The 71,754-nt window shown below is 43.9% G+C and overlaps 2 protein-coding genes across 3 annotated transcripts; one reads left to right on the top strand and one right to left on the bottom strand.

The window, feature by feature from the left end:
- Window positions 1-13,116: 13,116 nt before the first annotated feature.
- Samd8 (sterile alpha motif domain containing 8) lies at window positions 13,117-61,201 on the bottom strand. 2 transcript variants are annotated; one of them, XM_059273853.1, is made up of 6 exons: window positions 60,975-61,201; window positions 31,631-32,223; window positions 26,553-26,648; window positions 23,544-23,661; window positions 14,237-14,387; window positions 13,117-13,912 (listed from the first exon to the last, which is right to left on the bottom strand). In XM_059273853.1, the coding sequence occupies exons 1-6, from the start codon at window positions 61,146-61,148 to the stop codon at window positions 13,608-13,610; spliced, it is 1,437 nt and encodes a 478-aa protein (XP_059129836.1). In that variant the 5' UTR covers window positions 61,149-61,201; the 3' UTR covers window positions 13,117-13,607. The 2 variants fall into 2 exon arrangements, with proteins under 2 accessions (XP_059129836.1, XP_059129837.1); XM_059273854.1 differs by having other exon boundaries at window positions 60,919-61,127.
- Window positions 61,202-64,714: 3,513 nt separating this feature from the next.
- Dusp13a (dual specificity phosphatase 13A) lies at window positions 64,715-67,968 on the top strand. The gene is made up of 3 exons (XM_059274519.1): window positions 64,715-64,863; window positions 65,651-65,868; window positions 67,769-67,968. The coding sequence occupies exons 1-3, from the start codon at window positions 64,715-64,717 to the stop codon at window positions 67,966-67,968; spliced, it is 567 nt and encodes a 188-aa protein (XP_059130502.1).
- Window positions 67,969-71,754: the final 3,786 nt, after the last annotated feature.

Below are 71,754 nucleotides of genomic sequence, written 5' to 3'. Positions count from 1 at the left end.
CTTCAGCCCCAGCTGACCAGAACGACAGGTTCTTCACAGAAAAATCTCGGTGAGTCTTTACTTCCCTTTGAAACTTCACAAGCCAGGCCTCCATCCTCTGCACTGCTCTCAACATTATCTCCCAAGCTTCCACAGAACATCCCACTGAGCTCTCAACACTCAATGGCTTTTCTAGCCTAAAGGTCCCAAGTCCTTCCACCATCCTCCTAAAAACATGGTCAGGTCTGGCACAGCAATACCCACTACACTGGTACGCTGCTTACCCACTTGCTCTACATGGCTTGCTCAGCCTGCTTTCTTACAGAACCCAGGCCCATCAGCCCAGGGGTGGCACCACCCACAGTGGGCTGTGCCCTCCTCCATCAATCACCAATTAAGAAAATGCCCTACAGGCTTGCCTACAGCCTGATCTTATGGAGGCACTTTCTCAATTGAGATTCCCTTCTTTCAAATGACTAGTTTGGGTCACACTGACAGGAAACCATCCAGCATAGCTGATTCTAGCTACAGTGGAGAGCAGGGTACCTGCTGCCATTTCAAGTCCGTTTAAATGTCACTTCCTTTTCTGCTACATCAAGCAACAGGAGCTTCTTCCAACTTTCTACCCGTTTTGCGTGTTTTCTATTTAAAATTGTGTGTGATGTGAACATATTCATGTGGATGAGCTTGTATCCATGCTGGTACAAGTGTGTGTGTAAGCCAGAGGCTACTGGGTGTCTTCTTCAACTGTTTTTTTGTTTGTCTGTTTGTTTGTTTTGTTTTTGGTTTTTTCTTTAACAGCCCTAGCTGTTCTGGAACTCACTCTGTAGCCCAGGCTGGCCTCGAACTCACAGAGATCCGCCTGGCTCTGCCTCCCGAGTGCTGGGATTAAAGGCCTGTGCTGTGGGATGTCTTTCTGTATGCTGTGAACACGTGTGGCTCCCATTGGATAATAAATAAAGCTGCATTGGTCTATGGCAGGGAAGGATAGGGTTAGGCGGTGCATTCAAACTGAAGAGGAGACGAAGAAGGGTGGAGTCAGGAGAGATGAGATCCCAGCTGAAGGAGCAAAAAGATGTCAGCAGACTGGTAACACCACGGCCACGTGGCAACATACAGATTTACAGAAATGAGTTAATTTAAGATGAAAGAGCTAGCTAGGAAGAAGCTGAAGCCATGAGCCGTAGTTTGTAGTTAACATTAAGCCTCTGAGTGATTATTTTCTAAGTGGCTGCGGACCGCAGGTGGGAGAGATCCCTCCGGACTGCTGGGCAAGGCAGGACAGGAAAAATTCCCGTCTACAGGCCTGTGCCACCACACTGGGCTGTGCCTTTTTTTTTTTTTTTGGTTTTTTGAGACAGGGTTTCTCTGTGTAGCTTTGCGCCTTTCCTGGAACTCGCTTTGGAGACCAGGCTGGCCTCGAACTCACAGAGATCCGCCTGGCTCTGCCTCCCGAGTGCTGGGATTAAAGGCGTGCGCCACCACCGCCCGGCTGGGCTGTGCCTTTTTTAAGATGAGGTCTCTCCCTGAATGTGGAGATCATTGAATCAACTAGGAGGGCAGGTCAATAAGCTGCAGGGATCTGCCTGTCTGTCTGTCCAGGGCTGGGAATACGTAAGTGCTGCTGCGGAGCCAACTCTGCAGTCTCTATTGGACGCTGCTTTCCCAAATTTTTGAAACAGGGCTTATTATGTAGCCCAGGCTGACCTCAAACTTGTGACCTCTCTGCCTCTGCCTCCCAGGTGTTGGGATGACAGGTGTGTACCACCACGCCTGGCTTCTACTTATTTGTTTTTAGTTTCTAAGCACTCTGGCCACCTAAAATGTCAATACTTGCTAAGCCAAGATCACCAAGGCACACCTTGGCCAAACAGGTTAGGTTTTTATAAACTTCCTGCAGTGAGAGACTAAATACTGAGGAGCAGAGGACAAAAACAGAGAGGGCCCATTGGACAGGACTTAGGTTTGTGATGTGATCTTCAGGAAAAGTCTGAAAAGCAAGGAAGCAGTATACTATTCTAGATTGGACGCTTCCAGAAGGTGACTGATTTTATGTAATGGCAAAGTGAAGGATGTACGGCCATGTTTGCCATTACTTAATGCCTTTGCTGGCTCTGAGGCAAGTAAAGATGAGGCTGCTGTTGCTATTCTATTAACTTACTTGTGTCTAGGAGAGACCCACGGGACCGAGGGCAAGTTACTGGTCGGCAGCTTCAGTGATGCTTTTGTCTTTCCCACAGTTATCTGTAGAAGGAAGCTTCCTGAGGACCAGGATGTAGTTTTTCTGACTGATGCACCAGCTTCAAGGGACCTGACATTGAAATGTCTTCCATCTCTGATCCTACACAGCTACAATGGAGTCAGTCCTCCATCCAGGACAGATAAACTTGAGTCCTTGGAATATCTAACAGAAGATGGTAAGGCCAGTAAACAAAGCTGCCACATAGATGGATACCAATATTATCCTCACAGAGCTTGAAAACAGACCAAGCAAGTGTGTCTTTTCAACTCTCCCTGGGACTACATAAGGCTTATCCTTTCCCAGGTGGTCAGGGAAAACAATTGGAAAAAATATTTCAAAGGCAATGAATGGCTATGTTAAAGATTATACTATAAATTGCTAGTCAATGGTGGCGCATGCCTTTAATCTCAGCACTCGGGAGGCAAAGGCAGGTCAATCTTGGTGAGTTGAGGCCAACCTGGTCTACAAAGTGAGTTCCTGGATAGCCTTACACAGAGAAATCCTGTCTCAGGGGAAAAAAATACATACATACATACATATATATATATATATATATATATATATATATATATATATATATTCTCTCTCTCTCAGTACAATGGGAGAAACATTCTATGTCTATGTTAGATTAAATAGTCCTTGATTAAATAGTCTTTCTTTTCTCATTTACAACATCTTAATGCTATTCTGCCCAGGGTGAAATCTGAGGTGGTCCTCCAGAGAAATTATAGGCCTTTCCAGAAAGAGGAATGGCTCTGGGTTGTCATAAAATAGAGCCAGCCAATGCAGGAAGAGGCTTTTCTTTCCTCTCCTTCTATTGTTTATGGGCATTTTCTCTACATGCTTATCTGTGTATCATGCACATGCCTGGTGCCCATGGGAACCAGAAGAGGGCATCACATTGATCCCCTAGAACTGGAGTTACAGACAGACAGGTGTGAACTGCCACGTGGGTGCTGGGAATTGAAGTCAGTTATTCCTGGGCTGGTAGTATGATTTATTGGTTAAGTACATTCCAGGACTTCAAAACAAAGAAAAACTTCAAATCAAACAAACATCCTGTGGCCCATCAGATGGACAAAACGGAGAAAGTTTGCTGACATTACTTTGGTAATAGTGTGGATCAATAGGCAAGCTCATAAATTGCTAGTGAAAGGACAGGTTGTGGGTTTTTTTGTTTGTTTGTTTGTTTGTTTTGTTTGTTTGTTTTCTAGAGACAGGGTTTCTCTGTGTAACAGCTCTGGCTGTCCTGGAACTCAGAGATCCATCTGCCTCTGCATCCTGAGTGCTGGGATTAAAGGCATCACCACCACTACCCATTAAAAGAACAGATTGTTGGCCTGGCGGTGGTGGCGGCACACGCCTTAATCCCAGCACTCGGGAGGCAGAGCCAGGAGGATCTCTGTGAGTTCAAGGCCAGCCTGGGCTACCAAGTGAGTTCCAGGAAAGGCGCAAAGCTACACAGAGAAACCCTGTCTCGAAACCCCTCCCCCCCAAAAAAAAAGAACAGATTGTTATAACTTGTTTTATTTTATTCTAAGTTATACTTTATTTTTTTGAGACAGGATTTCATGTAGTCCAGGCTGTCATGGAACTCCTTATGTAGCCAAGGATAACCCTGCACAGCACACTGATCTTGTCTCCACCTCCCAAATACTGTGATTATAGGTTTGAGCCAGCATGCTAGATAGTACAACCACTTTTTTTTTTAATTATTTTTATTTTTATTTTGCAATACAATTCAGTTCTACATAACAGCCACGGATTCCCTTGTTCTCCCCCCTCCCGCCCCCCTCACCTTCCCCCTAGCTCACCCCCCATTCCCACCTCCTCCAGGGCAAAGCCTTCCCCGCGGACTGAGATCAACCTGGTAGACTCAGTCCAGGTAGGTCCAGTCCCCTCCTCCCAGGCCAAGCCAAGCGACCCTGCATAGGCCCCAGGTTTCAAACAGCCGACTCATGCAATGAGCACAGGACCCGGTGCCACTGCCTGGATGCCTCCCAAACAGATCAAGCCAATCAACTGTCTCATCTATTCAGAGGGCCTGATCCAGTTGGTGACCCCTCAGCCATTGGTTCATAGTTCATGTGTTTCCATTCGTTTGGCTATTTGTCTCTGTGCTTTATCCAACCTTGGTCTCAACAATTCTTGCTCATACAAACCCTCCTCATTCTCGCCAATTGGACTCCCAGAGATCCACCCGGGGCCTAGCCATGGATCTCTGCATCCAGATCCCTCAGTAGTTGGATGAGGTTTCTAGCACGACAATTAGGGTGTTTGGCCATCCCATCACCAGAGTAGGTCAGTTCGGGCTGTCTCTCGACCATTGCCAGCAGTCTGTTGTGGGGGTATCTTTGTGGATTTCTGTGGGCCTCTCTAGCACTTTGCTTCTTCCTATTCTCATGTGGTCTTCATTTACCATGGTCTCCTGTTCCTTGTTCTCTCTCTCTGTTGTTGATCCAGCTGGGATCTCCTGCTCCCCCAAGCTCTCTCTCCCTCGACCCTTGCCCTTCACTACCCCCACTCATGTCCAGGCTGTTCATGTAGATCTCATTCCATTTCTCTGTCATTGGGCGATCCCCGTGTCCTTCCTGGGGTCCAGTTTTCCAGGTAGCCTCCCTGGTGATGTGAGTAGCAGTCCAGTCATCCTTGTTCCACATCTAGTATCCTCCTATGAGTGAGTACATACCATGTTTGTGTTTCTGAGTCTGGGTTACCTCACTTAGGATGATTTTCTCTAGATCCATCCATTTGTCTGCAAACCTCATGATGTCATTGTTTTTCTCTGCTGAGTAGTATTCCATTGTGTATATATACCACATTTTGTTTATCCATTCTTCAGTTGAAGGGCATCTAGGTTGTTTCCATGTTCTGGCTATTACAAACAATGCTGATATGAACATAGCTGAACAAGTGCTCTTGTGGTGTGGTTGAGCATTCCTTGGGTATATTCCCAAGAGTGGTATAGCTGGATCTCGGGGGAGACGGATTCCCAATTTTCTAAGAAAGCGTCATATTGATTTCCAAAGTGGTTGTACAAGCTTGCATTCCCACCAGCAGTGGAGGAGAGTTCCCCTAGCTCCACATCCTCTCCAGCATAAGGTGTCTTTAGTGTTTTTGATCTTAGCCATTCTGACAGGCGTAAGGTGGTATCTCAGAGTTGTTTTGATTTGCATTTCCCTGATGATTAGGGATGTTGAGCAATTCCTTAAATGTCTTTCAGCCATTTGAGTTTCCTCTGTTGAGAATTCTGTTTAGTTTTATAGCCCATTTCTTAATTGGACTGTTGGGCATTTTGATGTCTAATTTCTTGAGTTCCTTATATATTCTGGATATCAGTCCTCTGTCAGATGTGGGGTTGGTGAAGATCTTTTCCCATTCTGTAGGCTGTTGCTTTGCCTTGTAGTACAACCACTTTTAAAGATGGCTTGAAATTTAAAATTCACAAAGCCAAGCTGGGCATCATTATAGAATATTATTTTAAGATGTGCTACATTTGTTTATGCTGTGGAACATTTCCTTAATGATGCAAAGATGTTTATTTTTTTTTATGTTGCATTTGTTTAACTCTGTGAAGCTGTGTTACTGTGCCTGTCTAAAACACCTGATGGTCTAATAGAGAGCTGAATGGCCAATATTGAAGCAGGAGGAAGGATAGGCGGGGCTGGCAGGTAGAGAGAATAAAAGAAGGAGAAATCTGGGAGAAGGAGAAAGAGAACAAGGAGAGGGGGATGCCAGGAGCCAGCCACAGAGTAAAGTGAAAATAAGATATACAGAAGTAAAAGAAAGCTCAGGGGCAAAAGGTAGATGGGATAATTTGAAGTTAAGGAAAGCGGGCTAACAACAAGCCAAGCTAAGGCCAGGCATTTATAAGAAAGAATAAGCCTCCATCATGTGTGAGTTATTTGGGAGGTGGGTGGTGGGCCCCAAAAAGAGTAAAAACAACCAACAACAGGGTATGCTAGCCACACCTCTTAATCCCAGCACTTAGTAGAGAGAAACAAGCAAATCTCTGAGTCCAAGGCCAGTCTACATAGTTCCAGGACAGCCAACATTACACAGTGAGACCCTGTCTCAAAAACAAAACAAAATAAAACACAGAAAGCCACTGGCCCAACAACTTCCCTTTTAGCAGCTTAGGCTATAGATAAAGCTTACATATGCAGAGGAACACACCACTCTATACTAGCTGAGTTCCTGGTAGTTTTTAAATGTTTTTAATACTAACGCTAACTGAATATTAATTACAGCTTTGTTTTCAACTCATTCCTCTAAGAATTATAAAGACAGAACCAGGCCACTCAGGAGGCAGAAGCAGGAGGATCTCTGAGTTCAAGGCCAGCCTGGTCTACAGAGTGAGTTCTAGGACAGCCAGGGCAACACAGAGAAACCTTATCTTAAAAAACCAAACCAAAGAATTATAAAGATAATCAGAAAAGCCTGCATATCCTGAAGGCATCTAAATTCATGTATCCTTAAAACTCTTCCTAAAAGCATCTGTATTAATTGCTGGTCTTGTTGCTACAAGTTGCTCACCCAGGTACCTGCAGGGAGGGCTTATTTATGGTTTCAGGCCCCGTGAATACTGTCCATCATGACAGGGATGGCCAGGCAGTAGTATAAGGCTGTGAGGCATACTGTGCCCAGTCAAGCAGCAGCAATAAGCACTGGGCTCGGCTGGTGTTCACAATCATGATTTATTTATTTAAAATGAACAACTTCCAAAAAAACGGTAGTAAGAATCACTGGTACCATTGTGGAATCAACAGTAAATAACTCTTGCCTAGACAGCTGTGCTTACCAAATTTCTACACCAGACATTTGTGCTGAAATGCTCCAAATTGCATTACTGCTACCAAAATACTCTCTAGCTGGGTCTCTGCCAGTCAAGCTCCATGAAGAACAGGTTCAAAGTTCATGCACTTTGTCCGCTCCTTAACGAAACCTGCTCAATCTGCATCTCACGACCATTAAGTTTAGATATTGTTTACAAAGTGTGATCCTGGACTCTTAAGGCTAGAATATGAACAGATTAAAGTGGTTCCTTATTCTGGTTCACATAGGGAGCCCCTGAGCTGGAAACATGACATTTAAATATCATGCTATTGTACGAGGGGTCTTAAAGCTGCATTTGGTCCTGTCCAAAAAGATGAAGGACCCAACTAGGTGTCCTCCAAGTCACTTCCTTGTCTCTCTTTGAGGGCCAGCTACCATTCCACTTCATGCCTGGGAGCCTAGCACTCCTGGGAGTGACTGGGAGCCAGGATATCCTAGATTCATGTTACCTGAGTCAGTAGCAGCTGGCAGCTAATTTCTGGTGCCTTGCTCCTCCTTACTGGGTCAACGGCTTCCTGGGAGCTGTGCACAGTCCCAGTTCCTTGAACGACCAAATAGCAGGCCTTCTAGAGCCTTCCTCTCCTCTCATGTGATCTCCTGTATATTTTTACCATCTTACTCTTTTGGTGGTGCCAGGGGTTAAACTCGGGGCCTTGCAGACACCAGGCAAGCACTCCTACCACTGAGGTCCATCCCGGCCTTACCTAAGGCTGTTTACAGAACCACTTAGAGCTGGACCTACAGTTTTGAATTAGCAGTGGGTCCTCCCGGTGCTTCCACTGGCAATCAAAAACAAACTCTGCTAACAGTTCGCTGCTCTATACAAGTAAATCTGACTTTGAGAACCTTTTTAAAGATCTCATTTGTGTCAGGGGAGGAGCATACACACCAAGGTACACTTGTGGAGGGCAGAGGACAACTTGCAGTCTTGGTTCTCTCCTTTCACCTTGTGGATCCTCCGGCTTTGCGGCAAGCGCCTTTACCCATCCAGCCACCTCGTTAGCCTTGATTCTTTCTTCTTTCACCCTCTGTAACAGCAGTTCTCAACCTCCTAATGCTGCGACCCTTTAATACCGTTCCTCATGTTGTGGTGACCCTCAACCATAAAATTATTCTCGTTGCTACTTAACTGTAATTTTGCTAGTTATGAATCATAATACAAATGTCTAATATGCAGGATATCTGATATGTGGCCCTATAAAAGGGTCCTTCGACCCCCAAAGGGGTCTCAACCCACAGGTTTAGAGCCCTTGCTCTAAATCTTTGAACTCTTTGACTTGTCTTTCAAGTTCTGCATACTTACTGAGATTCTCCTGAACCTCCCTCAGTGAGTGCACACTCTCCCGAACCACCAATAGACAGGGACAGTGTCTGTCTGTCTGTCGCCTCAGTGATTCCCAAACACTGTGTTCCCCTCTATCAAGCTTTTTCAATGTGAAGTCTTGTTAGGGAAGACAGCCCCAGGATATCTAAGGCAGGGCTAAAACTAGTGACATATTCCTCTGAAGAATGTTATCCAGGAACCTACACAATGGCTCAGTGGGTAAAAGCACTAGTCACAAAGCCTGAGGACCTGAATTTCATCCCTGAACCCATGTAAAAGGAGAGAACTGACCCTCAAGTCATCCTCCAGCCTCCACACATCACATGGCAGTGGGGGACGAACACTTTCACACTAATAATAATGGAGAGACGTTTTTCCCTGGGAGCCTTTTCTTCTCTGGAGAGTTCCTTCTCGCTCCCCTGTCTACTACAAACAGAAGACACTTGCTGCTCCTCTGTCACCTTTCAGCTGGATTATTAGTCATCTGGAACACAGGCCTATTCTGCCCACCTAAGTTCTGCCAGTGGGCTATGTCTCCAACCCTCAGCTCCCTATCTTGTAACGGGCAGAGTGTTCCCTGAGAGTTAGTAAATGCTGCACATGACACCCTACAGCTTTGGAGCTGCTATGTGGCCAGTGAGAAGGCTCAGCGGGTAAATGCACAGGCCACCAAACCTGACAGCCCGAGTTCAATCCCTGAGACATCACAGCCACCAACCCCTCCAAGTTGTCTTCTGACCTCCACATGTGTTCTGTGAAATGTAATTTAAATTCTCTTCTTTGTAAGCTGCAGTGCTTAAAAGAGGTGGTGGGAGAGGATGACGACTAAAATTCCACTGAACCCTCCAGGGCTAGCGCTTAGAAGGCTGATGCAGGAAGATGGCACGTCAAAGCCAGGAGTACACAGAAGTGGAGACCTGACCACACTACCTAGCAAGATTCTGTCTGAAACGGTAAAGACACACTAGATTAATAGTGCAAGGATATTTAAATAAGAAGCCACAAGTCAACTTTCAAATGTTTTATTTTTAGTGTTTTAAAACATTTTAATACAACAAAGATATAAAATAATATATATTAGTTAAATCTGGATTTAATTTAGAATCAGGTATTTACTTATATACAATACTGTGCTTCAAGGTATGGCTACCACAGGAACTTTCATATCTTCAAGTACCACTAGTTTCTCTGTGGACAAGGAGACTTGCAGGTAGAATTCCCTAAACTAAACACGCCTGCCTTAGTCCACACAAACTGCTTCTCCAATGAGTACAGTTTCACCTCTTTGCTCCACAGCAGAAAAAGTTCATTATCCTAACAATCCTGAATCCTTCAAATGAAAAATCATTCAAATTAAACATCTGAAACATGTTAATAACAGGCTGTTTAGTTCTTCAGAAAATCCAGTAGCTCCGATTAAAAGAGATGTGAAATAACAATGAAAAACAAAAACAACTTCATAACATTCCTTCTCTCATCAAAGCACAAAGCTTCCTTATGCCAAGACAAGAAATACACAGAATGAAGAGTCCTTGTTTAACATACAGTAGAATGTATCCTCAAAAACAACTTAGTGTAGCTGGAGAAATAGCTTAGTTCATAGACATTTGTACTGGACTCGATACAATAATTTATCACATTAGTTATGTGGAATTAGTGCCACTGAATTGACAGGCAAACCCACAGCTCCTTCTACAATAATTTTAGTCGTTGGAAGCTATGCACAAAGAGAAGAAACCAACAACCCCCTTTCTCTTCCCACCAGTGGGGCAGCTGAAGCTCTCTGAGCTTTACTGGGATCTAGCAGTCCCCAGCTGCAGAGGTATGGGGTGACCGGACCAAGCTCACTCCCGAATAGACAACGGGGCGGCTGTCTAAACCATCGTGCCGGGTTGTCGTTAAAATTCAGGTGCTCTAGTGGCTTTCACACTGTGAAGGAAAGCAAGTAAACGACTCTGAGAAACGTTCTTGTCTCCAGGGTCTGAGAACCCAAGGGCTGACAGACAGGTGAGTATACTGTCACTGCTTTCACTATGGGATCTCTGTCTACAAAGGACTATCAAATAATTAAGTGTATTAAGTCAGGGAGTTCAAGTCAAGAATATCGTAAACATTCTTAAGCACTTTGGATCTAGAATCTTTAAGTAATAAAATCACTTTTTGCTAAATATAATCAAAACAGGTTTTTGTCATGAATTTGAATTTAATCCCAGCATGGGAGGCAAAGACAGGTGGATCCCTGAGTTTGAGGCTACCCTGATCTACAGACTGAATTCCAGGGCAGCCCAGGCTACACAGAGAAACCCTGCCTTTAAAAAAAGAAAATAAAAGAAAGGAAGAAAGGAGAAGTTTTGCACAAATGTTTCTAAAACAGACTGTTTCTTCTCTTCTGGTAAAGGATTCCGCTCCTCTGCTCTCTGCTCACCAATGACAGATTTGTGTGACTTCCCAGTCATAACACAGGCAGGCAGAGCAGGGCTATGACCACTCGCAATGTCAATGTCATGCTCCTGGCAGTGTGTTTTCTTGGTCACAGCCCACCTTTATTAAACTCACTGATTCTAAGACTATCAACATGTAGAACCAGCATATAAAGTAGTTCTTTTGCTACAGCAATTCTGGTCAGAGAGAACTGGAGGATAGCCTCATTGGGAACTGCAACACACACAAAAAAGGTTTCTGTCAAAGTACGTGGAGATGAGAGCAAGCTTATCTTCCTTAAAACCTCGATCCTTTCCTCTGCCTTCAACCACCTTTCAAGATACTCTGCCTTGCCCCATAAAAGACACAGAGCTAAGGATGTAGTTCAACAGTAGAGGACGTGCCTGGCCCACACACAGCCATAGGTTTAGCACCACAGGGAGGGCATAAATACTGTTTCTAGATCAGAGGCAATCCATCAAGGACCTCCCACAGAACCTCTACTTTGCACCCCCAAACTCAAAGCCTTTCCTTCCTTCTGTATAAAGATGTCAAGGATGAAAGCCTTCTACAACTGCAGAATCAAATACAAGATCCAAAAGCATGGAGCTTCTTCACCCAGCCACACCATGCCCAAAATGTAAACAGAAATTCTATCTTCACTACAGTTAAGATTTCAGCAAGAGAAAAGGTGTGAAGACAAAAACTGAAAAACAATTTTGTCTCAGTTGTGAGACCTGAAGATGATTAACTCATGTAAACACTGTCTTAGAATAGCTAATAGGTTATAGTCTAGCTTACCTTTTCCTCAAACCAATGGGAGTGACTGTAGGACCACTCACAATTCGCACTGCAGGCTGCTGCCAGGACTCTCACCATCAATAGTGCTGCAAAGCTAGCTGCATCCCTTTCCTATTTTTTTCTACAGTAGAATCCATACGGAGGAGAGAAGCCTGATGTTAAAACAGTCACCGTTAACACAGTGAACATCTAAATGAACGTGGACACAGATGGTTTTGGAACAGTCTCCCAAAGCCAACACTGGCTTCCTCCTAGCTAAGTTGGGTCCTGCTACGTTAGGGGTGGGGATGTGAAAGGGGGTGGCAGTAGTAGCCTTTGACCTCAAGTCAAACCACTCAAACAAGCATGGAAAACCTTCACTCCATGATTATGCAATTTCTTTACAAGAGATATTGGTGTTTTTGATCCTGGCTTGTAACAGAATCAACAATTTAAAATACTGTAAGAATCTGAAGTATAAGATTTAAAAACATAATCAAACTTGAGTTGCTTCACATCATTTCTCAGGTGATAAATGAGTGATGTTTCTAGCAGACTCAAAGTGCGTTGTTCAGCACGGGCTGAACCCGCTTGCCTATTATCATCCCCTCCCTGCCTAATTCACCCAGGCAGCTTCGGGGAGGGTGGGACTATGACTCCAACTGCAATAACGGAGATTTCACTCAAACAGAGAAGGAACACAAGCATCTGCTGTGGTCTAACTGTGACCTCAGGATGCCTGCAGCACTCTCCTCAAAGTCCTTGTATTAAAATGGAATGTAAAAACTACACAATTAGTATTCCACTTGTTTAAACTGAAGGTCAATTTCCAACTCTACAAGCAGGCTAAAGTCAAAAATAAAGTGACAAATGGTAGAGAGGGGAAATTAATTACTGAAGGTAATTTTCTAATGTAAACAGCAGCTCATTTATTTTAGTTCTTGACTGCCAAATTAAGACTATAGAAAGAATGTATGTACACAATTATTTTTTAAAATAAAAAGCAACAAGCTTTTTGTGTCCAAGTATGCCTCAGACTATTTACTTTCAACGGTCAAGAATGAGAAATTTCAGGAAAACAAAACAAGAAACCCCAAAGAGTTAACACTATGCCTACAACCTGTAGATTTTTTTTTCACTAGAAGAAAAGAATTCTTTGCATGCACATTTACTTATTTACTGACATAAGAACTTTAACTCTTACTTGTCTCACTAAATCACATCATTAAAAAAGCATTAGACTGGGCTGTCACCTGCCTAACTAACTGTTACAACACAAACGTCTTCCAGATATCACAGCACTAAACCGACACCACTTTACTAGTATGAACCTGTGCAGCTAGCTGTTCCCCCCACGAATCCTTACTCTTGTTCACACTGAAGCTTCCCGACAAAACAGGAACTGCACGTGTGGTAAAAATGCAGCCCCGTATTTGCACTCGTGGGAAGGCCAGTGACACCTGCCACACGGCCCGTCCATTCTCTTCTTGTTCCATGCAAGCTGCTGTGTTCAATATGCTTTTCTTAACAATGGTTCAAAGGGTAAAACACATTTACTAGTAAGACGATCACTTTCCAGACAGACACAGATTAGTTCAGTGAACAAGTGAGAAAGCTCACTTGGTAGGGGAAACAGCTTCAGAAAACCTTTCTTGACTTGAGTCCTGCTGAAAATCATACAAATCCACCAACTAGTCCAAGCTGATGTGCTTGAGTTCAGGAGGCTGTTAAACACTCAACATGCACAGGTTATGGCCTGATATCACCCACAGACCGGGTCTTCCCACAGTGAAGGAGGAGCAGCAAGTCTGTCCTCTAACTCTCCGTTCAAACAGCTAGCTAAGGAGTCTTGGTTGCTCTTTCTCGAGTTTTATAGTCACAGTCTTGCTCAGAACAGGAAACCTGTCAACATAGAAGCCAAAATGCAACACATCCAGGGACAACCTGGGGACAAAGCAAAGTTATTCGTTTTCATTCCGTAACTATTGTGTATTTAACAACAAACTCATTACAGAGATACAGTCTTCATCCAATTAGTCTTTTCATTATTGCTGGTTTAGAAAATGGCCAACAATATTCATTAGGTACTGTGCCATTAACATTGCATTCAAAGAAAGAAAACATAGGAAACCAAATTCTCGCTCTCCTACTCTGATGATACGCTCTGGTATTGGCTAGAGTATGGTAGTACAAAAAGAGTCTTGTTGTGATATAAAAGGCAATAAACACATCAATAGAATAATGTTCATGGGCAGCCAAGATGAAGAAGATTCCAAAGAGGTTGAGAACCCAGGATAGAGTATGCAAGAAATTCCAGCTTCTTGGCGTATCTAGGAAAAGGACAGAAGGGTTATTTAAAAACACATTTCTTCCGATGCTTCTTAGTCACATGCTTCTCAGGGCAGGTTGTACACTATTCCTCCCCAACCTACCTCCCCACCTTTTTGTGCAACTCTATCTCATGTAGTCAGGCTGCCTTGAACTGGATATGTAGCTGAGGATGAACCTGGGGCTGCATGCATGGCAGGCAAGCACTCCAAGTGAGTTACAACCCTAGCCCAGTTGCCTACTCTTCCCAGGACTTAACATCCTCCCCACTTCCTCCTCTGCGATCTGCTGTCTGATATGCACAGAAGCATTAAAGACATACTTACACTCTGTGACAAAGAAATTCAGCATGGTTAGAACAACTGTGTGGCCACTGAACATGTAATCTCCACAAGTGTGGACGCCAGTCAGGGTCATACCAAAGCCGCTCCAAATGGCAAATGCCCGGCGTAGTTTCTCCCACACGCTTCCATATATCTATAAAGAAAGCTGTGAATTAGTTCTTCAAATGCTTACAGAGGTGCAGAGCTTCCCCAAATCCATTTTGGGGAACTCATGAGGAATAATGATTCAGAAATAAGAGCATCCAGGCAAAGGTAAACAAAGTCTGACCCAATTAATCCCAAGTGGGCCCAGAGAGTGACCAAAGCTTGACTGTACTCAGAAAATGCTGCTAATTAAATGAAATCATAGTAATTCAAACTCCTTTATAGTAGAGTTACTTTAAGTGAAAACGTCAAGCTGGGCCGGGCAGTGGTGGCCCACATCTTTAATCCCAGCACTCGGGAGGCACTCTGTGAGTTTGAGGCCAACCTGGTCTACAGATCGAGTGTTCTAGGACATGCTCCAAAGCTATACAGAGAAACCCTGTCTCCAAAAACAAAAACAAAGAAATATTGTCAAGCTGGGCATATAACATATGCTGAAGAGGCAGAGGCAGATATATCTCTGTGAGCTTGAGGTTAATCTGGTCTACAGATTGAGTTCCAAGGCAGCCAGGGATACACAGAGAAACCTCATGTCAAGACAACAACAAAAGCAAAATGTAAAAAGGTCAAGCCAAGAATGATGTAACATGCCCACTATCCCAACATGCCATAGTCAGAGGCAGGAGGCTCAAGAGTCCAAGGCTATATTCTCAGTGACATAGGCCAGCCAACGTTACATGAGATTTTGTCTTAAAACAAACAGCGACTGTAAAACAAGAACATCCCTAAGTTTTATTTTTATTTATTTACTAATTTTTATCCCATAATGCCCATGTTTAAATCTGTATTAAGATTTTTTTTTTTTTTTTTTTTCCTTCTTCAAGACAGGCTTTCTCTATATAACAGCTTTGGCTGTTCTAGAACTCGATTTGTGGACCAGACTGGCCTCTAACACACAGAGATCCACCTGCCTCTGCCTCCCATGTGCTGGGTGGGTGTGACACCACTGCCCAGCCTCATATTAAAATCTTTTAATAAGCTCCAACTTTCAGGCTGGGCCGTGGGGGCACATGCCTTTAGTCCCAGTCCTTGGAAGGAAGGAGGAGGATCGCTGTGAGTTGGAGGCCAGCCTGGTCTACAAAGTGAGTTCCAGGATAGCCAGGGTCATTACACAGAGAAACCCTGTTTCCAAAATCCAAAAACAAACAAACAAGCCCCAACTTTCTTCAAAAATAAAACTTGGTGGTGGTGGTGGTGGTGGTGGTGGTGGTGGCGGTGGCGGTGGCGGCGGCGGCAGCGGCGGCGCACGCCTTTAATCCCAGCACTTGGGAGGCAGAGGCAGGTGGATCTCTGTGAGTTCAAGGCCAGCCTGGGCTACAGAGTAAGTTCCAGGACTGGCACCAAAGTTACACAGAGAAACCCTGTCTCGAAAAACCAAAAAAGAAACCCTTAGTAAGGAAATAAGCTATGCCGTAACCTCCAGACTGCCATTTAACATCTACTCTCCCTGTCTTCACTGGTTACAGGAACACATACGCTGATGAGGCCACGAACTCAGTCAAATCTCACCCCTCTTGGCCTTCCCCGAAGCTAGGCAGAGCCATGTTCTGTACACAAAGTGTGAAAAGCCAAAGTGTGAAAGATTTCTAGGAAGCTACAGAGACACAAGGGGAGGTCTTTTCTACCATTCCACTTGCCTTCCACCTACAATTCAGACATAGGAACTGAACCTTCAGCAGCCACAATGTGGCCCTGAGATGCAAGTCTCAGATAGAAGAAGAGAAAAGATAGATCAGAGGTGTTTGATGAGTCAATCAAACTAGATTTTTTCCCCCTTTTCTTTTTCTTTTTCTTTTTCTGTTTTGTTTTTTTGTTTTTTTTTTTTTTTGAGACAGGGTTTCTGTGTGTGTAGCCCTGGCTGTCCTGGAACTCACTCTGTAGACCAGGCTGGCCTCGAACTCCGAGATCCTCCTGAGTGCTGGGATCAAAGGTGTGTGTTACCGTTGCCCAGCTGGGTATTATCTTAATTCAGGGCAGGGAACAAGTAATGCCAGTCTCAAATAATTATCAAGTAACCACAGTCTTTTCATCTTTTCCCATTCTACATCTCTCACACATCCTTCTAGAAACAAACTGAAACACCTAAGAATGAACAGGAAACTGTCTAGACAAGACATGCAAATTAGCTTTGTGTTGCTAAATTTCAAAAGTAGGCCTGTTCTCAGTTCTGTCTTGGTTCCACGATTTTAAGCCATTAATTTACCACAATGAAATGCCTATGGATCTCACTGTAAGGGATTTGGCTGCTGGTTGTTATCCTCACGACGATCTACTTTTAAGATTGCTATAAATAATGTAGGTCAATAGGCAGGCTACATTATACTTCAAAGCAATTAGCAGCATTTAGGGCAGATTTGGATGGAAATATCCATACATAACTAATTAATAAAGAAAAGTCATCTGAGACATAAAGAGGTCTGTCCACACTGGAGAGTGACATCTAATTTGTCCCTGTAGTGCAAGATGCAGCCTTCTCTTCTGTGGCTGTCCCCTGATAAACCCCTTCAAGGGCAGGATATTCTCTTATCTACGGAACAAACTTCACAGGAAAGCAAACTGTTCCATGTCCACTACATCATTCCTTTGTTATCTTTGGATCTGAAACTGCACTCAGTAGTAGCTTTAAAAAAAATCCCTCCTTGTATAAAAGAAGTATCTATCTACATTAGTCAATCAAGCAAAAGACACAAATGCAAAAGTCTTCTTTGAGATCTCCAGATCTCCATAGGAAAGCCCTTTGGCAGGAAGCAGAGACTAGGGGTCTGACACCTCTGGCCCAGACAGAGATGACACAAGTATGTATCCCCGTGCTGCCACCTGGGAACCTCATCTGGATAAAATGACTGCCCCAATGACCAAATAGCTCCTCCTCTCCTGAACGTGCCATGGTCTGTATCACCACCCCCACACCTCCGGAAGCCCCACGTCCTTATTCCTTTGTACAATGAAAGATATAACGTTAACACTCTGGCAGAGTCAGAGTTTGTACACAGCTCTGGAGGTAGGTATTATTGAATTTGTATACCTTTTCTTCTGTTAATCTACTGAGACTAAACTTGTCAAACTTTCAGAGGGAAAACACACAACTTCATGAAAGTTTGTTTCTAGTCAATTAGCATACTTTTTGGGGAAAATGTTTTTGCCCTCACGTCAAACCATGTACGGAAATAATTTCAGGAGATTAGATTCATATATAAAGACCATAAAACATTAGTTATTGTCTCTCATTAACGAGATGGCAATAACTCATGATTGATAACAAGCAGTGTGGGCAGAAAATGAACGAAGAGGCATGTTGGCAGGAATGAAAGCCTAGCCCCTCCACCTTCATAGTCATTTCAACCTTCAGTCAAATGCAGTACTGTCATTACTGCCAAGAAATGCTCACAACCGCTGTGACAGTTAGATCACACAACGCTGGCCTAGAGCAGGGTAAAGCTGGCACCTCTGACTTCACTGAGCATCTATCTCTCTTTCTGTGGATGAGTCACATGCTGAACTCTGCTCACAGACATGTTAACGTGGCTTCTACTCAACTTACTTCATCTCCCCTCAAGGCTAAAATGCAGGTACAAAGAAAGCTAAGGATGAAAGCTGAGATGCCTTATTGTCAGCTGTCCCAGTATCCCTTCTAGACCTACTGTCCTAAATCTGCGGTCACACTGGAGCCTCACTGACAGGTCACCCCATCACAAGAGCACCCTCAAGCAAGAGCAGTCACTTCATGGAACTGGCTTATTTCCTCAAGCAATAACAAGAACTGAGACCAACCAGACCACGCTTTAGACCAAGGAAGTCTTATTATGTGTACTTCTTACTCTTACCCCAGTTTTTCCCTTATTTAAACCTAAAGTTCGTATCAGAACCATAAGACTGATTTAGGGGATCACTGGACTCCTCTATCTGTTCCTCTTCCCAGAGTGGCCACAATGACTGAATCTCTGTCTTCCACCACTACTAATCCCTTTAACTGGTACACTGGGATGGGTGACTCAGTTTACTCTGCTGAGACTTGGGGAGTGGGCTCCGAAGTTAAGAATATGCACTGTTCTTTTGCCGGGCGGAGGCAGCGCACGCCTTTAATTGTAGCATTTAATTGCAGCACTCGGGAGGCAGAGGCAGGCAGATCTCTGAGTTCGAGGCCAGCCTGGTCTACAAAGTGAGATCCAGGACAGGCACCAAAACTACACAGAGAAACCCTGTCTCGAAAAACCAAAAAAAGAATATGTACTGTTCTTTCAAAGGACCCTAATCAGTTCCCAGACCCATAAGGGAAGGCTCCCAACAGCAGCTCCAAGAAATCCAACACCTGGTCTTCGTGGGCACCCACACACATGTATATACCCAGACACATACACATAATTAAAAAAATAAATCTTAAAGATTAACTTCAACCAGGCATAGCAGTGCAAGTGCATCCCTCTAATCCCAGCACTCAGGAGGTTGAGGCAGGCAGTTTTCTCAAGGCCAGTCTGGTCTACAAAGCAAGTTTCAGAACATCCAGGTGTACACAGAGAAACCTTGTCTTGAAAAAGCAAAAGACAAATCAACCAACCTCTCGTAACAATTTAAGCTACAAATCAATGAAAGAATTGTTTGAAGACAAAGACATAGCTATGCACACAGCCAAAGAATGGGGTCAATATTATGGCAACATTGACTTCATGGTGGTACCCTACAGTCGACTTTAAAGGAATGTATACTTGTTTTACACAAGTTATTAAGCCAACTAAATTAGATTCTAGTCATTTCTTTTTTTGCTAATCTAATTTCTAAAGCAAAGTCAATTTTACCAATTGCTTAAAAGGAAATTACAGAGAGCAGTAACCAGGAACGTTTTAGAGAAGTGTATAGATCTGTCGCTCTAGGAAACAAAGTAAAATGGGAGAGGAACACCACTCTGGTCACCTTTTTTTCAGACAGGGTCTTGTATCTCAGGCTGGCTTGGGACTCACTGTGGTAGTGGTTCTCAACCTTCCTAATGCTGCCATCCTTTAACACAGTTCCTCATGTTGTGCTGACCTCCAACCATAAAGTTATTTTCTTTTAAGAGATCTGACACTTTTCTTTCTTTTTTTTTTTTTTAAAGATTGATTTATTTATTATGTATACAGTGTTCTGTCTGCATGTATCCCTGCAGGTCAGAAGAGGGCACCAGATCTCATTACAGAGGGTTGTGAACCACCATGTGGTTGCTGGGATTTGAACTCTGGTCCTCTGGAAGAATAGCCAGTGCTCTTAACTGCTGAGCCATCTCTCCAGCCCCCATAAAGTTATTTTTATTGCTACTTCATTAACTGTAGTTTTGCTACTGTTACGAATTGTAATGTAAATAACTGATATGCAGGATATCTGATATATGACCCCAAAGGAGTCATGACCTATAGGTTGAAAATTGCTGCACGATGTGGTCCAGCTGTCCTCAAATTTGCCAATCTGTTGCCAAAGCCTCCTGAGTGCTGGGATTATAGGCATGAATTGCAATGTCTGGCTCCTGACGATTTTTTCATTGTTTTTTTGCTTTGTTAACTAAAGGCCTGAGTGAGTCTGGCAAGATGGTTCAGTGGGCAGAGGCACTCCTGGGCAGGCCCAATAACTGAAGTTCAATTTCTAGGTCTCACAAAGTGGCAAGAGAGAACTGGTTCTCTGTCCTCTGAACCATACATTCATGCTGTGGTATATGTATGCCTGCATTTGCCTGTGCATACAAACACACACACACACACACACACACACACACACACACACACACACACACACCCTAAATTTAAAATGTTTTTGATATTTTTGAGTGATGTCTGGAGACCAAAAGCAAACGTGGATAATATTCATTGCTACTCTTCAGAAAGAAAGGTTACTTAAAAAGAACAAAGTTACAAAGTGTACCTCTGTCTAAAATACCATTCTGGATTTTTTCAAGCCAGCATTTTAGGAATATGTATCAGAATTTAATGTACCTGTCCTTAATACTATAATTCTATTTCCAAAAATTCAGAGGTAAGTACAACTGAGGACATAGCTCAGAGGTAAACAGTGCTTGCCTAGCATGTGCAAGGCCTTGGGTTCAAGGTTCCTCCACAAAACAAGAAGAAAAGCTCTAATGTTTAGGAATATTTACTATGAGCCGGGTGGTGGTGGAACATACCTTTAATCCTTGCACTCAGGAGGCAAAGGCAGGTCAATCTCTGAGTTCTGAGTTCAAGGCTAGCCTGGTCTACAGATCGAGCTCCAGAATGGCCAGTGCCATACAGAGATACCCTGCCTCAAAAAAAACAAAATAAATAAATAAATAAATAAATAAATAAATAAATAAATAAATAAAATATTTACTGTTTAAAATATCTTGGAAACAAGTAAAATTTACATCATTTATAATCTGGGGGATGGGGAATCTTACAATGGAATATCACACAGCAATTAAAAGAATGAACTTTTTAAACAGGTGACTATAACTATGATTTTTTGTTTGTTTGTTTGTTTGTTTGTTTGTTTGTTTGTTTTTTCCGAGACAGGGTTTCTCTGTGTAACAGCTCTGGCTGTCCTGGAACTCTGTAGGCCAGGCTGGCCTCCAACTTAGAGATCCACCTGCCTCTGCCTCCCAAGTGCTGGGATTAAAGGTGTGAGCCACCACTACCTGGCTATGTACTCTTTACAAAAAAATTAATTAATGAGACTGGGGAGATGGGTAAAGTGCTTCTATGCAAACGTGCCTTGAGTTCAGATCCCTAGTACCCATGTCAAGAAAAAATGCCAAAGGCTAGTTGGATATAACAGCCCACTTGTAATCCCAGCATGAAAGCTGGAGAGAGGAAATCCCCAGAGCAGCTGGCATGCTAGCTGAACTGGTGGCTCCGGGTTCATCCGAGACCTTGCCTCAATAAATAAGGTGGAGACTGATCAAGAAGAGAATCTCACACCAATCTCAGGCCTCACACAGATATACAAGAGAAAGAAGTAAATAATGTACCAATACCTTAAACCTAGTTACAGACCCGCCTCCGCAATATGTCCTTCAGTTGAAGGATGTCCATCAATGACTTATCAGAGTAAATCAAAACTCTACTTAAAAATGATTTCTGCTGCTGGAGGTACCTAACAACTTTAATCCTAGCAGCTGTGAGGCAGGGACAGGAGGATGTCTGTGAGTTCCAGGCCAGTCTGATTTACATAGTGAGTTCTTGGCCATCCAGAGCTGCATAGTGAGACTCTGCCTCCAAGGGAGGGAGGACTGGAGGAGAGAAAGAAGAAACTCCAAACCAGATCTGTTCAAGTAGACACAACTGTTAACAGTTTTACTTCCGGGTTGGGATAAAAAGGAATCTATGTGAGCTTCTGCTTTTTACATACATTTACATATAATTTGAGTTCTTACAAGAAACATGTACAATTTTGTAATAAAAAGATGTTTTTCTGCCAGGTGATGGTGGCACACGCTTTTAATCCCAGCACTCAGGAAGCAGAGGCAGGCAGATCTCTCTGAGTTTGAGGCCAGCCTGGTCTACAGAGAGAGTTCCAGGACAGCCAGGGTTACACAGAGAAACCCTGTCTCAAAAAAAGGAAAAAGAAAAAAAAGAAAAAGAAATGTTTTTCTTTATTGAAAAACACAAAACTCCCCAACAGTTTTTAACTGTAAAAAATGTTTGCTTTTGAGAAGTCTGAAACTGCACTGGGCCCTTCTCAGTGCTCAGTCTCCCACGCCTAATGCCTGGAGACCTTTGGGGCCCTTCACCTCAAGGGCAGCAGTTTTAGCTCTTCATCTGCTTAATCTTCCTTCCCCAACCAGCGTGTCAGCTGTTTCCACCACTGCGGAGGAGAAGCAACGGCACCTACTTTTGTTTTACAAACAACATTAAAGTAACAACAAAGGGCCGAGCGGTGGTGGCGCACGCCTTTAATCCCAGCACTCGGGAGGCAGAGGCAGGAAGATCTTTGTGAGTTCAAGGCCAGCCTGGTCTACAGAGCGAGATCCAGGACAGGCTCCAAAACTAAACAGAGAAACCTTGTCTCGAAAAAACAAAAATCAAACAAACAAACAAAAAAACAACAAAGGTGTTAATGTAGTCACCAAGTCTCCTGTCTGAAAAGTAGGTTAATAATTTTTTTGCCCAAATTTAACCATTCACAATTTTGTGTATCAAGGGCACATGACACCTTCAACTTTTGTTTTTATTTCTTTTAGAGGAGATCTTTCTACATAGCCTTGGCTGTCCTGGAACTCAGTTTGTAGATCAGGCTGGCTTCAAACTCATAGAGATTCACCTGCCTCTGCCTCCCAAGTGCTGGGATTAAAGGCCTGTGTAACTACACCCAGTTGAGATCCTCAACTTTTAAAATTATTTTATTGATTTCTTAAAATTAATTAGTGTGTGTGTGTGGGGGGTGAGTATTGGGGACTGAACCCCAGGATCCTGTATACACTAGGTAGTCATTCTATCACTGAGCTTAAATTTAAAAAAGAGATCTTACCCTAGATCTTAGAATAAAAATGACAACAATTTATAACCCACTTTTTTTGTTCCTTATCAGCATAATTTGTCCTCTCTATTTAACCAGAAAAGGACATATCAACAATACAACAAAACAGGAAGTTATAAGGCACACACCAAAACTGAAGGAAAAAAAATCCATCAATATTTCATATATCCTAGAAAGTTTACAGAGTACTGGGTTAGTTTTCACTGGAAATGCTTAAGCTGTATAAAGAAAAGGACTGATGAAAGCAATAAGGGACCAGAGCATACCACATGAAGACCTAAGTGAACCAAGGGTGATGTGATCCAAATGCATTGTGAACATGTATGAGGGTGTAATAATGAAACCCTTTACGGCACATAATTAATATATACTAATAAAAACACTATAAAAAAGATGCTGAGTGTAGTGGAAAAGGGAAACATAGCAGAAAAAGATAGTCAAAATAATTTTTTCCATAGTCTCGTAACACGGAATTAATATCCATGATGGAATCATAGGGAGATAAGTCTAGCTTAAGGTTACTTAACCCGGTTATTTCTGTTAGGTTGACTGCTGATACTGCACATACGAGAAATCACATTTTAATCCGGAAGCCCGATCTCTGCCTTCCTGTGCATACTGTGTATTAATGCAGAAGCCCAATCAAGAGCACACGGACGGTGGCGGCTACCTTTCCAGTACACTGCAGGTGCTGTCCCGGCACCGAGAGGGAGGTCACAAACATGGTGAAGCAGCGAAGCAAGAAGACGGTGCCCATCAGACTACAGAGCCTGCGCAGAAGGATCGACCTGTGAACAGTGATCAAAGCAGAAATCAGAGACTGCCCAAACTCTCCTGGAGAGAAAGCAGGGGAAAACCACTAGTCTTTACAGAGGACAGAAACCTTCCTCCCACTTAGAAGTTCTGTATTAAAACCACTAGTCTTTACAGAGGACAGAAACCTTCCTCCCACTTAGAAGTTCTGTATTAAAAGGAAAACTATAGAGACAAATGGGTCAGTGTTTGCCTGGGGCCAGGGCTGGGACTGGAATTAATAATGAAAAGACAAGAGGGAATGTTCAGATGGTGTTCTAAAATATAGACTGTGGCAGTGTTTGCTCATGAGTTGTTTACTAAATGCAGACCTGTAAACTTAAAGGTAGAAAAACTTATTATATTTAAATTACACTTCTATAAAGCACTTGGGATGTGTATATGTATATGTGGCTTTATTATACCTGCATACAAAACAATGGGTTTCATTATGTATGTGTATTTACATTTTAATTTGGAGAAGAATCTTAGGAGACCATCTAACATGACTAACATAACCCACTAGAGTTCTGCAGTGATGGGGATGGTCTATATGCCATGTAGCCAGCTAAATACAATTGGCTCTTGAGCACCTAAAATGAGGCTCATGTAAGTAAGATCTGAATCTAATATTAATTAATTGAAATTACAATAGCCGCATGCAACTAGTGTGGATCTGAAAGAGCATTCTTTTGGTGGTAAAATGTGACCCTACAAAAGTGGAGGGGTTTCTTTTTGTTTTTCAAGACAGGGTTTCTCTGTGTAGCCTTGGCTGTCCTGGAACTCACTTTGTAGACCAGGCTGGCCTGAGATCCGCCTGCCTCTGCCTCCTAAGTGCTGGGATTAAAGGCTTGTGCCACCACCACCCATCTAAAAGTGGAGTTTTCAAGACAGAAGTAATACTGGGAAGCTTAATATTAGTACTATTACTTATAATTTATTCAAAAAACTTTAAGGTTTATTTTGATTGTTTTTAATTATGTGTAGGTATGCACGTTTGCCTGTGGGTGTGTGCATGGAAGTGCAGGTATCTTTGGAGGCCGAGGGTGTAGGATGGCCTGGACTGGGTTACAGGCAGTGGAGAGCCCGCCATTCAGCATGGGCACTGAGAACTGAACTCCAGAGCCATGGAGAGAGAGCAGCAAGTGCTTCTGTCACGAGTCACCTTGCCAGCCCTGAAGTTGTTTACAGGAGTTACTCGATCACTTGCGATTCTACTGTTGCTCAATAACAGCACGAAACAGCTCACAAGAGTGGCTATCTGAAGTTATTCAAGTTGTCCCTAACTTAAACTTAAGCTATGAAAATAACACTAAGTTTTATATTCAAGTATATCTAAAACAGAAACTCTGAATAAGCATAACTTGAGTAATTATAAACTGTCGTATCATTTGTTCCTTTATTTCTTTAAATGTCCTAAATCTAAACAGACTAAGAGTTTGGGGACTTTCTCTCAAGAGTAGTACCGAACACAAGGCAAGGTATGTTTTCATCTTTAGTGTGCACATCTGGATGGAGCTTAGGAACCTGCACTTCAACAACCTTTCAGAGGATTGCAATCAGTGATACAAAGATGACATTTGAGAAATAGCTTCATGGACTACATAAACATCGCCTCCTGAGTTTATCTACTTTAAGTAAACCCCACTACTTGGATTTACCTGGTCACTACTACACTTCACGGAGTCTACCAAGGTTTCCTCTAAGGTTAAATTTGTTCTTATTTTCAAGAGTGGATAGATTTAATTCCACAGGGTCTTGTGAGCCAAAGTTAATCAGAGAGCAGTGATACACACACTTTTAAACCATTTCCTCTTAAAATAGGAGTACACACAGGACACAATGAGAAATGTGGCAAAAATAGCAGTCATCAACCTTTCTTTTCACCTTCAAAGTACTAAAATAACTGCAGCTCAGGATGCATGTGGTGACCACAGACTTCCTTGTGAGGAAAGAGGTCCCCAATTGCAAGACACTCAGTCATTCCTCTTCAGGGTTCTAAAAACAATGGGCAGCAGCTAACCACATGTTTTCTTCATCACTAAGCCTTATTTTCTTTCTTTTTTTTTTTGGACACCTAGAAAGACTCACTCATGTAGAAAAGGGGTCTTCCCGTACTTATGCCTTCCTTGCTCTATTTATTTATTCTATTTATTTATCTATTTTGGTTTTTCAAGACAGGGTTTCTCTGTGTAACAGCCCTGGCTGTCCTGGAACTCGCTCTGTAGACCAGGCTGGCCTCGAACTCACAGAGATCCACCTCCTCTACCTCCCGAGTGCTGGGACTAAAGGTGTGCGCCACCACCACCGAGCTGCTCTTTTCATTTATCATTTTTAAAAAGTTTTCCCTTGGTATTTCTCGGTGCAAGGGTCAAGAAGCACTCTCCCATTTAACAGCTTCACTATCTCAGAAGTGCAGAGCATGCAGGACAACCTTGTTTAATGGGCTTTTTTTCCTCCAATCAAACACTTAACCAACACTATCTTTGGAAGCATTTCAATGTTTCTACAGAAATGGCATTTCTAGCTTGTTTCTGCAGAAGAAGAAAGGAGAAATATGAGAGGGAGAGGAAGAAAAGAAAGAGAAGGAATAGGAGGTAAAAAGAGGGAGAGGGGAGAGGGGAAGGAGGAGGAGGAGGGGGAAGACAGGGCTAAACTAGCAAGGACTGGCCCAAGGCTGACTACCCTTTTCCCTATAAAATACATTCACAATATTACTAAATATATTGGTCTTACGACCTTCCTTAACTAAGCCCCCAATTTTCTTTTGTAGAAAGCTATGTCACACTGAGCAGAGGAAATCTTCCAGGGCAACACAGAGGAAGGACCAGGCTTGACAACCCGACATGAGAGTCAGATATTTTCAGTCTTTAGGAATCGGGACTACCTGTGCTTGTGAAGAAGAAGAACGAGGATCCAAATGTAGCACAGGATCATGCCACACACTTCAGTCATGGAGAAGGCCCACGGGATCCTGGGAACACTGCAACAGAAAAACAGTTCTTTTTGGAACTGGAGACGAGCAGATACATCCCTTTTCAATACAATGCTTGACTCAGAACTGCTCTGTAGAACTTTATCTCCCTCAGGAGATGATATCTGGAAAGCCTGGGGGGTTAAAAATCAGCTTCATAAACTATCCCTCTCATCAGAATCTATTAGCTGTCCTGAATTCCAGTAATGATTCTCTGTAAAGAAGTAACAACCTGGTGCCTGTCCTGGAACTTGCTCTGTAGACCAGGCTGGCCTTGAACTCAGAGATCCTCCTGCCGTAGCCTCCCGAGTGCTGGGATTAAAGGTGTGTGCCACCACCGCCCAGCTCTCAATGTCTTTTTCTTAAATTAGATTTTATTTTGCGTGTGTGCCCTTGGAGTTTACAGCAACTGTGTGGTGCTTGGTGTGGGCATAGGTCTTCTGCAAGAGTAGTACATACTCTGAACCCTCTGAGCCACCTCTCCAGCCTAGCATCCAATCTCTTAAACTGTGAGTTATAACTTGAATAAAGAAGAGAGTCTGCACAAAATTAAGTAAATAACTGAGAAAAAAAAATGACTATAGTAGTAAAATGTTTGTGAACTTGGAAGAAACAAAACCCAACTCATCATCCAACATGTAATGAGTCCGAGGTGTTTCTGCAGTCCCATCTCACCCGCTCCGCACTGCACAGCTTTACTGCAGTCTCGGTTCTCTTGGTTCTGAACACAACACACACTTCACACTGCATGCCATCACTCCTTACAACGCCAGTGAATGCTGCCTGTAACACCTCAGCTCAGATTCAAAGACTGCTCTATGTTAGGAAGCGCAGTGTCTTTACTATACAAAGTCTGCTCTGAGGGGAAAAAAAATGCTTTAATTATAAAAAACAGATGTAATCATCAATTTTCCTATTTGCTACTCTCCTCAGCATGTAAGCAACAAGTTATCATACCCTTGGGTTGTCTTCTGTGATGATGGCTGACTTAAAATTGCTGTGGCCGGGCCGGTGGTGGCACAGGCCTTTAATCACAGCACTCAGGAAGCAGAGGCAGGTAGATCTCTGAATTCAAGGCCAGCCTGGTCTACAGAGGGAGTTCCAGGAAAGCTAGAGCTACACAGAGAAGTCCTGTCTCAAAAGAAACAAACAAAAAAAATGTTACATGAATTTTGGCTCAGGATTAGAATAACATTTCCAACAATTTCTAAATGGCCCTGAACAGCTGCCATTTTGTATTATGAATTTATGTGAAGTGGTAGTCTCAGAATTGAGGACTATAAAAAAAAAATAAATATTGATTAACTCTGAAAAATACAGAAGATGCTGTATTCTCAAGTATCAAATATTTTGGCAAGATTTAATTTTTTATGTAAAAATAAACAAGAACGTTTTATTATTATGTACATTTGCCTTCTCAACTTTAGTAATAGTAAAATTATATGCATGTCAAAAGAATTATCTAAAACTAAATTTATGATATATTATCAGCAAATGTATGATTTGCTAGGACCAAAGGCATGTGCCACGACACTCTTAAAAAACCTTTAAAAACAATATACATACAAGCCAGGAGGAGATCCACCTGCCTTTGCCTCCTGAGTACTGGGAACAAAGGTGTTTGCTACCATGCCTGGCTTATATGTAGTTCAAGGACAACCAGGGATATATAGTGAGGCCCTACCCCCAATAAGAAATACATACATACATACAAAAGTTTAAATAATTTTATATAGTTAGGATAAAAGTAAATCTTCTACTTCTTCCCCAAATTAAACCTAATTACTGCTCCCCAGTTTTACTCTATTTTATCCCATATTAAATCATTTAGTAACACAACACACACACCCACATACACCTAACACACACACACACACACACACACACACACACACACACACACACACACACACGCCCTTCTACCTTTGTAAGAGTCTCTCGCCCACTATTTAGTAATTTTGCTTAAGAACAGCTGTTTTAGCTTTTACCCAATATAAGCTTATATTCATACAAAAATTATGACGAAACTCCTTTCTGTAAAACTTCTTGTAATTTCTAGATCTAATAAAAACCTTTAAAAAAAGTTTTCCAGGTACTTACTGATGGTCTCTCCCTATTCCCTCCCTCTCTCCCCATTACTCCTTGTTATAATGGTATATAATGGCATTCTTGCTCCCTTTATTTTTATTTCTCTTCCTGTGATCTTGCCCTTTGCCCTACCACAGCAACCAACACTCACTGTGATAACCTGAACCTTGTCATTATTAATATTTCTCCTCATACCTTCAATTGCAAGAATCCTATGCTTTAGGCATAATATATAAAAATATACATACAAAACCCCAAGCCAAAACAAACCCCAGGTCACCCTACAATCAGTAGGGCATCCTACAGTACAGCCTCATCCAAACAAAGCAAAGCCCTGTGATCAAGCGCTACGTCCACTTCTTTGTAATCCTTAACTGACCTTACAGATCCGACTGTCTCCAATTCCCATTTCCTCCCATCACCACCAATTTCTTTGAAAAAACCCTGATCCTTCTGAAAAAAGTACAAACACAGGTACTTACTACTCTTCACCTAAATCGTCCAATTATTTATATTTAATGTTTTGCCGTCTTTGCTTCATTTCACACATTTTAGAGTCCTCCAAAGTTACTTCATGTATCTCGGAGACTAAGGACAGACCTCAGACCGCTGTGCCCTGACAACTGCAGCACTGCTTCTTGGCATCCTGTTTAATATGCAGCCCATATTCACACTTTAAGTATCCTCAACACATCCTTAGCAACTAATTTGCTTGATTAGGATCCAAGGACCAGGTATCGAGCTTGATGTGTCCCTTCCATTTCCCTCACAATCCCCAGGTTTTACTATGACACCGACATCTCTGGAGACTCTAGATGAGCTATCATGTAGAATGCTCCTTTTTGTGTCTATTTCCTCATCATCAGATTTAGGTTAAAATTTTCTGAGAGGCAAGATTATCAGATTATCTCAAGGTGATGCTTTGAACATTACATCTAGTGCATGCTGTCAGCTTGTTCCACTGTGACCATGTGGTTAGGATGATCTTTGTCAGGTCCCAGCACTGTGAAAGTACCTGTTTCCTCTGCAATTAAGTAATGTGAAAGATGAAACTTCAATCATGCAAAAATGCTGTTGCTCAGCGGCTTTCCATCAAATGGATTTCAGCATCCACTGATAACTTGCCTGAATCAATTGTATATTGAAGGATACAGGCAGCTTCACTTTGCATCCATTATTTCTTGTCTGTTTACTAGTCACAGATAATTGTCCTCAATGCTTTAAATCCATGACTATCATACCTTTTTATAAACAGAAAGAACAGTTTTTTGAGTATACTGTAGGAGGTGAGCAGGCTGAGTAGTAACCAGAATACTATTACCTATAACAGCTGGTGTCCCCACAAGATAGCTTACAGATAGAGCTTGGTGGCAGAGCACTTACCCTACATGCACTCGGCCTTGGGCTCAATCACCAGCAATGGAAAACAAGGTTGCTTTGCTCATTTTTAAAAACCACTGAAGTAAAAACAGTTGTTACTTACTGTTCTTTTCTTGTTTTTCATAACCACAGACTATTTATTTATTTTTAGTTTTTCAAGATAGGGCTTCTCTTTGTAGCCCTGGCTGTCCTGGAACTTGCTTGGTAGACCAGGCTAGCCTAAACTCAGAGATCCACCTGCCTCTGGCTCCCGAATGCTGGGATTAAACATACAACACTGCCTGACTCTTTTTATTTTTTTAATGTTTATTCTTCAAATTTTTAAAAAATTTAAATTGATGTTTTACCTGCATGCATGTCTGTGTGGAGGTGTTGGGTCCCCTAGAACTGGGCTTATAGACAGCTATGAGCCACCATGTGGTTGCTGGGAATCAAACCCAGGTCCTCTGAAAGAACAGTCAGTACTCTTAACTGTTGAGCCATGCTGTGGGATGTATGGCAAATGTGTTGCTAATTAATCAATAAAACACTGATTGGCCGTTGGCTAGGCAGGAAGTGTAGGCGGGGCAAGGAGGAGAATAAAGCTGGGAAGTGGAAGGCTGAGTCAGAGAGACACTGCCAGCCGCCACGATGAGAAACAGCTTGTGAAGATGCCGGTAAGCCACGAGCCATGTGGCAAGGTATAGATTAAAGGAAATGGATTAATTTAAGCTATAAGAACAGTTAGCAAGAAGCCTGCCACGGCCATACAGTTTGAAAGCAACATAAGTCTCTGTGTTTACTTGGTCGGGTCTGAGAGGCTGTGGGACTGGCAGGTGAAAGAGATTTGCCCTGACTGTGGGCCAGGCAGGAAAACTCTAGCTACAGAGCCATCTGTCCAGCCCTGGACCATTTCTTTTTTCTTTAATATATAGTAGTTTTATTCAGTACATAATAAAAACAAAATCAATCCCTGAATTAATTTGTACTACTGTAAATAAATTTGATTCATCTGGTGGTATTTTCAGGAAAGCAGAACCCTTTTCATCATTTAAAATAAAAAAAAAAATTTTTTTTTTTTAAAGAAAGGTAGCTGGGAGCTGGAGAGATGGCTCAGAGGTTAAGAGCACTGACTGCTCTTCCAGAGGTCCTGAGTTCGATTCCCAGCAACCACATGGTGGCTCACAACCATCCGTAATGAGACCTAGTGCCCTCTTCTGGCCAGCAGGCATACATGCAGGACACTGTATACATAATAAATAAACCTTAAAAAAAAAAAAAAAAAAAAAGAAAGGCAGCTAAGTCTACTACAAACATTCTCCTAACACTTACAAATGTCCCAGAGTTGGAACTTGCGGTCCACCCACCTCAGTTTCCAGAGTAAGGCATGTGCCACCAGGCTCGGCAAAGCCTGTCATCTGATGGCACCAGACAAGGCAAATGGAGTATACATGTCAGCTATAACCACAACGTTATTATCCACACTACCACTGCTGAGACTCTAGAAACCTTCTACAAACTTGGCATCTAGAAACAAAACCTACCTGTCTAAGAATATATCCGGGAGTGGTGGGTAGGTCTGCATGTCAGGCACTCGCTCGTGAACAATAACCATAATGAAAGATGTAAACCCGAATACTATAAAAACATATACACAACTCAGTATGGTCTTCCAGTACTCTGGGTCCAATCTTCGAACAGAATGTTTGCTCTTGCCATTCATGTACTGGTACTGCTCAGAACTCAAGTCAGTGATGGGTCCATCGCAGTTGTGTGTGGGCTCTCCATTACAGAGCCAGTCTGCACTCTGAAGAGCACTGATGAATGGAGTCATGGGACTCATGGGGCTGTCACTGTTGTAGCCCATCTCCTCCAAAACATCAATATGGATTTTCTGCAATTTCCTGACCGAGAGCATTAACCTTTTAATGTCTCCTAGGACTTTGATTTCCAGAGGAGGAGATCGAAGATCATATTCAGTCAGTGTGAGTAATGTGATTCCATCCAGTCGGTGCTTGTTGCATAAAATATCCACATATTCCAAGAAGCCTTCATCCTTCAGCCACACTGCTACATGCTTAGTAGTCCAGCGGCGAATGCAGAGTTGACTAGGGCCTGCCATTTCTTCCTCCACTGACTGTCAAAGGAAAACAAAACAAAACTAGAATGTAGTCCAACATCTTCATTAAAGACCAAATGCAAGTACGCATACCAGAAACAATAAAGTACCGCTATTGCCCCACTGGCTTCCGTAGTCAAAGAAACAACAGTTATTCAGTAATGAGTATTTTCAATAGATTAACATTCTAATCATTTTAAGAGGCTGATAGCAGGTGTTTCAGTTTTATGGAGAACAGTTGTTGAACCCAGGACTCACACAGGATAAGTGATCTACCTTGAGCTTTAACACTTTAGAAAAAGGTGTTTTACAAATGGCGTTTCCACAGCATGTCAACAACGATTACTTCAAAAGATTACTATTGAGAACACTGGAGGGGGAAAAAAATTCCATTTTAATGCTTTTTATAAAATGAAATCTATAAAAGACATATGGGAAAAGCTAAATTTCTGAAATTGTCATGTTCATGGGAAAAAAAATTTCCCCACTTGAGGTAGAAAAGAACAAAATTACAGATAGTAAAATTCCAGGAAACTTTACATTTGTACATCTCTATCTATTATATATGAAATGATTTAGCCAATAGATAAAAAGATTTTAAAATAGCTATAAACTTCAGCTAAGTTCCGACTAGCCTTTGAAAGTCCCACTGCAGAAGTGAAAAGGCACTTCTGGGAGTTAGTGGTCAAAGTTTTAAAAGAAAACTGCCATTTCACTATACTCATAAATAAGAAGCAAAATACAGATTATAGTTATAAAAGGCTATTTAAGTGCACTATTTTTAAAAGTACTGATAATTTTTGCTACTTTGATCCTACTCAGCTATATATATTTTTTTCTCTTGTAAAACTTGGGTCTACTTCAAGTTTTTTAAAGTGTATCAGATACATAGAAAACAAAGGCTGATAAAGAAAAATGGGATAACAAAAACTACTCTCATGTGTCTACTTCTTGGACTATTAAAGCCTGAGGGTTTTCTGGATTTCTAATAATTCACTATATTTCCTTCTGAATAATGTTTAAAAACTGGACAAGTATTTTTTAATCCACAATGATACAATAAATACCTAGTTTTTAAAGAAAAAAAAAACCAGCTGCAGTAAAATGTTCTGGGTAGACTGAGTTATATGTTTCTTTTGTGAAAGTTCTAAGCTATACTATACAGTTTGAAAAAGCACTTGCTTTAAAAAGTAAAACAAAAGTTGGTGGTGGCCCACACCTTTAATCCCAGCACACCTTTAATCTGGAGGCAGAGCCAGGCGGATATCTGTGAGTTCAAGGCCAGCCTGGTTTACAGAGTGAGAACCAGGACAGGCACCAAAACTACAAAGAGAAACCCTGTGTCGAGAAAATAAACAAATAAAACAATCCAGGTGGTGGTGGCACACGCCTTTAGTCCCAGCACTCAGAAGGCAGAGAGGCAGGTGGTTTCTGTGTGTTGGGGCCAGCCTGGTCTACAGAGTGAGTTCCAAGATAGCCAGGGCTGTTACACAGAGAAACTCTATCTTTAAATGCCCCCCCCGCCCCTCCCCAGAAAAGAAAAGAAAACAAGTTACTATAACTGAATACCCTCCAGGACAAAGGTTCTCCACAATGTCTGAGACAGCATCGTCTCTCTCTCCCCCCACCCAGATGATGCTCTCTCTGATCTCCTGACTTAAGCATTTCTCATGGCTTTAGAGCACACATTCTGGAGTCAGGAAAAACATCTGTTTCCTCAGGCTGAGGAAAGGAAAAGGCAGGTAATGTTACAGTCTCCCCTTCCCACACAAAACACTTGTCACAAAGACTTAATATCACTGAACAAAAGCAAATATTTAAACTAATAAGCTCACTCATATCAGCAAAAGTATTCAGGAAATAAGAGATAGACTTGATGAAATTCCATCATTAAGTATTTTGTCTTGATACTAAAAAAGCAATCCTCGTTTTTTTTGGAAAGATTAAAGTATATTTCATTATCAACCCACATTTTTTCCCAATCTTAGAAAATTAACATCTTATCCATCAACAAGGAGTTTGTATTTTAAGTCTGCTGCAAAGTTACATATAGCATATGTAAAACTCCAGTAAACTATGGTTTTGCAATGTTTGAGTTTACACTCCTTGCCAAAAGGTTTCACCCTTTCTGTTACATCTGCATATTCCTTTCCCAGTCCGCTCCGACTAAATCATCAAACTTGGATACACAACAACACACTATTAACGCAGCAGCAGTTACCAAGTGGCAAACCTCATCTACAACAAGTAAAATTCTCCTTTATCTCCACTCTTCTACTTTCCCTTCTCCAGTGGCTTACCACCAGCGGGTTCCAAGTCACTCCCATCCTTGGAGCATTATTCTTTAGCACAGTTTCATCTCACACTCTGAGCAAAATGATTCTTCTCTTCTTTCACATTTCTCCCCATATTAACTCACCAGTTCTTTCAACTTCAATCAAGCTTTGATGCCCATGCTTTAACCACTAGATAATATGAGTACCAACATAGAAGCCTCCTAGGAGCCTTTGAGCTTGCTGTGGGAATGCCTTAAAAGCATGACACATTTCACCGCTCTGCCTCATCAGGTTAGTGCATGTCCTTTAATTGTGTGCTACTACATAATAGTTACAGGGCCACAGTAACCAGTACTTACTCCAACTGTGAGAACTTGTACTAAAGAGAATATTAAGAATGACAGTAAGCTTCAGGGTCCATTTAATAGTCATGTTGTACGACAGGAATTCCAGGGAACAGAAAACTTTGAACAAAGAACACGACAGACACTGGTTTTATACAAATCAATAAAATGAATTTGGTCAGTAAACGTTTAAGGATGCTTTCTGTTTTTTTTTTTTTTTTTTTTTTTTGGGTTTTTCGAGACAGGGTTTCTCTGTGTAGTTTTGCGCCTTTCCTGGGACTCACTTGGTAGCCCAGGCTGGCCTCGAACTCACAGAGATCTGCCTGGCTCTGCCTCCCGAGTGCTGGGATTAAAGGCGTGCGCCACCACCGCCCGGGCGGATGCTTTCTATTTTAACTAATAATTGATTCACATCAATTATCTGCAGGACTGCTGCTTCTGGCCAAGATATAAAAACAGAACAAATTTTACTCTCTGATTAAATGATGAATAAAATACACGAAAAAGATTAAAAATGATGGACATCTCAGCCAAATCCCTGAGAGATAGTAAACAAGTGAGGTGGGTTCACTGTATTCAGGAGAGGCCTAAGACAAGAAACCCGGGTGAGCTGAGCTCACCAATGTGGGGCACTCCGATGGAGAACTGAGAGATCCACAGGGGTTCTCCCTTGAATACTCACCAGAACATGCATGTGTCAAGATGGAGAAGAGACCATTCAGGATCCCCAACCTCACACATGGACAAAAAGCCAATCCTAATCAGACTGACCAACAGTTCACAATTCACGGGACTTTAGAACACACAATAGCAATGGGGCAAAATCAAATCTAAACCCACAGTTCTCAGCCAAGGCTAATTCCCCCACTTTCCAGGACAGTCAGCAGTATGTGGATGTATTCATCGTCTCCACTTGGTGAGGGGTTACCAGCAGATAGGAAGTAGACACCAGGGTGCTAGTAAAAATCCTAGAATGTTGCCGGCAGTGGTGGTACATACCTACAACTCAGCACCCTGGAGGCCAAGCCAAGGTGATGGTGAGTTCAGGGCCAGAGTGGACTACACAGAGAAAATTTATCAGAGACTATATAGTGAGACCCTCTGTGCTGTCTATTTTTATCTAACTTGACACAGGCTAGAGTCATCTGAGAGGAGAGAATCCCAACTGAGAAAATGCCTTTACAAGACTGAGCTGTAGGCAAGACTGTACAGCATTTCCTTAATTAGTGATTAATGAGGGAGGGCCCAGCCCATTGTGGGTGGGGTCATCCCTGGGCTGATGGTCCTGGGTTCCATAAAAAAGCAGACTGATCTAGATATGAGGAGCAAGCCAGAAAGCAGCACCCCTCTATGGCCTCTGCATCAGCTTCTGCCTCCAGGTTTCTGCCCTGTTTGAATCCTGTCCTGACTTCCTTCAGTGATGAACAGTGATGTGGAAGTGTAAGGCAGTCCCCCCCTCCCACCCACTACCACCAAGTTGCTTTGGTTATGATGTTTCATCACATCAGTGATAACTGTAAGACACCCTACCTCAAAAAAAAAAAAAAAAAAAATCTGCCAGGAATGGTGGTGGCAGATGCTTTAATCCTAGCACTCAGAAAATAAAGGCAAGTGGATCTCTGTGAGTTCAAGGCCAACTTGGTCTATTATAGCAAGTTCCTGTTGCAGGAATTTAGCAGTCCTGTACCTGGGGTAGATATTAGAATGAACAGTTCTCACTGTATCCAGGGTAAACATTAGAGTAAATAGTTGTTTTCTAGAGGTTACTCTGACCTTGAAGAATCTTTGTGGAAAACAAGTGATTGATTTCCATGATTTGTAGACTTGTTTTTCTGAAGGGGTGTTCTTCGAATGACTTTGGTCACAAGATGCCTCTGGCACACCATTATGTATTGCAAATGACACACAGTAAAGACTAAAGTCATGAGAGCATGTGATGCTTTCCTTTAGAAAGACGTATAGATTAGATAGCACCTTGGTATGAGGAAGTACTTTACCCAAAAAACAACTTTGTGTAACAATCAATAAATAGGCCTTTATATGGCTGTTCGGTGTACAGTTCATCAGAGGCTGGACCTTCCTGTTTCCACACAGGCCTTAAAATTTCATGTTGGGCCAGGCGGTGGTGGCACACGCCTTTAATCCCAGCACTCAGGAGGCAGAGGCAGGCGGATCTCTGTGAGTTCGAGGCCAGCCTGGACTACCAAGTGAGTTCCAGGAAAGGCGCAAAGCTACACAGAGAAACCCTGTCTCGAAAAACAAAACAAAACAAACAAACAAAAAAATTTCATGTTGGAGTGACTTATTTCTTCAACTGACCCATGCAACATAGACTATCCCAACAAATTCCAGACCAGTCCAAGTTACACAGAGAGATTTTGTCTCAAAACAAAAATCAGAAGAAAACTATGGTGTACTGGAATCCTATCTCTACAAACAAAAGAACTGTTTGTCTCCCAAATGTCATTTTGCTGCTAATGAGAAAAATTACCCTAGGCTACATATACTTTTCTCTGGTCTAGCCTCACAAATCTTAAATGCACCTTGCAAGTTCAGGAATCTTTATAAGATATGTAACAATATAAAGGTATCTAGAATCCAAAAGCAAGATATTATAATCCATGGGGGAAAAAAACAATAGAAATTGACCAGCACTGACAGAGATAACAGAATTAGAAGGTAAGAAGGAAATTTACATAATTATGACAGCTGTATACATCTCAACATGTTAAACAGAAACCGGCGTGCTGGAACATGCCTATCACTCGGCACTGAGGAGGACGAGTCAGGAATATTTAGAATTTGGAGCTAGTCCGGGATTCATAGTGAGTTCAGGGAGAACCCCCGCTGTATCATGAGGCTGTGTCTCAGGACTAGAAAAAGAGAAAATTAGGCAACTCCCTGAGAGAAGCTGGAAGCCGGGTCTCAGGTGTGTCCTACTTTCTTCCCAAGCCCACCCTCCCCCTTTCTCTTAACCACCTTGTTTAAAATCTATGTGGAAAAGCTTTTAATAAACCCCCAGCTCTGAGGCTGAAGAGACAGCGGCACAGTTAAGAACACTTGCACCTCCTCCAGAGGACACAAGGCGAGTCTCAGCACTCAGGAGCATCTGGAAATTCAGTCCCAGGAGACTCCAACATCCTTTTCTGGCTTCCCAGGGCACCAGGCACGCGCATGGTACACAGACATGCTTGCAGTTACAACACCCATACACATAAAATACAAGTTTTAAAAATTTAACTCCCAAATGTGGAGGCCAGAGAGAGGGCTCAGAGGCTAAGGGTACATAATGCTCTTATAAAGGGCCTGAGATTCCACGTCAGGTGGCTCACAACTGCCTGTGGCTCCAGCTCCAGGGGATCTGATGCTCTCCACCAGCACCTGAACTCATGTGTACACACCCCAGACAGATGCATATGTGTGCATACATAAAATGTAGTAAAACAAACCTTAAAAGTCCCAGCTCTGCTTTGAAGGGGCTCACCCTGAAGTCCTTTTCTGCATAGACACCACTAATCCCAGACTGGCCTGAGTTGAAGGCCCTCAAAGATTTGGGGAACTCCTTGGCCTGCTGTAAGTGACAGACTGAAACTGAGCCTCCTTTTTCTCTGACCTTTTTTTTGGGAGTGGGGGTGTTTCAAGACAGGCTCTCTCTGTGTTAATAGTCTTGGCTGTCTTGGAACTCAATCTGTAGACCAGACTGGCCTTGAACTCAGAGAGGATTGAAGGTGTGTGCCACCACCGCCCAGTCTTCTCTGCCCCCCTTGACATTACTTTCTGATTCATAATCTCGCTGAAGCACTGATGATTCCCTTCAAATGACAACTGCTTTCAATCTATAAGCATGGAAGAAATTACAGAAAACAAAACATCAAAAGGATCAGCAGGGCATGGCTTTAATCCCAATGCTCAGCAGACAGGTGCAGGTAAATCTCTGTGACATCAGGCCAGCCAGACATAGTGAGTTCCAAGCCAGCCATAGCTACACAGTGAGGGCCTGTCTAAAAAAAAGGGGGGGAGAGGGAAGATGAGGCAGACTAGAAAGACAGGGAAAATTATATGGGGAAGAAAAAAGTCCCTCACTTTGAAGTCTGACTGAAGCCTCCTGCTCACTGAGAAGCAAGAATCTAGTACAATTACCATTGGCTGTAAAACTACCAACACAGAGATAATATTCCTTTCCCATACAGATAGTTCATCTTAAAGTCACAAATGACCAGGTATAAAACCTGAATGTGTCTGACCCCTGGGAGAGCCTCGTTCCTTTCCCTAGACATCTGTGACAATCTCTACCAAGACTGTTAACTATTTACAGTAAAGGCATCCATCCTATGATCTAGACTTTTCCCTCATCAATCAGCATCCTGTCTGCTGTCCTTCGGGAACCACAATGTGACCTCCTTTAGTTTTCGGCAACCCTCTTCGCTGACTGCTTCACATTCCCTAAAATCCGTCCATGAGTGTTGTAAGGACAACGCAGTGGCTCTCAGAAGCTACGGCCTGCATCCTTCTTTCTTCCTGAGCACCTCCTCCTCCCAGCCCTCCTGCTTAATTAACATCTAGAAACCTCATTCAAATATCTAACAAAAACCCCAGGTTGGGGATTAGCTCAGCGAGGCCCTGGGTTTGATCTTCAGCTCAAAACAAAACAAAACAAAACAAAACACCCAAACAACAACAAAAAACAAAAAACAAAGAACAAAAACCTCTCCTTTAAGGAGGGAGGAGGGGGACAAGAGGGAGGGAAGGAATAGAAAGCCCAAAGTAAAAGGAAATAATAGAGATGAGAACAGTCATCATTAACCAAAAGGCAGCAAGATGGCTCTGGGGGACACCTGCTGCCAAGACAGACAACACACATGTGGAATGAGAACAAACTGCTGTCTGCTGACCTCCATCCACCTGAGTGCCATGATGACCCCTACTCCCTGCCATAAGTAAATGCCAAAAACAAATCAAAACCTTTAAAGAAATTGAGTATGGGCCGGGGGATGGTGGTGCACGCCTTTAATCCCAGCACTGGGAGGCAGGGGCAGGCGGAGCTCTGTGAGTTCGAGGCCAGCCTGGTCTCCAAAGTGAGTTCCAGGACAGGCGCAAAGCTACACAGAGAAACCCTGTCTTGAAAAAACAAAAAAAAGAAATTGAGTATGTAATACATTCTTACTGAGACTTCACGCCCAGAGGCTTCACTGGTCAATTGTAGCATTAAGAAATAGTTATCAGCCAGGTAGTAGTGGACTCAAGAGGCAGAGGCAGGCAAATCAAGGCTGGCCTTGATTTACAGAGCAAGCTCCAGGATGGTCAGGGCTATACAGAGAAACCCTGCTTTAAAAACAACAAAAACAAAAACAAAAAAACAAATACCAATTCTCTACACACCCTTCAAGGAAAGGATATTTCTGAATGCATTCCTGACAACAAAATTGAGGAGATAACAAGAAAAGAAAACCATGAACTGCTATATGTGATGTGCAAAGATAAAAAGATTCCAAACAAATTTAAAGACATAAAATAACCAAGAGAAGACAGGCCTGGTGGCATATGCCTTCAGTCCCAGCACTCAGGAGGCAGAGGCAGGTGGATCTCTGAATTCAAGGCCAACTTGATCTACAAAGTGAGTTCCAGGACAGCCAGGACTGTTACGTAGAGAAACCCTGTCTTGAAAACCAAAAACCAAAAACCAAAAACCAAAAACCAAAAGCAAATAAAGCAAAGCAAACAAAAACCCCTCATCATTCATTCCTGATTATAAAAACTCACCAAACTAAAATAGAAAGAAACCTCACAACTTGATAAAAGGCATCTCTGAAGAACCTACTAGTATCTGATTCCATGAGTAAAGCCTTCCTTTAATTGTGCATGCTTAGTATACAGGAGGCCCTGAAAACTCACCCCCAGCACATACACATGTACGTACATACATACATACATACATACATACATATAAAAAAATTAAAAACAATGTAAACCATCAATCAGAGAGTTTCTAGAATTGGCTAGGCATGGTGGTGTATGTCTTGTAATCCCAGCACTGGGATTGAGTTCCAGGCTAGCCTGACCTACATAGCAAATTCTGGGCTAGCCAAGACTACACAGTGAGACCTTGTCTCAAAAAAACAAAGCAAAAACAAAAAAACAACCCCCTCATCCCCAGTTTCTAGTATCAATGTCAGGTTAGCAAGACTGTTACATATAAGTACAACATACACAATCAACTATAGAGCTGGCTCAGATGGTAAACTGCTTGCTAGGCAACCATGAGCTCTTGAACTGGATCCCCAGCATCCATGTAAGAACCACTTGAGAAGGCTAGGGTAGGAGGGTGGGAAAAGGAGTATAGTAATTTGTCTGTAATCCCAGTGGATCCCTAGAGCTCATTGGCCAGCCAGCCTACCCAAATTGGTAAGCTCCAAGTTCCCATGTTCAGTGAGAGATCTCATCTCAAAAACAGGTATGTATATATGCATGCATATATGTATGTATATATTTGTATATACCTAAGTGATACATACTCAAAGAGCATTTTAAAACTATAAAAATTATAACCTATGAAACTATTGGTTATATTTCTCACATATACATTTTCTTTAAGGCCAGGTGGTGGTGGTGCATGCCTTTAATCCCAGCACTCGGGAGGCAGAGCCAGGTGGATCTCTGTGAGTTCAAGGCCAGCCCAGTCTAGTCTACAGAGCGAGATCCAGGACAGGCACCAAAACTACACAGAGAAACCCTGTCTTGAAAAACAAAACACATTTTTTTTCTTTAAAGAAAATCTTTGTATAACATGAGAGTGCTGTTCAGTGTTGAGACATGGTGATGCCACACTGCATTACTCAGTAGACACTGTTATGTCCAATTCCTCATTGTTAACAGCTGTTCACAATGCTATTACTATTACTACATCACCATAGGTCAAATTTCTATTAATAAAATAATCATAACAAAGAATTCAAGATGTTAGCAAAACACTAACTCAGTTACCTCATTAAATCTTGATTCACTTTTTTGTTTTTCGCTACTGGGCCTCACTATATGACCCTGGCTGGTCTGGCTTTTGCTAGGCAAACTCACTGTGATCCCATAGTGCTGGGATCACAGGCAAAACCACCATGCCCACCTTGATGCACACTTAAAAGCACTGCACGTAAAGCTTGGTGCTTGTTCCTTTCCCAAAAGTGTGTGTTAGCTAAGGACTACACCCAAGATCCGTCCCCAGATCTGGAATGTTAATTGGTCCATGTACATGAAGCACTTCATTTTGAGATGAAAACTCAAAGTACATGCTGAAGTCACAAGCAATTAAGAAAGCCCTGGAGCATCAAGACAGTCACACAGTCCACTTCTGCACTCAGCCTTTGACTTATCAGTGGGTCTGAGTCCAACTTCATTCCCAGTTATAGATAACAGACAAATGAAAGCAGCTGACTCTTCTGCATAGCATGAAACAAACAACTGTATCTTTGCTATGGATACTGCTTATGCAATTGAAAACATTCTGAGCACAGCAGCTCTTTTAAGTTTTTTTTTTTTTTTTTTTTTTTGACCAGATTAGTTTAGTTCCTGCTAATAGAGATTTCAGTGGTCTAACAACAGTTCAATCCCTACCACCCTGAGTTGTTAGACAAAGCCGCCTCACTAGGTAGTCCAGGATGATCTCTAACTTGAGGACCATGAGTGAGGACCACCATGAACTTCAGCTTGAGTTCAATATTTATTTATTGTGTGTGTGGTGTGTGCGCCTGTGGGTGCACAGGCCAGAAATGGCACTGGGTGTCCTGCTCTATCATTTCCCATCTTACTCCTGAGACAGGGTTTCTCACTGAGCCTGCTGCTAAGCTGGTGGCCGGCAAGCCCCAGTAAGCCATCCCATCCCCACTGCCAACAGTGTGATGCCGGGGTTACAGGTGCCCTCTGACACGTGCGGCTTTTTACACAGGTGATGAGGATCTGAACTCAGGTCCTCCACACTTGTGCAGTGAGCATCCTTACCTGCAGAGCCATTTCCCCACCCTCTTGGATGATATCCTTATTTGTGAAATGAAGAAAAAAAGGGAGGGGTTAGAATAAACCTAACTTGAAGTCTGTTTATTTTTTTTAAAGGTAATTTCATTTAATTCTCAACTGAGGGTAGGGTTTTATGAACATCTGTAAACATCACTGTTATCTCCACAGAACTCAAAACAGATTATCTGTTTTTGAGATAGGATCTCTTTTAACCCAATATGTAGCCAAGGATGGCCTTGAACACCTGATCTTCCTGCCACCCAAATGCTAGAATCATAGGTATTCACTATTTTATACAACTAAACAGATACACTTTTTTTGTTTTGGTTTTTGTTTGTTTAGAGACAAGGTTTCTCTGTATAACAACCCTTGTTGTCTTGGAACTCACTCTGTAGACCAGGCTGGCCTCAAACTCACAGAGATCAATCAGCCTGCTTTTGATCAATCAGGAAATTTAAGAGTGTGGTGTGTGCTGGGAAGTGGTAGCTCACACCTTTAATCCCAGCCCAGTAGGGAGAGGCAGGCAGATCTCTCTCTGAGTCTGAGGCCAGCCTGGTCCCCATCTTGGAAAAAGAGAGAAAGAAAAGCAAACAAATAACACCCCCCCAAAAAAAAAACCCTTTGATTGAATGAGAATGGCGCCCACAGGCTGGGAAGGATTAGGAGGTGCAGCCTTGTTGGAGGAGGCGTGTCACCTAGGGTGGGCTTTGAGGTTCTAAAAGTCCCCACCGCTAGTCAGGGCGCTCTCTCGCGCTCGCTCTCTCTCTCTCTCTCTCTCTCTCTCTCTCTCTCTCTCTCTCTCTCTCTCTCCCTCTCTCCCTCTCTCCCTCCTCTCCCTCTCCCTCCTACTTGAGGATAGGATGTAACTCCTAGCACCATGCCTGCCCGCCTGCTGCCATGCTCCTAGCAATGATGATCGTGGACTCACCCCTTAAACTGTAAACCCCAATAAACTCTTTCTTCTACAAGTTGCCTTGGTCATGGGTCTTATCACAGCAATAGAAAAGTAACTAAGCCTTTTCCTGTTCTCTAATTGAACGGTTTTTCCACTGTTGGGATGGTGTTTGTTTGTTTGTGTTGTTTTTCAACAAAACAATTCCATGCTGTTCTAATACTTTCTGTGACAAAGGTAGCACTCCTCTTCAGGCCAGCCCAAATCACATTCTAGAAGTCATTCCTAGCAGCCTAGCTCAAAATTTAAAGTCCTTTCCATCCCATGCAACAGTACTGTGACTGAATATAAACAGCCTTTGCCGTTTTTATTAATGTAGTCACGTATATGAGAGAGAAAGCAGGAGAGAGAGAAGAGAGCAGGCACCCCTCCCTATCCCTGCACACAAGTGCCACAGCATTCATGGAGAGGCCAGAGGACAAGCTGCAGAAAGAACCCTGGGGATGGAACACAGACCATCAGGCTCAGAGGCACACTTGCCATCTCATCAATTCCACACAAGCCCTTTGGACTCTGAATTCTTAGACCAGGTCCATGTATGATGCTGGTTAAAAACTAAGTAAAGCGCCGGGCGGTGGTAGCACACGCCTTTAATCCCAGCACTCGGGAGGCAGAGCCAGGCAGATCTCTGTGAGTTCGAGGCCAGCCTGGGCTACCAAGTGAGTTCCAGGAAAAGGCGCAAAGCTACACAGAGAAACCCTGTCTCGAAAAAACCAAAAAAAACTAAGTAAAGCAAGGTTTATGTTGTTTCCCTTCAGTACCTGGGAGAAACTAAGGGATGTCTGCTTCCCTCCTCATCAAATGTATGCACTTCTGCATTCTTTGAATGCATGGCGGGTTTTGTTTCAACAACCTGCTTAAGCAACTTTTCCAACCCAGCACTTAGCATCAGTGTAAAGCAGTGGCTCTCAACCTTCCTAATGCTGCAACCCTCTAATACAGTTTTCATTTTGCGGTGACCCCAACCATAAAATTATCTCGTTGCTACTTCATAACTGCAATTTTGCTACTGCTATGAATTGTAATATAAATATGCAACCCAATGGGGTCATGACCCACAGGTTGGAATCACTGATATAATAGCTCTCTGAAAAATCTGTAAATTCTTGCTAATATTGAGTAGCTTTCTTTTCAGTCTGTCCTTTACACCAGGGGAAATAGCCTGATGTAGGACAAGGAGCACCGGATTCATTGCATTGGCTCTTGGGAGTTTAACTTCAGTGTACCAGTGACAAACCACCTCTCTGGGGACCTCAACACCCTCACGTGTTAAACAGGGAGGGAAGGGAAGGAACAGGAATAACCTCGCACAAACGACAGTGTGCACCCGGGCCTCATTTCACAGGAACACTCATCCACTTCATCTTTGCCCACTTGCTCAGAGGGCTCTCTGCAGGGACCTCTGTTTTACAATGGTACTCTGTCATCTCCCAAGTAACAGGTTACAAAATAAATATAAAAATAGTGATAATAGCAGCGGCAGCTACATTTATTAATTTGCAGACAGTATTCTGAGGCTATATGAGTTTTTCTAACACTCAACAGTTTTACGAGGCAGATTAACTTCAATTTATAGATGAGGCAACAACATCAGAAAAGTATATTTCAAGTAACTGAGGTCCCTACTTGAAGTTGGCAGGGCAAGAATTCAAATTCAAGAATCAAATTTTTTTCCACATGAGTTTTACACAGTGAGTAAGGTGGGATGAGGCAAACCATTTAATATGAAGATATTATGACATTAAACATAAATATTTCAGCATGCTTATTACAATAATGACAACTTCCTCTGGGCATGGTGGATATGGCTGTAAGCCAGTACTTGGGAGGTAGAAGCCGGAGACTGAGTTTGAGACAAGCCTGTACTACATAGCAAGACTCCAAATGGGGCTAAAAGAAGACAACCTCTTATAGCTGTATAATAGCCATCATTGCACCTAAGAAAACTATTTTATGTCCAATTGTCTTTCCTATCTATTCTCCTCTCAGGGTAGAGGTTAAAGCTATGAATTACATTGGGTTATCACGTATCTTTAATACAGAACATCTTACCTATTTTTTTGGAGGGGCAGGGGACAGACAGCATTCAGTTTGGCACAATTCTATAGAATGACCTACATTCTGGATCTGCCTAGTTTTCAACTGTGCTGTGGTGGTCAGTGGTAGGTCACACACACATACACACCTTGGATGATAAGGTAAAGATTCATGTAACTACTCAGATGGAGTGTTGATAACATTTGGCTTTGGGATTGCAGAGACAGCTCAGTAGTTAAGAGCACTTGATGTTCTTCCAAAGGACCCAAGTTCAGTTCCCAGTACCCATACTGGGCAGCTGACAAGTTCCTGTAACTCCAGCTCCAGGTGATCTAAGGCCTCTGGCTCCAGAGTCACTGCACACATGTGTATGCGTGCATGTGTACCCATACAATTAAAAATAATAAAATACTTCTTTAAAAACATGTCTTTTTCTTTCTTTCTTTTTGAGGCAGGGTCTCACATAGCTCAGGATAACACTGAACTCCTGATCCTCCTGCATCTATCACCTGAGAGGTAAAGTTACAGACATTAACAGCTCTATTTTAACATTTACTTACTTAAAGCAAGTGTATAAATGAACCATTTTCAACTATCTGTAAGACCATAAAACATTCTCTACATAGAGGGATAACAAATTCAAACCAGAAGATTCAAATCAGACCAATCATTTTAACTTTAAAGAAGTCCAAAAGGTAAAATTAGTATCTTCAGAACTGTAAGAGAAGTGTACTCAAAATAAGATGCAGGTAGATTTTTAGGTAATTTGTAATACAGAAAGGAAATGTTGTGGACACGTGCTTGGGTAGTAAATTGATAAAGAAAAGGAAACATTACAAAGATGAGTCTGTGGTTGTTACAGGGGAAAAACAGTAATGGGAAGAACAGCAAAGCTGATTAGGAGTGGTGCACAGGGATCCTGGCCTACTGACCTGGTGGGGATTACAAAGTGTTAGTGAAATGAAATAATTGCATGCCCCAAGCGCTGTTTGTACTACATTATCAATGCATGCATAACCTGGTTTCGGAAACCTAATAGCAAAGATTTCAGAGAGAGGTGGAGGAGAATATACTATTGCTTATTTGCAAAAGTTACAATGAAAGCTGAAACTTTCATAATACAGAAGCCAAACTTTCCTCCATGTCTCCTAGAGTAACCACAAACCCATCCTTTGTCATACCCTTTCTTTTACTGCTTTACAAGCACACAAATACATGCCCATAAACAATACAGCTTAGCTTGCTCATTTTATACGAATGGAACTGAAGAGTTCAGGAGGTGCTGTCCCAAAACACACCCAATTGGAATGTTAGTTACTATTCCAGTAGAAATCCCTTGAATTTCAACAGCAGAAAGGGCCGTTTAACTAGCCCTGACCTTTTCACTTTCCTTTCCGACTTGTCTTTTTCTACATGCAACCAGCCACAAAGAGTCTTGTGAGAGGACTAGCCTTCATGTACTAAAGCTGGAAGATAGCCTTGATGACCAAAAATGGTAAAGACTGTAAAGAATTCAAACATACAAAGTCATCCTTATTTCCCACTAGCTTGGATACCACACTCACTATCTCTAGTGAAACCAAAATTACTACTACCCAGTGCAGGTATCCACTGTGCTGTCATTCTATCAGTATTTACCTAAAATGTACAAAACACGCTGTCTTCAGGCTTCCCCCTCTTTGTCAAGAACTCATGTTTACTATTACTAATCACTCCTTGTAACAGTTGGAATCTAGATCCAGCCAAAGAGTCAACACAACAGCGAATGGAGGAAGAGGAAATGGCATCCTTTTCATGTTGATGAAAGTGACAAAAGTCCATATTGAGCCTTGGTGCCACCACATAACCTTTTCTGAGTTAAAAAGTTTGAAAAGTCTTATTTATTCAACCTTTTAAAAACTCAATGATAGGATGAGAACTGTGACCTTTCTTATCAAAGCCATTAGAAGAGGGCAGGGAACCAAGTGTGGATTACAGAGCATCTGAGCACGGCACGTTGTGTCAGAGATGGTTCTAAGTTACTCTCATGTTTAGATAATCCTCACAGCAGTCATATAAAGCAGATGTTACTAATGTCTCATTTTACAGATGAGAGAACTGATAGAAATGGGCCAGCAACTTACCCAAGACCATTTTAAACAGTAAACAATACAAATAAAGGTTTCAGGCCCAACAATATCAGTTCAAAATGCATGTTCTTACCACTACCCTGCTCAGCTTTGTGAACTGAGGGCTTCAGTCCTACTGTAAAAGACTGCTCCAAACCGTTTCCAGTTATCAGTAGAAAAAAGACTGTAGGGTCACAGGGCTTGTACAATTCTGCACTTACCAAGGGCTTGCTTCACACACGTGCTAGAAACTAAGGAACCAGAGATGTAAATACCCTCACATGCCAAATGTATTCATCTATAAAATATTACTCTGCATACAGTATGTACAAAGTATTGTACTTGTGAGTCTTAGGAATCAAAATGACCCTGCCCTCTATTTTACAGTCCAGAGAGGGTTGAAGAGCAATAAATAAATAAATGTGAAAGGAATTCTTACAAAATTACCTCAATTTTCAAAGCAATACCAAGAAAGTGGTGACTTAGGTAACTTGTTGAAAACTGGAAACATTAGGGAGTTGGGGGAAACCTAGGTCCTTTCCAGCTGGTGAGCTAAAAGAGGTCACTAGTGTCTTCTGAGCAGAGCCTGTGGAGAAGGAGCAGCAAAGAACACCGAGGAGACTTGGTGAGCAGCACAGACAGGAAGGCAGGAGCCAGTGCGAACCAGTGACAACCAACAAGCAGGAACGAGCACTGGGATCAAACAGAGAAACACACAAGGCCTGGTGGTGCACTCAGGGAGCAGAGGCAGGAGATTTCTGGGAGTTTGAGGTCAGCCAAGTCTACACAGTGAGCTCCAGGTTAACCAAGGCTACATATAGTGAGAATGTGTCTCAAAACATTAGGCATATTGCCGGGCGGTGGTGGCGCACGCCTTTAATCCCAGCACTCGGGAGGCAGAGCCAGGCAGATCTCTGTGAGTTCGAGGCCAGCCTGGGCTACCAAGTGAGTTCCAGGAAAGGCGCAAAGCTACACAGAGAAACCCTGTCTCGAAAAACCAAAAAACATTAGGCATATAAACTACAAACCGGGACTGATCATAGAAAATGCTATCAAATTAAGAACCATGAGAATCACAGGACATTCTGAGTAAAAAGATGACATAATAAGTGTGCTTTAGAAACAATAATTTTTGCCAAGCATAGTGGTGCACACCTTTAATCCTTCAATTTAGAAAGCAGAGGCTTGAGGATCTCTGAATTCAATGCCAGCCTGGTCTACAGAGTGATTTCCAGAATATCCAGGGCAACACAGAGAAACACTGTCTTGAAAAAACAAAAAACACCAGCCAGAGAACTTAGGTTTAATTCCCAGATCTATATGGCACCTCAGAAACCATCTGTAACTTGTTCCAGGAGATTCAACTCCCTCTTCTGGCCTCTCTGGGTACTGCACATATGGTACAGATACACACGCAGGCAAAGCATATGCTTCAAGTGAAAATCAATATTTCTTAAAAAGAAAATAACTGTTAGAAGAGTGTAGAACACATCAGAAAGTTTGAGCCACAGTAAAGGATAGCTACACCTATACCTACCATATAACCCAACAAGAGACTCCTGAGATCTCCTCCAAAGAAATGAAAACTTGTGCTACACTAACACCTACAGACAACAGCACTATTTGTAATAGTTGACATGTCCAAGAAACCAAAAGACCCTACAATATGTCAACAGTTAAAACGGTGGTACCCTGATACCATGAACTACAACCCAGCAATAAAAATAATACATTACTGTATATTCAATACCGTGGAGGAGTCTCAAGGGCATTAGAGTTGAGGGAAGCCAGTCTCAAAGGTCACACACTGATTCTACCTGTGCAACAGTTTCAACCTGACAAGATTACATAAATGAATCCATTAGTGGGTGCCAAGGGTTAGAGATAATAGCAGAGAAGGATCTTTGTAATGAAGGAACAGCTCTTTACTTGGACTAGAACAACAGTTATAAGAATCTATTCATGATAACATGACAGTTCCCTGTTTTTGACACTGTCTTATAGTTATGTAAGATCTAACTACAGCAGGAAAGTGGATAAAAGTGCATGGGTTCTCTGGCCCCTTTGGTGTTACTTCCTGTAAATCTACATTTCAAAACAAAAAGTTTAAAAGTTCTTTTTTAAAAAGGAAACTATCCTAAATAATGAAAATGGCATGCCTTTTTAGTTTAAAAAAAGGAAGAGGAATGCCAGGCATAGTGGCACACGCCTTTGATCTGTATACACTGCCTGTGTGTGTGAGTGTGTCAAATCTTGGAATTACAGATAGTTGTGAGCTGTCATGTGGGTGCTGGGAATTGAACCCAGGTCCTCTGGAAGAACAGTTAGTGCTCTTAACTGCTGAGCCATCTCTCCAGCCTGTTTTTTTGTTTGTTTGCTTTTTGTTTTGTTTTGTGGGGTTGTTTTTTCTTTTTTTCTTTTTTGGTTTTTCAAGACGGAACGTCTCTGTGTAGCCCTGACAGTCCTGAAACTTACTCTGTGGACCAGGCTGTCCTTGAACTCACAGAGATCCACTTACCTCTGCTGGGATTAAAGGCCTGCGCCACCACCGCCCATCTCAGAGGCAGCACTCTTAACCATTTTTCTTTCTGAGTTTTGTATCAGTTTCTATTGGCGACAAACTCTCTCAAATTTAACTCCCTACCCTTAGTTTATTCAGCTGTAAATTGGACAATTATACGGATCACTGCCAGTGTTAACACTGAAAGGATTTTGTCCTACTGATTAACAAAGTGATGGACTCAAAGCCTCAGATAATTAGCTGTTTAAAAATCTCTTAGTTGCCGGGCGGTGGTGGCGCACGCCTTTAATCCCAGCACTCGGGAGGCAGAGCCAGGCGGATCTCTGTGAGTTCGAGGCCAGCCTGGACTACCAAGTGAGTTCCAGGAAAGGTCCAAAGCTACACAGAGAAACCCTGTCTCGAAAAACCAACCAAAAAAAACAAACAAACAAAAAACTCTTAGTTCCTCTTGGTATAAAGGTGAAAGCATTCTTAAATTACAGTTAGTGGGGGATGAAGTTGGATCTGTAGTCATGTCTTGTTTTTGGATATTGTGGTTTTGCTGGTTAACTCAGTATTGCTTTTTTTTTGTTTTGTTTTGTTTTTTTGTTTTTTCGAGACAGGGTTTCTCTGTGTAGCTTTGCGCCTTTTCCTGGGACTCACTTGGTAGCCCAGGCTGGCCTCGAACTCACAGAGATCCGCCTGGCTCTGCCTCCCGAGTGCTGGGATTAAAGGCGTGCACCACCAACACCCGGCTTATCTTTTATTAGTATGTAAATACACACAAATTATTAGTTCAATTCATTTTTTGCTTATGTCTATTTAAGTGTATTGTACTTCACTGAAAAATGTTTTAAATTTTTTAAAATTCTTTTTCTTACATGTTCAATGTATAAAACAAACTTTGGAAATCTAGAGTGAAGAACCTACCCTAGGATAGCAATTAATATTAATTTTGGTGTCCTTTCGTAGTGGTGTGTCCCATCCCGTGTGTCCGTGCCCCACCGCCCCCCACCCCCACCCCCAGGGTTTCTCTGTGCAACAGCCCTGGGTGTCCTGGAACTGGATTTGTCCTCGAACTCACAGAGATCCACCTACCTCTGCATCCTGAGTGCTGGGATTAAAGGCATGCACCACCACCACCCCTGGCTGTTTTGATTTTTAAAAATAACCATTCTACTAGTTTAGTTTGTGCTACCCATGTACTCCTGGGTGTGGGGCCATCCTCTAGAGCTTTGGCCTATGGCATCACACCCTTAAAGAGATCTATCTCTCCCTCCCCTAGAAGCAACCGTCAGTAACTCCTCAGTTAGGGATGGGGGCTCAAGCCCCTCCCCGCTTCCTGCTGGAATATCGACTGGCTTGATGTTGTGCAGGTTTGTGAAGGGAACCAAGCTCTGTGAGTCCTTAAATATAGCAGGTCTGTCATATCTAGAAGGCAGTTTTGCTCTGGTCCTCCTGGACCTCTGGCTCTTGATCTTTCCACCTCCTCTTTCAAGATGGTCCCTGAGCCTTGTGGAGTCGGTATGGTAGCTAAGTGCTCCAGAGATAGTTAGCTGCTGTCACTGCACAAAGAAACTTCTCTGAGGAAGTCTGAGAGCTAGGGGATTTTGTTGTTGTTTTGTTTCTGTGTTTTGGGGTTTTTGTTTGTTTTGGTTTTTTGTTTTTAGAGACGAGGTTTCTCTGTGAAACAGTCCAGGCTAGCCTCGAACTAACAGAGATCCATCCACCTCTGCCTCCTGAGAGCTGGGATTAAAGGTTTGCACCACCACCTCCAGAAAGCTAGGTATTTTATCATCAGTAAATCCCTCTTATGTTTTCTGGACTGACCAGAGATTCCTGAGCTCAAGCAGTCTTCTAACCTCTGCTTCATAACGTTCTTTTTGTTTGGGTTTTGTCGGAATTATATTCCTTTGTGATTCTCTTCACCTATTCATCTGTTTGATGGTCATCTAGGTTGATTCTGTGTCTTAGCTATTGTAATGAACACGAGTGTGAAGTCTGTCTTTGATGTGCTAACGCCATGCCCACTGGCTGGAGTGTTAGTCAGGTTTCTGATACTTTAACGGAGTATCGGAGGCGGCACCTACAGAGATGCTTTATTTGACTTGCGGTTCAGAAGTTCTGGTCCACGGACAGTGGGTCCTGTTGCTTTTTAATGTGTACAGAAGAAGCCTGTCGTGACAATGACAGGGCAAAGCAAAGCTTGTTTACCTTCTGACTGGAAAGAGTGAGCAGGGCAAGGAAGAGACAGGCTCCACAGTCCCTTCAGAGGACATTCCCTCACGGGCTTGAAGTCTCCCCTGCGGCTTTTAGGGGGTTACAGATACAAACTGTAGCGGCTAGCTACTTCAAAGTGGGTACTAAGGTTTTGGTACCTTTATTTGTTTTGTTTTGTTTTTTGAGACAAGGTTTCAGATAACCTGAGCTTGAACTCATTCTGTAGATGAGGAGGAGGGACTCCTGGTCCTTCTGCCTCCCCTCTAGAGTGCTGGGATAATATCACCACACACGGCTTACTTTTAGAATTTTTGAGGTACCTTCATATAGTTCTTCGGGATTTTTTTAAATTATTTATTTACTTTTATTTTATGTGCATTGGTGTTTTGCCTGCACAGAGAAACCCTATCTCGAAAAACCAAAAACAAAAAAAAAAAAAAAAAAAGAAAAGAAAAAAGTCAACCATTTTCACTAAAATGGGTGGACTAGAGGATATTATGTTAAGCACAGCAAGTCAGGCATAAAGTCAGTATGCTCTGCTCTCGCTCTTCTCTCTCTCTCTCTCTCTCTCTCTCTCTCTCTCTCTCTCTCTCTCTCTCTCTCTCAGTCAAAAAGAAGCCAAACTGACCCAGCATAGTGACTGCTAGAGAGGGGGGAGGAGGATGAAGGGAGACTGGCTAATATGTTTAACAAAACAGATAATAGAAGCAGTAATCCAGGGGCTGGGACTGTAGCTCAGAGGGAGAGTGCTTGTTTGAGAACCTGAATTCAATCTCTAGCTAGCACAGCAATAAAAGGGAGGAGCAGGTTATATTTAGAAATATGTACAGACAGACAGACACACAGACACACACACACACACACATACACACACACACACGTGCGCGCAATATCAATTAATGAAAAAATATGCTATGAACTTCAGAGAGCAAGGAGGTATCTATGGGAAGGTTTGGAGGGAGGAAAGAGAAGGTAGAAATGTAATTATAATCTCAAAAAATAAAAACTAAAAGGGGCTGGAGAGATGGCTCTGAGGTTAAAAGCACTGGCACGTGCACATACACACACACGTACACACACACCAAAATGTTTAAAAAAAAAGATTTTTCTTTTAAAAGTACACTATCTCCTAATCATGAACAATTTTGATATAATTTGATACATTTTTAATGTTTAAGGACATGAGGAGCTGGAAAGATAACTCAGCTGGTAAATGCCTACCTACCACGTGAGCATGAGGGAAGTTCAGATCCGGATCACCTACATAAAAAACCAGGCATAGCAGTGTTTGACTGTAATCCCAGCGTGGGCTGGGAGGCAAAGACAGTGGAATTCTTCAGGCTCACTGGCCAGCCTGCCTACACGTTCAGTGAGTTATCCAGTCTCAAAATATGACTTGAAGAAGCGACTAAGGAAAACCACCTCTGGCCCTCACACACATGCACTCTCTCTCCACACAAGTGCTAACCACCCGCCTATCTGAGCATCATAAACTGTAACCATGTCGGATTACCACTCTGCACCTCACAAGCACACACTACTCAAGTTTTTTGTTTTTTTTTTTTTCTTTTTTGGTTTTTCGAGACAGGGTTTCTCTGTGTAGCTTTGCTCCTTTCCTGGAACTCACTCTGTATCCCAGGCTGGCCTCGAACTCACAGAGATCCGCCTGCCTCTGCCTCCCGAGTGCTGGATTAAAGGCGTGCGCCACCACCACCCGGCTACTCCTCAAGTATTTTTAAAAGAAAACTAAAATACAAATTTATACAATTGGTTATTATTGATATCTAAAAGTACAGCTTGGGAAGCAACTGAGAAACTTCTGAAAAATGACCGTCACCCCTAACCAAAAGCACACAAACTACTCTACCAGGCTTAATTATCTCCACACACAAGACCACACTGGGTTCTAATTTATCACTATACAAGCTTTAGAACACAGAAGACATATCAACAAAATCAACTCGATCTGTTCAATTTTACAAAATCAGTTTTTATATTCAGATGGTAACTACAGTGACCTAAATATGCTCGATCTCTTATTGTTTTGTAGTACTGAAGGTTGAGCCCAGGGCTCCAAGCACCCCAGGCAAGAGCTGTGCCTTTGCTGTATATCCTAGCCCTGATGAATTTTTCTTGTAGTATTCTCAAGTGTGTCTCTGTAAATGTACACACATTATTTTTGTGTACAAAATACTCCACAATACTGAACTATGGCTGCATGAAGCATTCGTCTAGACTCAGTGAAAAGCATACAGTCAAACACCCCTAAATCAGTGTTCTCAACCCTTTGGGAGGTATCAGATGGCCCTTTCACAGGAGTCAACAAGACCATCAGAAACACAGATATTTAATTATGATTCATAACAGTAGCAATATTTTAGTTATGTAGCAGCAACAAAAATAATTTTATGGTTGGGGGTTACCACAACATGAGGAACTATATTAAAGGGTCTCAGTATTAGGAAGGTTGAGAACCACTGAAGAAACATAAACACAGAACATGATGTTTTAGAAAATTACTAACTTGATAATCAATACAAGTTTTTAAATTTTCTTTGTTTCTAAGTGGTGTTGCAAAAACTAAAAAAAAAAAAAAAAAAACAAAAAACCGAGAGAGAGAGAGAGAGAGAGAGAGAGAGAGAGAGAGAGAGAGCGAGAGATCGAGATCCATACCTCAAGGCAGAACAATAAAGGGTAAAGAGTCTTAAATTATGATCGGACCGGGCAGTGGTGGCACACGCCTTTCATCCCAGAGTTCAAGGCCAGCCTGGTCTACAGAGGGAGGTCCAGGACAGCCAGGGCTACAAAGAGAAACCCTGTCTTGAATAAAAAAGAAATTATGAACAAGACTAGGCTATGTGTGGCAGAGCATTCCTTTAATCCCAGTACCTGAGAGTGAGACCTTGTTTCAAAAGGGAGAGAGGAAGGAGGTTGGTGTGTTGGGGTGTGTGTGTGTGTGTGTGTGTGTGTGTGTGTGTGTGTGTGTTTGGGGAGGGGGGGTAGATTGAGAAGATAAATTATAAACAAGGTTAATACATTTCCAGGGCTGGGAAAATTCCACTTTCCTGGTAGGATGTTTGCCTGGCTTGCAGAAGGCCCAAACCGGATCCCTAGCATTTAAGACAATGCTCCTTAGGGAAATTACATCTTACAACTGCAACTTGAGGAACCTGTGAGTGAGGGAAGACAGGGCGATGGTAAATTGACAAAATGTGCTATACTTATGTGTGAAACTGTCAAAAAAAAACCAAATTTAATAATAATAATAATAATAATTTTTTTAAAAAAAATTTTAAAAGGAGAATAGCCATATAGCTTTTCTTTTCTTTTTGGTTTTTTTGGGACAGGGTTTCTCTGTGTATCCTTGGCTATCCTGGAAGTCTCTCTGTAGCCCAGGCTGGCCTCAAACTCAGATTCACCTGCCTCTGCCTCCCGGGTGCTGGGATTAAAGGTGTGCACCACCTCGCCCAGTGCCATATAGCTTTTCAATTCATGTAGTGCTACTAGGCTACTGTTTGGCTCTACATACATTCCTTGGGAAAGTGTGCACAATTACCCGTCTTCTACCTGCCCTCTTACAGTGCATACTTTCCTGGTACCCCATGGCTTATTTTTTAAGTCTTTCTTGGCTGTGTACATACACAGTAGAGCTAGAACTAAAAGACTGAAGGCTAGAGGTGACATAGCTGGTCTTCTTTGGAACAACAAAGTAAGAGTACTGTTCTTTTATATGCTTGGGTACTCTTATAGACACTGTGTTATTCTTATAGGGACAGTGATGTCATTTGTAAGGTGATAATTTTCCAAATATTACAAACAAGATCTGAGTGCTGAATCTCACACAGGAACTGCTTGTTAGAAATGTTATTTCTGTTCTTTCAGCTGTCGCAAATTATTCAGGAAAAATTAATTCATAGTATTTATTAACCAAAACACACAAACAAAACCACTGTGGACTGGTGAGGTGGTTGTGGGCAAAGGTACCAGCTGCCAGATCTGATGACCCTTGGGACCCACATGGTGGAAGAAGAGAACAGACTCATTAAAGTTACCTCTTGACCTCCACACATGTGCCATGGCTTAGGTGACACTCCCATAAATAAATAATAATGTTTCTTAAAAACTACACTCAAGCTAAAATAAGCCCAACTCCAATTTAATTGAATACAGTCCATGTAATATGCACTCAACAGACACAAATTATATCATTTTGCATATCCATAAACAAAAGCCTAACATAAACTTATAAAAGCAAAAAAGCATAAACTATACCACTTTGGGCATTTCTATCTAAATTTCATGATTAACAGCTCTGTAACAGTAATTTGACTTTCCAGCTTTTTTCCTATTCTAGCAACACTTTCAGTGAGCATATAAAATTTTTTCTCTCTAAATTTATCCAAAGATATTTTGCTTTTTCTTAACAAGCACAGGATGTTTTTTTCTAAAACATTTCACAGGAACCAGCAATGCAAAGCAGTTGTAGAGATGCAGAAGCAATTCCTACTCTGCATACTCCAGTCTCTTGGTAGTGGCCTTTCTAGGGTGCCTGCGTACCACCTCTGACCAGCAGGACACAGGGAAGTGCATCTGGCCCCTGGTTTCATCAGCATCCTCTTGGCTGCATCCCAGTTCTGAGACATGTTTATATTGCTGTCCTGAGCATGCACTTCATACTCAAGAGTTCTCGTGTGTCAAAGGAACACAAATCTTGTCTGGCTTTGTCAAATAACTTTAAATCAAAGCTCCCACTACTGAGTTGCATCTAATTCTATCCACATACAGAACTGAGCTTAATGAGTAAAGATGTAACAGACAACAATGGCTAGTTTATAGCCTAGGCTATACCAAAAGTGTTTGCATATCCATCAGAATTTAGTGGGCAACTTAGTGAAAGGCCCCTGATCTGGCTCCATGCCACAGCTTTACTAGTGTAAAGTTGTGAAACCCTAATTCTTAGTCTAAGAAGTATAGCTGGGCTGCCAGCTGGACATACTGACAGGTCAGCCTTTTATTTTTATTTTTTTATACTGGCAACTGAACTCAGGCTTCCAGCACACTAGGCAAAAACTCTATCAACTGAACTACCATGTGCCTCACACACACTTTTAAGAGAGGGATGAGGCTGGCCTTGACTCCTGAGCCCCGTAGTTTGTCCTGAGTGCCGGGATCACAAGTATAAACCACCACGCCCAGATTAAAATCTTATTTTTGTATGTTCTATCCCAAATCTAGTCAACGTAACAGAAAATAGTAATCTGGACCAAGACTTCATAATCTACTATATACTATGAAAATGTACTAGTTAACCTTAAAAAAAAGAATGAATTAGAAGACAGAAAAGACTTTTTTTTGGTTTTTCGAGACAGGGTTTCTCTGTGTAGCTTTGGAGCCTGTCCTGGAACTCACTCTATAACGCAGGCTGGCCTCGAACTCACACAGATCCACCTGCCTCTGCCTCCCCCGAGTGGTGGGATTAAAGGCATGCGCCACCATCGCCCGGGCCAGAAAAGACATCTTTTAAGCTAATGGCCATGCTAGTTACAACCACTAATAAATATCACATATCACATCAGGCTGGAAAGCAAAAATCTTAAAAGATTTTTAACAAGCTAGTGAATAGGCCCCTCCTCCTCCAACTGCTTGGGATTGGGGATTGAACCCAGAGCCTCCAGAATGCTAGGCAAATGCTCTGCCACTAAGTTACAGCTTAATGTGACCTTTTTCTAAGACAAAATAATAACAGCATCCATGGATTTAACAGTTTCTCAAAAACTGTTCAATTCTAGCTCTGAGAAAAATAATGACAATGTCTTTTTAAATGATGAAACCAGACAAGATTTGTGTTCCTTTGACACACGAGAACTCTTGAGTATGAAGTGCATGCTCAGGACAGCAATATAAACATGTCTCAGAACTGGGATGCAGCCAAGAGGATGCTGATGAAACCAGGGGCCAGATGCACTTCCCTGTGTCCTGCTGGTCAGAGGTGGTACGCAGGCACCCTAGAAAGGCCACTACCAAGAGACTGGAGTATGCAGAGTAGGGATTGCTTCTGTGTCTCTGCAACTGCTTTGCATTGCTGGTTCCTATGATTTTTTTTTTTTTAAATCCTATGCTTGTTAAGAAAAAGCAAAGTTTTAAAGTACTGAAGACTTGACAATGAAATCAACATATTTACAGGCAACTATGTAGCACAAACAGTAACTTGGCAGAATGAGAATGCTGTTGAAATCATTGTCCTGATTGCACCTGCCAACTCTGCCCTGCAGTAGTGAAGGCTCCTTCAGCCTTAGAGTATCTACTTTACCATCAAACTGATTTTCTTTACTGTGACTGTGAGAACTGATAAACGAAAATGAAAACACAGTCATCATTAGGTATCCTAACCTATTAATTTTGTAACTCCATCTAACAGTTTCTCCCTTTCATGCCATAATAACATTACGATGTTACCTTAGCAGAGAATTCTTTTATTTCAGTTGAGTTCAGCAAATTTTCATACATCAAAAATTTTACTCAGCTAAATTTGGCTGGGTGAGGTAGTTCATGTCTGTAATCCACAACGCTCAGGAGGCTGACACGGGAGAATCATGAGTTAAAGGCTAGCCTGTGTCACACTAAGAATGCTTCCAAAAAAAGACCAGAGCTAATATGATGAAAGTTCCCTGTCTGTCAGGAAAAGCAGAAACATAAAACAGTAACGCTACATAAAATCCTTCATCTAAAGATCGTCTTGACTAAAGAAGTCTACCTTTCTGACAGCCTCAAAAGAGCAAAACTAAGACTTCTTTGAGGAAATGATGATTCCACTGAGCCTTCAATGGTATGATATACAGTCCATTTATGTAGACCAATTTAGAAGCTTGCTGCAATCAGCAGTAGATACTTGTTTGGAGTGGAAAATAACTAAAAACTGGGTTGGAAATGTCCAACAACCTATCTGATGAGCCACGAAAGTAAGACACAAGCCTAAGTTAGAGTCAAAGGTTCCACGGAGTCACATTACCATTTCCCATTTCTATTAAAGTGAACACAAATTTTGGGATCAATACTTCTCTGGCAGAATTATGGCTTTGGTACTATGTCTTCTAGAAAAAGCACCTGTGTGCTCACTGTCCCTTTCATCAGCTGCCAGAAATAACCTTCCCTTACCACCCTTATTTTTCTAGAGCACTACAGAAGAAATACCATTCATGCAAAAAATCGGCAAAATAGCAGTAGAATACCAGTCCTGAAAAAGCTGTCAAAATTACCTCTCAATTTTTTTTTTTAACAAGGGAACCCCAATCCTGGAGTTACCAATGGGAAGATCTTGTAGGTTCCTGGACTGTTGGTATATGCCCTCTTAACCCAGGAATTTTCACGGACCAGTGGCCAATATGCAGATCAACTCAAACCGTACACAGGTGATAATAATTCTCACTGAATTATCTGTAAAATCCAAGCGTCCAAAAAACCTCTCGCAGGTTTAATTTTTAAAACTGAAAGGTAATGTATTAAACCCTTTCTTAAGATTTAAACTTGCCCGACGTCTAAACCTTAAGAACGAAGCACAAAGAAAAAGAATAAACCACTCGCGTCAGAAGAAATCTGAGTGACATCTTTATTTTCAGAAATCACTACCCTCTTCAAACATCACTTCCTCTCCATTCGCCTCCCCCAGTCCCTGGACGCGAATCAGTGATGCATCCCCCGCTCCTCACACTCCAGATTCTTAAAAGGATCACAAACAAGAAAGCTCTATAGCCCACATCCACTACCCAGGGATCTTTGACGCTTTGAAAGACACTTACCTGTAAAAAAGCCAAGGCCCTAAATTAGATCCCCCAAGGGCTCCTTTTTCTTCCCGGACTTTTTCTCTCTAACCTTTAGGCCAAGAGACTTTCCATCCGACCCCTCCCTCTTTCCAGCCAACCTTAACTCCGGCCCTTCAAAGCCACCGTTCCCACCAGGTCAGGTGGCTGTCGGTCCCCACCCGACTGCCTTGCTCTCGCGCCGGGTTCAGGCGGCCCGGGGCCAGCTCTTCCCATCTCTCCTCTCCACGGCCACAGCCCAGGGCACCTCCTCCTCCGGGTCCGGATTCCGGGGACCCCTCACATGTCCCTCCTTCACCAGCTGGGCTGCAAGGGCCCAGCCCCCGCGCCTCGCCCCTCGTTTGCCCGCAGGTCAGCTCAACCCCGATTTCCTCCGGATTCCATTCCAGAGCGGCCTCCCCCGGCTCCCCCAACCGTCTCCCCGCGGCCCTTAGAGCCCGCGGCTCGCCACTCACCCTGGGCTGCAGGTGCCCCCCAATCTCCCCTCTCCTCAGCCTCGGAGCCCGCTCACCTCCGCGGTGGGAGCCGAGCTGCCCGGACCCAGCTCGGAGCCGGTGTCCGGGGCGCCGTCGGAGTCCGGGGTCCTCGGTGCGTCGGCGGAGCGCAGCGCCTCGAGCGGCAGACGCAGAGCCCGGGGAGGGGAGCCGGAGCGCAGGCGGGAGCCAGCTCGACTACGCGCGGGCATCGCTCCGGCCCCGTCGGCGCCGCGCCGCCAGCCGCGGCCAGCCGAACCGGAACTGCTTCGGGGGGCGGGGCGCTATCGGAGAGGGGGCGGGGCCAAAACCGGAAGGAAGCGGAGGGGAAAAAAAAAACAGGAGGGAGTGAGAGCGCATGCGTCAGGTCCAAGCTTAGGCAGCCAAGGATGCAAAAGTTCCTATGGGTTTGCTGACTGAGGTAGGGGCCTAGGAAGAGGCTATTCTGAGACCTTTGAAGGGGCTGGCTCCTCTTCAGCCAATCCCCAAGTAACCCCATTTATTGCTACTTTATTCTGACTGTGTCTGTGCTAGAGACTATAATGCCAATCGGTGTTTCAACCTTGAAAAGTAGATCTCACACACACAGAAGGGCCAAGAAACATTGTAGCCTGACATAGCACAGTTAATATGTATCCAAGCTGGTATTCCAACACCAGACTGTCGTCAGAACATGTGTTCTTCCCTGCACTACTATACCCTGCCCTAACAGAACACCCGCTTCTCACCCAAGACTAGGACGGGCAGAAACCACGACCAAAGCCATCTGCAGCTTGAATTCTAGGTCCAGTTCCACCCCAGCCCACCCCGGAGCTGAGGACCGAACCCAGGGCTTTGCGATTGCTAGGCAAGTGCTCTACCACTGAGCTAAATCCCCAACCCCAAGCTAGACTCTTAATAGCAGGGGTAGCCAGGAATCTGCTCAGTGCCCTCATACCCTTCATGGTCTTCATGAAGCCACACGAGACAGGGCAAGACATCTCATCTCCCCACAGCCCTTGTAGGGAAAGGACTCTTCCATCCTCAAAATGTTTCCGATGAGCCGGGCGGTGGTGGCGCACGCCTTTAATCCCAGCACTCGGGAGGCAGAGGCAGGCGGATCTCTGTGAGTTCGAGGCCAGCCTGGTACCCAAAGCGAGTTCCAGGAAAGGCGCAAAGCTACACAGAGAAACCCTGTCTCGAAAAACCAAAAAAAAAAAAAAAAAAAAAAAAAAATGTTTCTGATGGGGGTAGAGATGTAGTTCAGCCGGGCGGTGGTGGCGCACGCCTGTAATCCCATCACTTGGGAGGCAGAGGCAGGTGGATCTTTGTGAGTTTGAGGCCAGCCTGGTCTGCAGAGCTAGTCCAGGACAGGCTCCAAAGCTACAGAGAAACCCTGTCTCAAAAAACAAAACAAAAAGAGAGAGAGAGAGAGAGAGAGAGAGAGAGAGAGAGAGAGAGAGAGAGAGAGAGAGGTAGTTCAGTGATTAGAGCACTTGCTGCTCTTGCAGGAGACCCAGGTTCTGCTGCAGCCTGCAGGAATATATCATAAGAACTCAGCTGGTTATGGTAAAGTCACTACCTGGAGGAATCAGGGAATTCCTCCAGAGGAAGCCAAATCCCAAGCAGTTTTGGGTGTTACTTGGCTTGTTACATATCAGCTGTATTCTGTTATGAAAATCATGTGTGCCTTCATAGTTTTCCCAATTGACTTTTCCCTAAGAAGGGCTAACAGTGTGGTCTGATCACTCTCTGGACATACACATTCCAGGTATTTTGAGAACAGCCTCAGGAAAGGCTTTCTCTGGAATCAGATATCTCCCTTAGCCACTTTCAAGGACTACAGGAAACTACCACTAACTACCACTAGCCCGAGGGCTAACAGTGATAACAGCCCACCTGCAAGTCTCCTGACTTAAATTCCACAAGAAGACACCACCCAGGTGGGCCCCAACTTCCGAGGACTAACAATGATAACAGCCCACATGCAAGTCTCCTGACTTACAGTAAATTTGACAAGGAGACACCGCCTAGGAGAGGTGGACGTTAAGTAATAGCTTTACACAATTTAGCTCGGACCCTCCCTTTATATACCGGGACTTCCAGGGCACAGGAGGGAGAAGAGAAAAGAGAATGGAAGAACTAGATGGGTAAGAACTTAAGAGGAATAAACTGAGATGGGGAAGAACTAGATTGAAGGGCTAGAAGACTGTACTAGAGGAACAAGATGGAAGATGAGGAAGAGCCAGATGGGGAAGAACGGGATGAGGAGAGAGAAAGAGATGGGAGAGGAGCTGATAGGGGAAGGTGGATGAGAACCTAGAAGGGGCAGAACTAGATGAGGGGATTAAGATAGAACCTAGAGGGGACCGCAGACAAGTGTAGAGAGAAATCAGGCTAGAAATAAGCTAAATATGAGAGCAGAATATAAGCTTGTAACTGACACAGAATAATAAAGTATATGGACTAAGGAGTTTCATGTACATAGATTCATTTCTTCTCATCAAAGATTAATTATCAGCTGGTTGTAGATTCTTCCCGGACCCTGGGAGGGGACTATCGAGGGGCTGGACCCCCATAGTTCCCGATAAGGTTCAATCCCCTGCACCCACATGACACCTCACAACCACCTCGAGCTCTAATTCCAGGGGACTTCACACTCTCTTCTGGCCACAGGAAGCACCGAATGCACGTGACTCACACACACATATGCAGGCACTCAAACAAAATAATTTTGAAACTTATTTTATTTATTTTATTTATTTATTTATTTATTTATTTTGGGGGGTTTTTCGAGACAGGGTTTCTCTGTGTAGCTTTGCGCCTTTCCTGGGACTCACTTGGTAGCCCAGGCTGGCCTCGAACTCACAGAAATCCGCCTGCCTCTGCCTCCCGAGTGCTGGGATTAAAGGCGTGCGCCACCACCGCCCGGCTTATTTTTTTATATGCATAAGTGTTTGCCTGCATGTACGTCTGTGCTCTTAACCACTGGGCCATCTCTCCAGTACCAATAAAATATTTTAAGTTGTAAAAATAATAAATCTTTTCCCGGATGTGGTGGTACAGTATTTGGGAGGCAGAGGCAGGTGGAGTTCTGTGAGTTCGAGGCCAGCCTGATCTACAGAACAAGTTCCAGGACAGCCAAGGCTATTGCACAGAGAAAGCCTGTCTCAAAAAACAAAACAAACAAACAAAAAAATCAGCTATCTTCATTATAGGACCATCCATCATTCAGATCCTCCATGAACTTCCTGGGCACACTTCAGGCACTTTCCTCCACGTCTCTCTAAGTTCCTCTGACCCCACAACTCAGATAATTTCTCAAGTGTTCCACACAATCCAAAGGCTCCCATCAACAGACATCGGGCTCCCATGCAGTTTGTAGCCCACTTAGACTGAGTCATCACTCAGCGCTTTAGCTCTGTCTTCAGAACCTAATAGTCTATGCAAGGGCTCTAAACCTGAGTTAAACTATGTCGAAGCACCAACGGTATGGCAGACACAGTGGACCTTTTGTTTTGTTTAACCCTTGAAACAATTCTCCAGGGCAGGTGTCTACTTAACTTGACAGAAGAAACTGATGGAGGCAGAGAGTGACTTAAAGGGTCTAATTCCGTGTTCTCGGAGACTTTAGGGATGGGAGTTGGCACCAGAGAAATCGGATGCCTTGCCCTCGTTGGAGGCCCCTGGGACTTGCTGAGTCACTTTGTCCCACCTGTCGCTGCCAATCTTTGGGAAGGAGAAACACAGCAGGGCAGAGAAGAGTGAGCTGACGGCAGAGGGGTAGGCAGCCTGGCCCATGGCTGAGGCCTCCACCCCGAAACTGGGGGAAAAAGCAGAAGCCACACCTTGCCCCAGTGTCCTGCAGCTGGAAGAGCTCCTGAGGGCCGGGAGAGCTTCTTGTAGCCGCGTAGACGAAGTCTGGCCCAACCTTTTCATAGGAGATGCGTGAGTGGCTGCTAACAGGGTTGTAGGAGTAAGTCAAGGAGAAACAATCCTTGAGCTCTTTACCAGAGGAGGTGGCAGAGAGGGAAAAAGGAGAACTGGTTGCTGCTAGCCCGCCCCAAGGCCAGGCAGGAATTTTCGCCCGACTCCTAAGCGCCAGGAGCGATTCAGTGACCAGATTCTAACAGCAGGGGGAGCTTGAGTGTTTTCGTTTTGTTTCTTGGGAAGGTCAGGGAGTCCCTGGGGTCTTCAGGCACATCTTAGACAACTGGCCAGTCTGGGAAGCAATAACGTTCGAAACATGAAATGGTGTAGACACAGAGCATAGGTTCTGGGCCCAGCTTGCCTCCTGTGGACACTGAGTGGGTGGAGAAGCCTAGCCTAGGATGAATCAAGAAAGGTGTCACTTCTAAATATTTGTAGATTAGTAGCAGGTATGACGTGGTGACCAAGTGACTCTAGATGATGCATATGAATGAGTAAGAAGACATGTGGCAATAAGGGAGGGGCAGCTAGTTGTCAGGGCTGAAGCAATCTCTTCCTGCCTTTGGTGGGGGCAGGCTGCCTGAGACAGCAAAAGGGATTTAAACATACCCCCTCACACCACCAACTCTACCAAGAGAAAGCTCTGGGGCTGAGACAGAAAGCTGCAGACCCAGCTCACTATAGATGAATTCTAGCTCCCTTTCTACCCTTACAGCTTTACCCTCCCCAAATCAGGCATCAAACAAAGCTTCCTTCCTGACCCAGAGGCTCAGCCTGCATCTAGCCCCCTTTCTGCCCTTCCCAGGGCCACGGCAAATAACCGCTTTGAGCTGTGGAAGTTGGGAATTACCCATGTGCTGAACGCCGCCCACGGGGGACTCTACTGTCAGGGAGGCCCTGACTACTACGGCAGCAGTGTGAGCTACCTGGGGGTACCAGCCCACGACCTCCCTGATTTCAACATCAGCACCTACTTCTCCTCAGCAGCTGACTTCATCCACCGTGCCCTCAACACTCCTGGGGGTAGGACTTGGGGCCCAGTCCATATTCCATTCTGCTCACTTGTGGGGAGGATATCCAATTTCCCCTCGATCCTCAGCATCCTCCCATCCCTAGTTTTTTGTCTTTTTTTGTTTCTCTTTTTTATTGTTGTTTTAACAATACTCTGCTCTAGGCCTCAGCATCTTATCTAATGGCATTGCTTCACAGATGGAGAAAGTTAGCCAGGCGGTGGTGGAGCATGCCTTTAAGCCCAGCACTTTGGAGGCAGGCGGATCTCTGAGAGTTCGAGGCCAGCCCGGTCTACAGAGTGAGTTCCAGGACAGCCAGGGCAACACAGAGAACTCCAATCTCAAAACAAAACAAACAAACAAAGATGGAGAAAGTGAGACCAAATAGCAAGGCCATAATGAATTAGGAGCAGCCACACTTCTGTTTTGTTTTGTTTTGTTTTGTTTTTTAGTTTGGGGGGAGGGGTTTTATTTGTTTTTTTAGGAGCAGAGTTCTGGAGACTTCTTATTTTGTATCAAGGAAGAATGTCCTTTTATGGATCGGGTTCTAGATGTGGGTCTGACAGCACCCTCATAGGACCATCCCTTTCCTTGGGTTTGCACACAGAACACAACCAGGCTGTGTGAGAACAGCCAAGGACTGTAGCGGCAGTCAGGGTGACAGATGTGGCAGCCAGAAATGAAGTGGCCCGGCACAGCTGGGGACAACCTGCCGGCCCAACTCGGCATTCCTGACAGCCGCTTTCTTCATAGTTCTTACTCCACAACAGGCAGCTCTGGGAGAGTGCTACCTGGTACCCAGAATTCTGCCCCAAAGTACCTCCAGAGCAACAAAACAAAACACCCAGGTATAACAGGCCTTGAGAGGCTGGAGCCCTTACTATATGTTCATCTTGGGAAACAGCCATGCCCCTTTGCTCGGTGACCGTGGGCAAGCCAGGCTCTGGGTTTCCATTTCCTCATTTTTTGTGTGTGATGAGAGGTTTGGTAAGGTTCGTGGTGCCTTGTAATAGCCAGAGCACTTTGATGACCATTTTTTCCTCATCTGCTCATCCACCACCACCTAGTCATTATTCAGCCTGTGTCAGGGGAAGAACTAAACTCTAGGAAGCCAGACTTAAGTCAGCCAAGGCTCCTGCTCTTGGAGAACCTGCTAATCAAACAGGGATGTCCTCTGAGTGTTGCTGATATGAGAGGGCAAATGTGAAGAGGGATGCAAACATCCAATCCAGAGGCCTATGGTGTCGGGGATTTCCTGACTACGGTAGTTTCTCTAGGTCACACGCAGAAAGGACAAAGTGCTTGGTGATTCAAGTGATACCTTGAGTGGTGAGGAAAGCTGATGGAGGAAGCCACGTGTGAGATGTGATTTGATGGATGAGTAAAGGCTTGTCAGACCAAGATCAGAGGAAAGATCAGAGGCCATGACACCTCCAAGGAACTCCAAGTCTGCCTGTGTTCGTAGAGCTGAGTTTTGAAATGGGTTCTGATTGAGGTGAGGTGCATGGGCAGGATGGCTAGTTCTCAGGGGCTTTTGTTTTGTTTTGTTTTGCGTTTTCTTTCCCCGAGACAGCTCTGGCTGTCCTGGAACTAGCACTATAGAGCAGGCTGGCTTCGAACTCAGAGATCGGCCTGCCTCTGCCTTCTAAGCGCAGGGATTAAAGGCGTGCGCCACTACCACCTGGCCTCAAAGGCTTTGTAAGTCATGTTGAGGGTTTGGACTGTAGTTCTAGAGAGATGTCAGTCTACTCATTTGAAAGATCTGGAAACTGAGGCCCGTAAAGGCTGAGGGACTTACACAGGGTCCCATAACACACCCAACACAGGTTGGGGAATGGGATTGGGGTTTGGGCCCTCCCCCTTGGGTGGGCTGGCTGTCGGGAAGGCGTCCATCCCCTGCATGTCTTCTTCAGCTAAGGTGCTAGTGCACTGTGTGGTAGGTGTGAGCCGCTCTGCCACACTGGTCCTGGCTTACCTCATGCTGCACCAGCGGCTGCCCCTGCAGCAGGCGGTCCTTGTGGTGAAGGAGCGCCGATGGATCTTCCCCAATCGCGGCTTCCTCCGCCAGCTCTGCCAGCTGGACCAGCAACTGCGAGGAGCAGGCCAGAGCTAAGGAGTCAGGTAAGGAAGGGCAAGGAGGCCATGCTGAGTGTGGCTGGCAGTGAGAAATCACCTGGGAGCCTGGAGAGGGAGCCTGGGATGAAGCTGGTTGGCAGGGCTGCCTGTGGCTGGCAGTGAGGACCCACTCACTCTCTTTCTCGCGCTGCTGGGCTCCCCTTGCCTATCCAGGGCCTGGCAGGCCATCCTCCCACCTGGATTCTTTAGCTCTCCAGAGAACAGAGAAAGATGGAAGATGGCTTAGGAGGCAAAAGCACTTGCCACACATGGGCGAGGACCCGAGTTTGAATCTCCAGAACCTACCTAAGGCTGAACCTAGTTGTGCATGGTGAGATAGGGGACAGAGACAAGAATCCCTGGGAGTTACTGGACCTGGCATATGAAGTAGAAACAAACAAACAAACAAACAAACAAACAAACCAACAAAAAACCCAAGGCACCCGGTTTCAAATAAGGTAGATGGGAAGGAAGGAATGATTGAATGTGTCCTCTGACTTCCACACACACTGTGATACTCAAATATTCAAACACAAGTGGAGAGAGAGAGAGAGAGAGAGAGAGAGAGAGAGAGAGAGAGAGAGAGAATGAATAAAAGAAAGATGAAGAAGGAAAGTCTAGGCTTAGACGCCTTATGTGCAGTAGGTAAGGCCTTCCTACCTGCTTTTGGGTGCTGCCCAGCCTCTCCTAAGAGCCTGTAGGACTTAGCAAATTCCCAGCAGAGCCAGCCTGGGTCATCACACACTTCCTCTGAAATGCACTGGTGTTAGCAACCAAGACATGTGTTCCCTGTGTAGACGGCAAGTTCACGGCCTACTCTTTCCCCTCTAGCCAAGAAGGAGAAACATGGCAGAGCAGCAGATTTTTGCCTCATGCCCAGTCGCTTCACTTCCTTAGCCTGGAGTCTCAGACCCCCTGGCCGCTGACCTCAACATCTTGCCCATCAGACAGCTGGTCTGGGGGAAGTTGGTTGAGCAGGGCTGCACCATTGCCCAATGTGGGGAAATGACATCTCCAAAAGTGTCTGTGTCGTGAGAGCCTCCAGAGATCTGCAGTACACCTGCTGTGTAACGGTACCCAGCAACCCCAGGGCTGAGGCCCTGAGGGGAGAATTAGTCTTGCACACAGAACTCAGGGGTGAAGACACGCCCCAGCCAACCTGGGCCTTTGTTTACCTGTAACGTGAAGGTTCTCTCTCCTCCAGAGCCAGTCCTTACTCTCAGCCACCAGGCTCTTCCAGCTTGCTACTCTGGCCCTGGCCCTGATGGCGACCTTAGCCCAAGTGGATGCCCAGAAGATGGAAAGGCCCCGGTGTGGGGCTCACTCACGAACTCACTGCTTCATCAGCCCCCTCCAGTGTTCCACACACCCTCCCAGCCGCCGCCGCCACAGTCTCCAGTCTCCACAGGTTCGAGTGGGCTGTCTGTCAGCCAAGCGCTGAGGTTCCATGACAGGGTTCCCCCAGTTCCCTGATGGGGCCAGGGAGGATGATCCTCAATGTTCTCCCCAGCTCTCCTTGCGCCTCAAGGACCCCAGCAGTGTTTGAGTCTTAGATCCTGGGAGTTCAGTGGATGTAAGGCTGAGGGAGGGAGAGAGGGAAGGAAGGAAAGAGGGAGGGAGGGAGGGAGGGAGGGAGGGAGAGAGAGAGAGAGAGAGAGAGAGAGAGAGAGAGAGAGAATATCTGGTAGGGTTTATGGTATGGGTGTATGGCTAGAGCATTTGGATTAAAAGGAGAGATTTTTAATCTCAAATCCAGTGGGCCCTCACTAGGCATACCCCTGGGCATCCCTGTCTTTGAGTGAGGGAGAAGGAAGTGGAGGGGAGAGATGCGCCTAGTTAAAGCCTCTGACCGCACAAACTTGCCCTGTAGTCCCCTTACACCTTTGTCTGTCTGCGCTACCTTGACTGTATCTGCCAGATCTTAATCCTGAGCTAGTCACCCCCAAACAGAGGCTCCTAGGCCTGTGCGCTGATGGGTGCCATGCCACCAGTGTGCATGTGCCTCGGGTCACTGTCATCTCTGTCCTCCAGCATAGATCCTTTCAGCTCTTACCTTCTGCCCTTGTTCTGGGTAACCTTTGAAAGCCAAGGGAGTTTGGGGACATTGTCTGTCTGTCTGTCTGTTTGGACAATGCTGGGATGGAACTCAGGGCTTCAAGCCTACTAGACAAGTACTTTCCCGCTGAGCGACACCTCCCAGCCCCAAAGGGAGGTGGGTTTTTGTTTTGTTTTGTGTGCATTTTGCTTTTGTTGTTGTTGTTGTTGTTGTTGTTTTAGACAGGGTCTCACTCTGTAGTCCTGGCTGGCCTAGAACTCACTATGTAGACCAGGCTGTCCTTGAACTCACAGAGATCTGCCTGCCACTGCCTCTGCCTCCTGAGTGCTGGGATTAAAAGCATGCGCCACCACCCGCCTGGCTCTAAAGGGAATTTTTAAGATGGTTTGCTTGATTTTTCCTTCTCCCCGCTCAGCTACCCAAATACACTCACGCCACACACCACAGGCAAATTCCCGTTTGCTTCCTGTATGCCTAACATTAAGACTGAGGCCTGGGCCTAGGAGAAAGTCCCTGGCTGAACCTGGTTCTGGCCATGCCCTGGGACCAACGGACAAGTGGGGAGTGGTAAGGGGAGCCAGAGGGAGAGGACAGCATGCTTTATAATTAAACTCAAATCAAAAAATAGAAACAGCATCAAGTGTGCCGAGACAGGCGGCTGGAAGCCGGCGGTCCACACTGTCTGTCAGAGAAGACTACGGCCTGGGCAGGATCTCCCTACAGGTGGGTGAATGGCCCTAATTCAGGGGCCCCTGGGAACGCTGGGTAGTGGTGCCCAGAGCACCTCTGCCTATGTTATGTGTGTTGGGCAACTGTAAGGATTGAGTTGGGGGAGTCCAAACAGGTCAGAGGGAGAGGCACAGAACTCTGCCTCTCACCACTATATGACCCCGGGCCTCCTGCTTTATCACTCCGGGCCTCAGTTTTGTCATCAGAGAAGTGGGGATGTTGATACTGCCTGCCTCATGAGAGCACTCTGTGGACTCAGTGGGAAGAGGTGAGTACTGGGCTCTGTCTGGTCTGTCATGGGTTTCCTTGAGCTGTGAATATCAACAAGAAACAGAGATCCAGGTGAAACCTCCGCAGACTGTGGAGGTCTAGCCTCTCCAGGGCACTGCTGAATCCTGAAAGGATGAGAGTGATTACAGCGATATAAATAACCGGATGCCCCATTTACGGAGGCGCATATCATTTATGATGTCATGGGAGTCTCCCAGCAGCTCCTAGTGAAGATTCAAACTCAGAGACTCTCACTCAGGCTCATCTCCCTCCAGGGGTGCAAGGATGCACACTGGGCAGAGACCACCATGGGCTCACCCTTGGCATCTGCCTGCCATGGTCCCCAAGGTCCCTTTCCCAGTCTCCTCGATGCTCTACTCTGAGAACGCCGTCCCTACCTGGCCTTTGCTTCCCTAGGGAAGAGGGGAGGCAAAGAGGGGGCGGCTGGGGGGAGCAGGAGGAACGTGTCCTGGGGTCACAGCTAAAGAGGTAGGCAGCAAACAGCTGTCCTGTCCCCTGGTGCCTGGGCAAGGCCTGAGGCTGCGGGCCTGTGGGGTAGTATTCTAGAAGGCTGTGGTTCCTGGGAGAAAGTGGGAGACAGGCAACAGAGAGCAAGTGTGTACCCCTGTAAACAGCTGCCACAGAGGCAGCTGCTTGCCTGAAACCACAGGGACGTAGAGGCCAGGTATCCCAGGGAGCACCCTGAGGGGTATCGTGAGTGTGAAGGGA

This window comes from Peromyscus eremicus, chromosome 9 (assembly GCF_949786415.1).
Source record: "Peromyscus eremicus chromosome 9, PerEre_H2_v1, whole genome shotgun sequence".
Lineage (NCBI taxonomy): Eukaryota > Metazoa > Chordata > Mammalia > Rodentia > Cricetidae > Peromyscus > Peromyscus eremicus.
Note: the sequence above shows the minus strand (reverse complement) of the source record. Positions and strands in the feature narration are given on the sequence as shown.

What these genes read in the sequence shown, in the direction of transcription:
- Dusp13a (XM_059274519.1), top strand. Translation starts at nt 64,715, where the DNA reads ATGGCTGAGGCCTCCACCCCGAAACTGGGGGAAAAAGCAGAAGCCACA. An exon ending in AACCTTTTCATAGGAGATGC is followed by an intron (nt 64,864 to 65,650) that starts GTGAGTGGCTGC and finishes TGCCCTTCCCAG; the next exon opens with GGCCACGGCAAATAACCGCT. An exon ending in TGCCCTCAACACTCCTGGGG is followed by an intron (nt 65,869 to 67,768) that starts GTAGGACTTGGG and finishes TGTCTTCTTCAG; the next exon opens with CTAAGGTGCTAGTGCACTGT.
- Samd8 (XM_059273853.1), bottom strand. Translation starts at nt 61,148, where the DNA reads ATGCCCGCGCGTAGTCGAGCTGGCTCCCGCCTGCGCTCCGGCTCCCCT. An exon ending in ACCTGCAGTGTACTGGAAAG is followed by an intron (nt 14,388 to 23,543) that starts GTAGCCGCCACC and finishes CTTTCTTTATAG; the next exon opens with ATATATGGAAGCGTGTGGGA. An exon ending in GAATTTCTTTGTCACAGAGT is followed by an intron (nt 13,913 to 14,236) that starts GTAAGTATGTCT and finishes TCCTTTTCCTAG; the next exon opens with ATACGCCAAGAAGCTGGAAT.